Genomic DNA, 72,089 nt, shown 5'->3' on the forward strand with positions numbered 1-72,089 from the left:
CAGCCTCCTTATTGTCTCCTTGCTCACACAGCAAATACTGTTTCAGTTTCCAAACAGCCCTCAACTCTCACACACTGACAGGACACTAGCCAGACGAATACCAATGGATGCTGGTAAGCAGAGGCAGAATTTTCCCCCCTTATTTTCCTCCCAAAAAACTAAGCCCAACCACATAGCTTCGTAGCGAAGCATGGGTATCGAGCTAGCTGTAAATACTTCAGAGAGTGATGTGCTTGGTGAGGACAGTAAAATGCTTTCTTAAAACAGCTCTCCTCTTTGCCCTCTGTTTGCAAGTAAAGCTAGTTTTGTTCCGTAGCATTCACTCCTGAATTAAGCCAATTAATTGGCAATTAAATTAAGACTATTTACTTGGAAGGAAGTCCTGCTGAACTCAGTTTGACAAGAGTCCACTTGTGTGGGTTTAGGCTTGTAGTCTTTAAATGTCATGGGTGTGTGTGCGTGGGTATGTGTGGTGGGGGAGAGAGTGTAGTTGATTGACAAGCTAGGCATCTTTCTAGAGTGCATCTTGCTCTTGCTGGAATTGCAGTTCCAATTGCCACGTGGCTCTGGTTGATAATCTTGGCAGTGCTACCAAGAGCCATAATCCCTTTTTATGTAATAGTTCTGAGCACTCCACTTTTCTTACCATGACGCCATCCATCTAGGGAACAGTCCTCTTGAGATGTCAGTCAGGCTGGGTGTGTTAACTGCTCCTGCAGTCATCCTAGGTAAGCTTTCTCTTTTGGTGTGATTACTATATGCTTTTCTTTTCTTTAATGGCTAAAACATGGAATATGTCATCCTTGTGGCTAAGAAATCAAGCTTGAAGCTATGTGGGCCCCCTCTAGTGAATTAGAACTGATCAGTAAACTTTTAGTGTCTTTTCAGATGGCTATTTCCTGACAAATGCTTTTTGACAATATTAGTTAATTTCTTAATGAGCATTATAGCTGTTTTGAATGCATTGACTAAAGTAATAAATATTCAAAATTCTGTCACTCTGCTTTATTCATCTTGCTAGAAATTATTAAGTGAGAAGTATGCACTCAGAATATGGACTCCAGAATGTTAAGAAATTATGAGTTGTAGATGGATCCTTAAACTAAGTTTGCAGGTTTCTCCCTGGCCGTTTTCCCCTCCTGCCGTTCAAGCGTGTCCAATTCTCAGAGACAGCCTGGACAAGTCAGTGAAGTTTTCTTAGCAAGGTTTTTCAGAAATGATGTACTGCCTGTTTCCTAGGGCTGAGAGAAAGAGACTGGCCCAAGTCATGCAGCTGGCTCTAGTCATAGTTTGTTTTAATTGCTTGTTGATTGTCATAGGTCTGACTCATACACAGCACTAAGCCATAAACTGTTATTTGCAGATTTGGGTTTTACAGCATTTGGGTTTGTTTACATTATAACTTAGCACAAAGAATAAATGTAGATTACAGCTGCTGCTTTTACCCTGGCCATTTGAGACTAAATGTTTGGAAATGTCCACCATAAAATATCTTTTTTAAAAAGATATATGATAGCTATTTCATTGAAGACAAGGATGGAAAGGTAGGGATGTGTGCTTTTCCTGAAGGTCTTTTCAAGCCATGAATATTTATTTTCAACAGCAGAAATGCACCCGTATGCACCCATCCTACTTTTGCTCTACTTAACAAAACCATCTCATTAAGAGGAACCTGTTTGTTAAATGGTATGTAGAGAGCTGGATGTCATAGCCGATAGGGTCTCCTCGGTACCAATTTCCATAAACTGATTTCTGACTCTTATACGATTGTATTTACACTCCAGGCTTTAAAAACAGACTAACATAACCCTAAGCCACATGTAAGTCACTTCGTTTGATGGAACACTCCCTCCGGCAAAAGGAACCTCTTTTTATTAGGGAATTAAAATAGTAAAAACATGGCCAGCATTTCTTTTGGTGCATTGAAATGTATTTTTACCTTGTGTGTATTTTAGAATTGGCCCTACTGGGGCTCAGGGATTCTCTTCTCAGTGTTGACTGGAAAGATGTGGTTTTAGAGGCTGACGAGCGAAGTTCCTTCATTTCAGATTGATTCCCTACCTGGCCCTATACACAGCCCCTGGCATCTGCTTTCAAGCGCTGCTGACACGGAGTGCTTGCTTGTCCAGCTGCTGACGTTCAGTAGTGGGTGGGACATCCCTAGCACTCTGTCTGACGCCTCTGTGGGCTTGGCTTGCTCTGAAACACAAACATGCGTGCGCGTAGCATGTTGGCTGCCAAACCTCCACTAGCAGTTCCCAGCCCAGCCTCTGTAGATTGGAACCAGCTGCAGGCATTAGTCCTGCGCTGTGGCTGGCAGGCAGCCAAATGGCTGGTGCCCAAGGTGTTCACTGCACCTGCAGCTGATAAAAAGGGGGACAGAGCAGGGGGCGAAAACAAAGGGGTTTACCTTGCTCAAGGGAAGCTCTTCTTCCAAGAGGAACATGTTTCATCCACGAACCCTTCTGTTTCGGGGAAAGAGGACATACTGGACATTCTTTCCAGAAGGGAAAACCCTTGGAAATAACTGCAGCTAAAACATTCTGGCCAAGCTCAAATATTTTTCTTAGCCATTGGGCTTAAGTTTTTATTTGAAATGGCATGTCACCATTTTAAAAGAACAACATGATTTTATTCGGCTTTCAGTGGGGGGTTTGGCTTGATTCTAAGTCACTTGTGTTTCCAGATGGAGAGCTTTTGTCACTACCAATCAAAGGGCACGGTGCAGCTGTTCCTTCTTCTTTTCCTGGATATGAAAAAAAAAACCCTCCCAAGGCAGGATTTTGAGAAAATATAGGAGAAGGGCGGGGCGGTGGGGGGGGGCACACTAAAAAGTGAACAACTTCCTGTGGGATGCCACAATAAAGCCCTCATTTGAATAAAAAGAAATGACCCTGGCTGTATAAAAAAGAGTTGAAACCTCTACAACCAATGGAAGACATAGTCTACACCAGGGGTCTCCAATCTTGGCAACTTTAAGACTTGTGGATTTCAACTCCCAGAATTCCTCAGCCAGTGCCTTTCAATTGTGGGGATTGAAACGCACAAGTCTTAAAGTTGCCAAGGTTGGAGACCCCTGGTCTAGAAAACAGTAGGAGACAAGTTTACATTTAAATAAGCTGCACAGTATTATTGAGGCAGATGAATTCGTTGAAGGGTGCACTCATTCTGAGTAGAAGAACCAGTTTTAACCCAGAGTTGAAACAAGGAATATTCCACAAATCAATGCACAATTTTGATGCTCTCCAGGGGTCTTGGACTCCTAATGAAAATGATGGGAATTGCAGTCCAACGCTTGTGAAAGGCACCATGTAAAAAGGAACAATGGAAATTGTTCAAACAGAAGGGCTTGACATTTAAATGAACTGATTCGGCAACAAAAGATAGTTTTGTTAAATGACCTCTCAAAACAGAAATGCCTTTCTTGCAGAGCTGGTTTCTTTCTCTTACCCCTGTTGCTTTTCTTGGAAAGATTCTCCCAACTCAGTTCTCCGGCTGATTTGCTAGTACACCTTGTCCTATGACTGCTGATATCTTGGGCCTAGAAAGATGCTCTACTATTGCATTGGTTTTCTGCCAATAAAAATGGTTGTGGTAGGAGTTCAGGATGCATGTGCTTCAGCTGAACATTGTCCAGAGTGACAGAACTATTGAAGCAATCAGGAGTGATCTGGGGTCAGGTGTCAAGATAGGGAAAGATCCCTCCCTGTTTGTTTCTTGGTAGAATTAGAAAGAAACCTCTTCCCCCTTTTTCGGGGTAAGACCCAAAAGTTTTAAGGGGCTTCCCCTCTTTAAAATGAAGGCTAGCATTACATGCTGGGATTTGGTCAGAACCGATATAATATTTCCCCACAAGCCTAATATGAGAAGGTGCCTGCCTTCTGGAGAAATAGGGTCAGAATTTGAGTCAGTGGAACTGGAAAGTTTAAGACTCACTTGGCTTTAGGACATTAGGCACTGGCCAGAAGCTGATCCTATGGAGAGGTTGGAGTTAAAGAACAAGTCTAAGCTTCATCCTAACATTATTGTTGGGACATTATTGTTGTGGAATTGACATAGAAAAAAAAACCACCCTAAAATATGAGATCCAACTATTTTATGCAGATCCCCAAGCACTTATTAATTTTATTAAATAAGTATTTGTCCTTCTTCCAAAGAACTTGGGAAATGGTAGCATGACCATCCTGTATGAAAGTCTATAGCAAAAGCTTTAGATTTAACTGAACAACTTTTATCAGTCCAAGGTTCATCAAGCTTTGCATGATATTTGAGAGTGGCTTTCCAAAGGAACTATATGCCATATGTGTTTGAAGAATGACATCAGTCCTTCAGGCATAAGGCCCAAACTTGTCCAACTTGTTGAAAATGTAAGCAAATGAGGGGTACCTTCCTTCACGCTTGCTGGCTTTGCCCCCAAAGTAAAAAGTACTGGAAAAAAATAGAATCTGAATAAAAGAAATTACAAATATACAGTTAGAATTTAAGGCCAAAACATTTTTGTTGGGAATGTTAAAAGGGGACTATGCAAAAGAAATGAAATACTTAATTCTCCATAATCTCTTTAATTCTCACGGCAGCAAGAATTGCGTTGGCACAATGCTGGAAGGGTGACCAAATGCCAACAAATAATTTGATAATTCAGAAAGTTCTTGACTGCGCTGAAATGGACCTACTTACACAAAAACTAAAGATAAGGTAGACTCAAAATATAGTACAGCTTGGGAAAAATGGTATAATTGGATTAAGGAGAAAAACCAGGAAATAAAAAGATAAGGATTTGAAAAATGAAGTGGTTAGCTTAAGAGCATATACCAAAAATAGAAAATGAATATTAGTAAAATTGTTTTCAATAAATGATCATACCGTCTTAGCTGATTAGAAATATGTATGTTTTATGTTTATATTTGCATTTGTATATTGGTTTCGTTTGCAACGAAACATCTTATACATTGTATATATTTTTATTTTGAATCTTTAATAAAGTTTATTTTATAAAAAGAAAAAAAAAGAAAAATCCAGGCTCAAATTCCTGCTGAAGTATGAAATTGCCCAGTTAAAATTGCCAGGCTAATTGTTTGCTATCTTCCATCTTAACCTATGTCACAAACTTGTTGCAAATCCTATACCCTCCTTTTTTTCTGCTGGAAGAAATGAATCCTAAATCCCCATAGAACCTTTTGGCCTCCAAAGATGAAAACCCTGCCTTGCAAAAAGATTTTTTTTTTGCTTTGTTAGTTTTTAAACAGCTATTCACTTCACAGCACATCAACCAAGTGAGCCATTGCGTTTCCTGAAAAGGACTTTCTTCCCTGGAAATATTTGTTACTGCCTAGAATATCACACTTCATACTCCCAGCTAGGAACTCCAAGCACCCTGGCACATTCCACTTCAGAACGAAAGTGAGAAGGACTTGTCTTCTAGCTAATCTGGTCAGCACCTGGACTGCTGGCAGGAGGCGGTGTGTGTGTTGACTGTCTGACACTCCAAACTCTACATACATCAGAGTGTGTCTAAGTTGAGCTAGACACAATCAGCAATAGAGCTAGTAGGCAGAACAGCTGTCTTTGAAGAAGACTGTCAGGATCACCCTTCTTTCTAGGGAAGAAATTGCTTCTGGGTGGTTAATGTTTAGGAATTAAAGCCTACCACTACCTTTTCTCGGTTGCTCAGAAGTACACAAAGCCTGGGTGAACCGAATGCATCTATCTACTCACTGATGAATGCCAGAACATGATAAAAAAAAAGAGCAGGGCATGCTTGACCTTCCTTCTTCCACAGGTCCTCCAGTTGTAGTCAGGGCCAGATTGAAAGTTGCATTCCCGCGTTGGATGTGTCTACTGATAAAAACGGCTCTTTATAGCAATCCTTGGGTTCATTTGTAATAGTGCTTCCCTGGTCTCTTGGAAGGAGAGGGGTGGAATGAAATGATGCAGGCAGATGGGACTAATCTTTAACCTACTACTACCCTACTAAAATTGCAGGTTTAGAAGGAAAGAAAATAGTCCTTAATCAACAATGCATCCAAGAACTGAGTTGCCCAACATTTAAATTTACTCTCTTAATTAAGCACCGAGTTGATAATATTTGAAAAATATTTGGAACCTTTCAGGTGGTTGATATAAGCCAATGTTTAGTTCTGCTGCTAAAGGGCTGCGTTCAGAAGCCCTTTTCAAGAAAAATCCTTTTCAACAAAACCCAGCAAGAGGCATGGTAAGGCAGGGACTTTGAGATGGTTGCTGGTGTCTGTCCCAAAAGCACTTGGCAATTCAGTGGTGTTTATTACCTTTGCCAGCCAGTTCCAAGATAGGGCTGAGAACACTCTGAAACTGAGAGTTGTCTTGCAAATGTACTGTAAGTACTCGCACACCCTCTTTCCTTTGGATCCAAGTTGTGCCAGAATGCTATGCAGATCTGGGCCCTTGTTGGAGGGGTGCGTGATTTTGATATGATTGGCAGCCCAGGACACTGCCAGGGATGTTAAAGCACGGTCTCTTGGGACTCGCCACCTGCTCCATCAGTGTTGCTGGCTAGGGAAGCAATAGTTTTGATGCTTGAGTAGAACCGTAGTTGGCTTTAGTTTTAAAACACATTGTCACATAGCTTTCAGAGCCTTCTGTTTTTCCACAGCACAGTTGCCATTGCTACAAAAATTTCTCCCTTTCTTTCCAGTATTCTTTCAAATGGTTGCAAAAGGCACTGTGTATATAGTTTGTCCACCAACCAACCAGAACAGCAGAAAACGTAAAGTATAACCAGAACAGCACAAAACGTATCAGAAAACAAGAAAACCACCCCAAAGTCTATACAAGCAGGATTGGGGAGGGGGAGATGCCAAAATAGGGAGGAAAATAAATGTCAAATAAACAGCCATTGAAATTGGAGCAAATTTAGTGGCTACACAATACTTTGTATTTGTGTGATTGGGAGGGAAATCTCAGGTGGGAAATTAGAATTTAATTAGAATTCTGGGCTGCAATTACCTGCTGCAGGTACTGTTGGTTTGCCTTTGCTAAGCATATTTCCTTAATTCATCTGTTTTTGTATGGAGAAGACCACATTTCCACCAGAGATCTGTTTGGAAGATACAGGGCAGGCAAATTGAATGGGCCAGGGTACAGCCAAAAGCAGATTGCAAGACCTAGGTTTTCATTCTAATAGTCTTCTTTCCTGTTCTTTCTTCCTTTCTCTTATTAGATGGGCTCACACAATATGCTTAACCAGTTTTGCTGAATTAACCTTGGTTGTCATTCAATATATCGTGCAAACCTAGAAACTAGCCCAATGAGCAAAATCCACTCAGCCTGCTACATTTTATATTATCTTCTGGCATCCCTTTTTTTTTCTGACTGCCTTTCAGGATCAGGGAAGAAACTTATCTTTCATCAGAGGTTTGAACTAAGGTCTTGTCAAGGGTTTTTGAAGTCAGCTATAGGACTCCATGAAATTGGGCCAAGGGCTGCAAGTCTTAAATAATTTTAACTGGCAGCTAGGTTGGTTTGCTGGCTACAGATCTGCATTCAGGTTGCACCTTTCATTTTGCTCTTACTTGTCTGGTGATGCTTTAAAACAAGATTTTCCGTTTCATTCCAGCCACGTGGGTTAGGTACATATTGACAGTTCTGTCAATTACTTTGAACTGAAGGGAAGAAAAGAGATATCTGAGCCAGGAGATCTAAGTGGGTTTCCCCTGCCTCCTCTGAGTGGCAAACCACATTTCCATGCGCCTAAAGAAGTTCTCACCTCCCCTGCAGACATTGCTGAGGCTGGAAGCCAAAAACTGTTCACCTTGAAGTGTGCTTATTTACTTCAGTGGAATTTCCTACTAAAGCCACCTGAAGGTATGCCATGACATTTAAGGGTTGGGGGGTTCTCCCGAGTTTGATTTTGCCTTTTATGAGGCTGTTTTTCTTTCTCTTCTGGAATCTGAACCACCATGGCCGTTTGGGGACTAGGTAAATAGGTGTTTTGTGGCTTCTTGTTTTCCACCAGGTTTGGCTTTCTTCCAAGGGGCTCTTTTTCCAGAACAAATGGGAGGGCATATGGACTCCATTTTGACCCGTATAACTCAAATCAAAAAGCTAGATAGTGAATCCACAACTAATTCACCAGTCAACACAAATTGTCATCATTAACAATTTCAGGATTATATGGGGAGTGAGGGAGGATGTTCTGAGATGGAATATTGAGACTTTCTGCATTGTGGGAAGAGTTGGATTCATGGCCTAAATTGGTCTTTCTGGTTGATATTCTATGAATTCATCATTAGAAAGGCTTTGGCTCCATGAACATTAGGTAGTACACTGTCCCTAAATTTGCATATCACCATGAGACAAAATACGATTTCTTAGTTTTTTTCTTAGCAAAATAAACAAATCCAGCCATTGTGATTACAGGCCATGATTTGTGGCTTAAACCAACCAACTGTGGTTTGTTTTTCAAATGATAATTAAATAGATTCAAAGCATTTAACATTACCCTGAACAAACAAGCCTGTCTCAGAATGCAATTATGTTTGACTAAAAAGTTGGCTGGTATTTTGGTGTAAGAAACAGGCAGATGGATATCTGGGCTCTTCCGAACAATCCTATGCAATAAGCATGAATCCTCTGTTAACCTATTTACCAACCCGACTCTTTAAAAAGAAACAAAACTTAAAATTCTCCACAGGACATCCTCAGTTCCACATTTGTTAAATGTTTGGGTTTGCCCTTAACACAACCCAGCCTTTGAGAAGTGTTGGAATGATGGTTACATTCCTCTTAAGAGCAGCTGCTCCGGGATTCTCGCCAGGTCTTTGACTCAAACATCGCCTTAAAAACGCATCTCATTACGCAGTCGGTTTTACAAATGTGAGGCCTTTAAGCAAACTCAGAGGTTGTCTAGGCCAAAAATATTTTTAACAATAGGAAAAGCCATCAATCTTTCCAGCTGCTGAGTTATCGGTGTCTTGGCCCACATAATTCCGTTCCGAGACAACAGTTATCACCAAACAGGAGAATTGGGGTGGGGGGGGAATGAAAGAGGCTAGACTCCTGTCTACAGAAGTGAGCAAACTTTTTTTAGGGATTGAACTAAACTTTGCAAAGAGGCTTTGGCATCTAACTAATGAGCCAGGAAGCTCAATTTTCCTTTCAACTCGACCTCTTTCCAACCTGTTTCCCAGCATGCCTACTAACACAACACCTCCCAATGCTATTCAGCAAGAACATTTTTGTTGTTCCTTCAGGTCAGCCTTGACACCTGGTGGCGTCCTGGACAACTCACTGCCATTTTCTTGGCAACATTTTTGGAAGTGGTTGTCCTTGCCTGCTGTACCTGGGAACAAGAGTGGCGCAAAGTTCCCCAGGTGACTTCATGCCTAAGGCAGAACTCATGGCGTCCTGGTTTCTATCCTGATGCTTTTAACTTCTACTCCAAATTTTCTCTCAGAAAAAGAAATTATCCTCCTCAAGTCAGTTTTGACTCCAGACAATTGCCCACAGCTTTCTCAACAACATTTTCAGAAGTGAAAATGAAGGGAGAGGCAGTTTGGTCTACTGGTTAAAGCACCAGGCTAGAAGTGGGAGACCGTGAATTCTAGTCCCGCCTTTGGGCCGGTCACTCATTCCTCACACAGTTCCTGTTGCTGTGGGGAAAATAAGAGCAGTGAATGTGTGCTGGATGTTTGCCGCCTTGAATAATTTATAAAAATAATAGAGTGGGCATATAAATAAATAATAAATAAAAATAAATAATAAGTAGTTTGGCTGTTGTTATCTTTTAGAGCTGAGAGACTGCCTCTCCCAAGATCACCGAGTTGGTTTTGTGCCTCAAGCAGAACTGGAACTCACAATTTCTTAGTTTCTAACCTGTTGTCTTACACCACGGTGGTTTGTAAGAACTTTTTAATAACAAGCTTATTTGTTCTTCTTATGCTTGACAGCAACTACTTTTTTTTCAAGTAGTCATTTCCCATCAGTTAGCATCTCTAGAGAGAAAAAGGTCATTATTGCTTCATGCATTATTTGGGCATGGGATTTCCTCAGAATTGTTTTTTAGAAAAAGAAAGCTATCTAGTAACAGAAAAAATAATAAACTTTTGTTAATTGTATAATAGAAATTAAGAGTAATAGAAGAGAAAGCAGTGAAGTAAAGTATGTTGTAAACAAAACTAATTTTTTCCAAAATTGACCAGATTCCTTAAAAGACTCCTTCACTTACTGCTGAAAAAGAAAACTAATCGAAACACAGTTAAATAAGACATACCTATTGCTGCAAGGACAGTATAGATTTATTCTTTCAGAGTTGCATAATAATTATTTTTGTCATAACTTGTGGGCAGAAAGGAAGACCGCAATTTTGAAAGATTCCAAATATTGGGGATGTAACAGGTTTCTTTGATATGCAACATTGGGCCTACCATATTAATAATCTTGCAGTATTGGTGCTATTTATTTATTTATTTAAATTTATTTGGCGCCCATCCTGCCACAAGGCTACTCTTGTCATCTTACCATAGTAGAACATAAGATATAAAAAATGTAATAACATAGTAAAATAGTCAAGTAATAAAAGTAAAATAAAAACTACAGTAATATGAATTAAAAGATGGGTGGAGAGGGAGCAGGATGCTAGGGGTGGGTGAGATGGGGAGTGAGGTGAGGTCTCAGTGGGGGAACGGGTCTGTCATAATAAAGAACGATAACACTCTTGCAGTGTTCTACACTCCTATCCGGTTCCCATATGGCAGGCTGAAAGTTGCAATGATCTCCATTTATAAACCAGTTTCTCCTTTTAGGATCTTTGCCTTTTTAAGATATGCTGTATCTGTGGCATTCACTTTATGATACCTTAGATTTTCAGTTAGCTTTTGATTTTTCATATATTTAATGGGAGATGTCTTTTCTGCTTGCTGTCCTGAGAACTGAAGACTCAATGGTGTATGGAAGTTTTAAAAAATGTTTAAAAGCCTGAATCTGGGAGAAATCTTAAACTACTTGGAAAATTAGCTCGGGGGGGAAAAAAAGAAATGAGAGAGTGAGGAAAACACTCAAGATACATAAAGAGGAAAATCTCTTGAGAAGATTTGAGAGGGGCAGTGAAATGCATCTTAAAATATATTTATGATTGAGACCTAGGGAGAATCCTATTAAGCCTGCAACAGGTGCAGAAAAGCACATGCAGAAACTGGCTTCAATTTTTTATTCCCTAGTCAATCCTGTCTCTAATTTCTTCCCCTTGATTGAGGATTCCAGGGGGTTTTACCCTGAGAAGGGGAGAGCAAGTAGTAAAAGAAATATGTGTCATATAGCTTGGCTGGTCCTGCCATCATTTTAACATCTACCATGTTTTCCAATAATCCATCTTGGAACTGATTTTTAACTCTACAGTGACATTTAATATGATGCAACTAGCTGTATCCATCTGTGGAGCTTTAAAAGAAAAACAGATTAAAAATTTGCAGTAGCAAATATCATTTTTGAAAAAAAAACTTCCTGCAAGAGAGAAGCACCCAAAATGTATCTGCATTATAAAAACAAGTTTTATGTGAATTATTCCATTAAGCTAAATCGCCTAAATGTATTGAATTAGATTACAACTCTATCTAAAGTATGCTGGCTGGGGAATTGTGGGAGTTGAAATCCATACATCTTAAAGTTGTTGAGGTAGAGAAACATTGATCTAAAGGTATACATGCACTTCTCCAAAATTATTCTATACTGTAAAACGTAAGTTTTTAAATATTCAATCTGCATCTTGGCCAAAACAGTAGATTTAAATCTGTATGAAACTATCTTGTGACAGGTGAGTTCTCTACAATTTCCCCACTGCACAAACTGTCCAGGTGCAGATCAGCTTTGTTTCAGCCAGCTTCCTCTATCAAACACCTTAATTTATTAACTCAGGTCTAGAGACTGCTTAATGTCAGTTTGTGAAGGCAACTATGATTACAATGCATTTAAAACGCACAATGCATGGTTGGCTAAAACCAATTCCAAGATTGCAGAGTTTTTTAATGAATCTCATCTCTTTATTTTGGTTTTTTAGGCATTTTTACTTGTGTCTTTAAGAGAAGATGCTGTTAGCACTATTTTATTTCCAGGGCAGAGAGCTTTTTTTTCTTTTTTTAAAAAAGATCTATATTAGGTGCTTATTGCTGTGGAATAAAAAGGAATAACCTAAGTAAAACATTACAATTGCAAACCAATTTTCCAAGTTTATAGATCCTCTTCTTTCAAGTTACCGGCTTTCAGTGACAGCAAAATCAAAAGAATCGTCATAGACTTTTCTGAAGCTCTATTCCTGCTTCAGACATTATTGCACAATGTCAAGATGTCAGGATACTTCCATTAACAACCTCCTGCCTGTATTCTCTCATTTCCACCTTAGTCTGTTTTTCTTATTACAAAAGGTGCTTCGAGACACAGAGCTCCTTGTTCTATCACCTAAAGACATTTTGCAATTGTTTTATTTTGTTTCTTCTTTGACAGATTTCTGGCAGCAGGGCAGTAGCTAGGGGGGTGGGGAGAAACAGAAGAAAAACAGAGGAGTCTTCTCGTACTGGAAGGTGGTTTTAGAAAGGGCTGGTTGACGCTGTCTATTTGTAGTATGTTCCTCCATCCCTAACGATATTTACTCTCTTTTCCCATGACTTTTTTCTTAAAGTTCAGGAGAGAACACATGCGTTTCCTTCCCACAACTACCTTTTGCTCAGCAATTTACAGTGAAATACTGTATTTTCTAGCCACAGAACTAAACATAGCTCTCTCTTAGCAGCACACATTTTACTGTACATTCTTTGGAGGACGACAAACTAGAAAGTATCCCTTCCTCCATCCATCATTCTGAAAATGAGGCAGAGACAATGGCCAGGAAAGGCCCCATTAAAGCTACCCCAATTCAGTCAAGGGAGAGAATCTGGTTGGCATAGCGGGACTGTATTTCTGAAATAGATCTCCTCAGAGCTTTCTCTCTAGAGCTCTTCTCAAGGGTTTGCGACGTTACTTGAAGCTCATCACATTCCCCTTTTCGACTTAGCTTTCTTTTAGAAAGGGAACTCATCAAATTTGCAGGTGACACTACCCTGGCAGGAATCACCAACATCCCAGAAGACAAGCTCAGGATCCAAAAAGATCTTGACAGACTTGAACAATGGGCCCTACGCAACAAAATGAATTTCAATGTGGAGAAAAGCGAAGTTTTACATTTAGGCAGGAAAAATCAAAGGTATAAATACAGATTAGGCGAGTAACTGTGAGAGGGACCTTGGAGTCCCAGAAGATGATCACTTGAATATGAGCCAGCAGTGTGCAGCAGTAGTCCAAAAAGCTATTAAAATCTTGGGTTGCATAAACATAGAATCAAGATTATGTGAAGTGTTAATACTGCTTTATAAAATCCTAGTAAGACCACACCTGGAATACTGAACCCAATTTTGGTCACCATACTGCAAAAAAGATGTTGAAACTTTGGGAAAAAGTTCAGAGAAGAGCAACTAAGATGATCAAAGGCCTGGAGACTAAAACATATGAAGAACGGCTGCAGGATTTGGGTTTGGCTAGTCTAAAGAAAAGATGAATTCGGGGTGACATGATAGCAGTATTCCAGTATTTGAGAGGCTGCCACAAAGAAGGGGTGGGGGAATTATTCTCCAAAGCACTGGAGGGCAAGACAAGAAACAATGGTTGGAAACAAATCAAAGAGAGAAGCAACCTGGAATTAAGGAGAAACTTCTTAATAGTGAGGACAATTAACCCATGGAACAGCTTGCCTCCAGTGGGTGCTCCATCACTGGAAGTTTTTAAAGAAGAGAATAGACAATCACTTATCTAAAATGATATAGGACAAGTTCTCCTGCTTGAGGGGGGGTGGACTACTAGGAGACCCCCAAGGTCCTTTCCAGCTTGTTTTGTTCTATTCTATTCTATTCTATTCTATTCTATTCTATTCTATTCTATTCTATTCTATTCCCTATCCTATCCTCTATATTCTGTTCTGTTCTATATTCTCTTCCTCTTCTATCCTATCCTAACCTATCCTACCAACTGAAGCACCAGTTGCTCAAACTCCCCACAACTTTACAAGCGGGTACCTGAGAGTAACCCGGCTGCCGTCGCCTTCCTCACCAGCCGAAGAGCGACGAGACTTCCTTTCAAGGGAGCGGACGGGGAAAACGGGAAGGGCAGCCTCCAGAGGTTACAGAAGCGAGCCACGCCGTGAACTCCTCTCCCTTGAGCTTCGCAGGGGCCGTGGATTGGAACCGAAGGGGCGCCGCCCCCGATGGAAAGGAGCGAGTGGAGGAAGGCGTGGCCCGGGCGCAGGGACGCTCGGGTGGAGGCCATAAAGCCATTGCGCGACTGTTGAGGAAAAGGGGGCTCTGGAGCCGCGCGTGTCTCTTCCGCACCCCGAGCCCACCTTCGCCTCACATTTCCGTCCCTTCCTGCTCCGGCGCTCTCTCCCCCCCCCCCTTTTTTTTTGGCTCTTCCTATGACACTCTTCCCTTTTTCCCTTGTCCTCCACTCTTAACCCCCCGCCCCGTTTCTTTTCAATCCTTGCTTAGGAAAAGGCTCTATTTTTAGCTGGGGGGGGGGGAGTAGCTCGTTCTATTTTTAGATCAAACAATTCCAAGGCGTGCGTCAATGGAACCCCGTGTGCGTCACCCGCGCAGACATTCCGATCCCGCCCCTTCGCTTCGAGGGCGCCGGAACATTCCGCCCCTTTTTGCCTTGTATGGCGAAGGCTGCAGCCGGGCCCGTGCGTCAGAGGATCCCCCCCCTCCTCTTCTGCCCACCCCTTCGCCCCTGCGTCACAGAGAGCTTAAGAGAATCTCCCGGCCGCGGGCTGGTGAGCCCCAGTGGCTTCGTCGCCGTCTAGACTGGAGGCAGATCACTCGCTCGCTCGCTCTCCCGCTCGGGCTCTATCTTGGGCTTTGATCTGCGCGGCGGCGGCGGAGGAGGAGGAGGAGGACGGCGGCGAGGATCGGCGCTTCTCCCGGCGCGCTTTGGGTTTGCTTAAAACGTTCTCCGACTTGCCCAACACCTTCGTATGTAAACGTGGGAAGAGACCGCAGCTAGATTTTTCTGCTCCCGCTGGGTATGTGTGGATTTCTCTTGTTGATCCCCCCCCCTTTCCATCCCCCGTCTGCTTTTTCGTAAAGTGCTTCGTGACTTTCAAGAATTATTATTAATAATAATAATAATAATAATAGACTATGTATTTATTAATTATTCTTGGCGTTGACTGGTTTGCAGGACGCGGGATGCTTGCTTTTTTAAAAATTTATTTATTTAAATCGAATCGGGAGAGGCGTGCGAGTTGGGGAAAAGGCGGGGAGGAGAGAAGTTTCGGGGATCGGAAGGGATCTGGCGGGTTGAAAAGTTACAAGGGAGGCGCGAGAATTGCGGGCGAGGAGGGGAAATTAAGGGAGATTGGATTTTCATCCTCTGATGTGCTGCACAATGAGAAAGGAAATAGTGTCAATAATTAAGGGGCGTGCATAAGTGCCCCGTCGTGCCTCCCGTCCCTGTCCTATTGTGCCCATTTAATCGTACCTATTTTCTGTATTCATGTTTATACTTATACCTATTATTTTGTAAGCGATGGACAAATCAAATAAATAAATAGTGAGGAGGGCCGTTCGAGCAGCAGCAAAGCCTTGCTAAGGGAAGAAGTGTGGGTGGGTGTGCAAGTCCGTTTGCAAGAGCAGAGCAGAGTTTATCCGTGAAGAAGAGATTTGAAAGAACGGCGGTCGCTTCTGTTGCTTTTTCGTACTTTTAACTGCATGAAGTGCAACGCGATTATTCAAATAGACGTGTTTTGATCTGCAGATTTTAGACAGTTACTAGAACTGCCATATGTCATCTGCCTGGCTCTTCCTCTGTAGTATGGGACAACTGGAAAGTTAAGGCATTAATCCGTACAAGGGCAGGCTTTTTCTCTTAAAAAGAGGTATTTGTACTTTGAAGCTTGAATTGCAAGAGGATCTGGCTGGGGGCTTGGCTGATGGCAACTATAATGGTGCACTTGTTTCCAAAAGCAGTTTTCAAAAGTCTACATTTGCATTTTAAAGGACAAAATTGCTGTAACCTGAGCTTGTGGGAGCCCTGGCAGATGTGCGCCAGTGATTGGATACTTTTTGCCATTTTTATGCCCTGTGACCTTGATTGTGATGTGTAGATGGACACCTCACTTGGGAAAAGGGAAGTTGACTCTTTTAGAGGAAAAAATGTGATATTAATAAGTGAAGCAATCTGACGCTTGATAAGGAAAGTAATATTGTACACCTAGTCCTTGCATCCAGGTGCAAGGCCTCATGATTGTACCATGTTTCGGAGACAAACAGGTAAGACTCTTCACTTCTTTGATATCTGAAGATATTTTACTACTTCGCCAGGCTGAATATATCAGTTCTGCCCAAACCAGATTGAGAAAAGAACTTTAAATGCCTTTTTCTCTGTTTGGAAGGTCACTATGGGAAAAGCTGTTTGTGCCAAGTTCGTATTCTTACTCTGCTTGCAGCCAGTCCTCTTATACTTGCATTTTTTTGTTAATCTGAGGGCAACGTGCATTGTGTATCTGTGTGCACAGAAGCACATTTACGTTTTTCCTTCCTACATGCAGAAATAATATCATATTTTCAAAATATTTCCATATTTTCAAAAAGTGGACATCTTTGGAAAAAAATGTTTTCTAATGTTCTCGTTCTCTTTCTGTCCTCTTTCCCTTTCCAAAGCGATGCTCTTTTTTTTTTTTTTGGTGAGTGTGCCTATGCATGTTTGTGAGTCGATCTGCTGAGCAGCTTGGTACCATCACAGGTGTTGAAGGACATAAATCTGCAAAGCTCATACCCTGGTGCTTTCATGTGGCTTTTGCAAGGGGGTAGAGGGCTTGCAGTTCCTGGCGTGTTCAGAGCGACAGGTGCTGCATCAAGTTTGAGCACCTGGCAGCCTTTGCTGTGGCGGGCTCCCCCTCTTTCTAAGTCTGTGTGCTGGACTTCAAAGGCTGAAGAGGTCCATTTGCCACAGTCTTGTCTTTGTCCATTGTGAGCAGCCCCTTTAGTGGTCTTGGTCACCCCAGAATCAAGTAAGGGGTTTGAAAACCTAGATTGAGACCAGGAAGCTTCGAAATATAAAATGGGTTGAATCCTAGATAGAATCTCAGCAATTACACAGAACAATGTGGGGTAATCACAGCATTCCCAAAAGCTTGATTTATTTTACATACCACAATCCTGTGCATATTTATCCAACAATGAGGGCAGCTCTGTTCTAAGGGCAAATCTGCCTAGGACAGAAACTTAGGTAAGAAGAGAACCCATTGCCTTCAGTATGTCATCGTTAAGACACCTTCTACTATGGAAAATTGCTAGTGTCAAGGCAGAAAACGGGGAAATGTAAATTATTTTATTTTCCATTGTTTGGTCACAGAAAGTGGGAAAATGCCAGCTGGGTTATTTCAGCTTTTAAAAAGCTTGTGTTTACACAAAAACAGCATTTGGGGGTTGGTCTCTTGGAATGAAGCCCGTGCTTACCTCTTCCATTGATAAGCTTTGAGTCTCATTGATTATCTTTTCTGCAGATCAGACATCTTGACAGGTGCAATTTTTCTCACTGCTGCCATTTATGCAGTACGGAGCGCTGCATCAGTTGAGTATCTTGATGTGCAACTGTTAAAAAGCGTAGGAAACCTGAAAATTAGGGAAAGGATCTGCATAGACTAGGGAAGAGTTGGACATCTAATACCAGAATCCGTTTGCCCTTGTTCAGATGCAGCTCAGCACAAGCAGTGGATTCAGTCCTGGAACATCTGAGCCTCGAAGAAATAGCTTTCAAGAAGAAAAGCTTCTTTTAGATCATTCCACCCATTGTCGAACTGACAATAACAGTCTGTTCCTGTTGCAAGTTTCCTTAAGCTGTTGAGTATTTCTTCTTGGAAACAGCGTGGTCATTTATGCTGAATGGTGCCAGTTTTTGCTTACAGAGTTCAAAATCTTTTCTGTGGTTTTACATTAGCATACATAACCCAGCAATAATCCAGTTGCTGGGAAGTTGATCTGTCCCTGCTGTTCTGCAGCTCTACAGCAGAGGGTGCTCTAGAGCAGCCTCTAAAGTCTAAATGCAGTCCAACAAATTGGGAGGAAATTGTAGGGCTGTGTGGAGCACTATAATGATGGGCTTCTTGTGCTGTTCCCCTCAAGCAGCCACTTGCTAACCTTCCCGTTCAGCTATCTCTCAGGATCCTTTGCTATTGGCCAGGCTGTCTTGGGCTGATGGGAATTGTAGTTCAGCCACCTCTTGAAGACACAGATTTCCCCTTCTCAAAGCAGTCATCTCTCCCCTGATTGGTTTATAGCTGCCATTGTTCTAGAGAACTTAGCCGTTGGCTCTTAAGTGTTGGGAGGAACTGATATACTAGGATGAGATGTCAGCCTTTCTATTCCAGGGCAACTCTCTGGGACTATCCAAAGGCAAGCAGTGCTTGGTCACTGGTCCCAAAGCCTTCCATCCTGCTGATTGCAGTGGGGATCCAGCCAGCCTTCAGTCTTACTACCTTTAGTGCCTTTGTTTTTGTCTCAGCCATTGAAGGTAAACGGAAGCTGTCAAATGATGGTGGTGGGGAGGGGGGGGAGATGTGCAGGGCGGCAAAGTTCTGCAAACAATGCTGCTCTGCCTATCAGGCAGGGGATAGTAGCACATCTGTTGCTGCATCTGTTTTACAGTGATTACAGGAGCCATTTGTGCGCTAAAACAACAAGGATCCCAAAGGGGCGGCTCGCAGGGTAAAGAGGTGAGTGTGTCGTTATAGCAACGCCTGTGCCGTTTCCACTAGAAGATAGTAGAGGACTGTGAGAGAAATACACAGAGGAAAAAGCGATGGCAACAGTGCCTGCAGGAAGAAGACACTTGTGCTTCCGACAATGTTCTTTGCTACAAAGGAGAGGTTATAATTCCAGCTCTCCTCTCATGATTCCCTGGTGAGACTCTTTGTGGAAAAGGGTTGGAGCACCAGCCATAGATGCCCGAGCAGAGGTATTTTTAGGCAGCTAGGAAGGCACTGAGAAAGAGAGAAACTGAAGCATCTTGAAATGCCTTTTCTGGTGAATCCCGTTTAAAAAATACTTTATGGCCACAGTGGGAAAAACCACCAGTCCCGGAAGAGAACAGGTCATTCACCTGTTTTCAAGAAGAGGGTAGAAATATCTAGTAGTCTAGCTATTATCTACCCAGGTAATTATTGGGTGGGTTCAGACTTCTATTATAGGACTGTTCACCAGAAGTGTGTTGCCTGCCCTTCTTTTGGCTTCGAATGTCAAATCAGTATAAAAATCAGGCAGTGCTCTTCAGGGTCTAAACAAGGGGTATCCTTCTTTCTTAAAACGTTTGCATATCCAGCAGGTCTGAGGTGGAAGATTAAAAGCTAACCCCCTCTACTGTCAAATTGTCCGTTGTCAAAGAATTTCATTTTTTTTAATAATGCCATGCTCTTAGAGCAAGAATTCTTCTTTCAATTGCTTCGTTTGATTGTTGTGAGCCGCAGAGTGCTGTGGAGAGTTGGATGGCATTTGGATTTAGTAGACGGTGGTGATGGGCATTTTTAGGACAATAGCAAAGTGTGAGACCTTCCATATAGAGACTCTTGGCAAAAAACGATGGAGCAGCCATGAACTTTCTCAGATTCCACCTCAATTAGCTCAATTTCATCCTGTACTTTCACAGCATCATGTATTTCTATTATTGATTTCTCAGTCCATGGGTGTTTCAGCCCTTTTGTCTCTACTCTTACTTTTATTTCGATATTTAAGTCAAGCCATTTTCCTTTAATTCTGATTTACAAGGGCTGTCCTTTTTTTTTCCCCCTCTCCACAGGAGCTGGTAGACTAATATCACTGTGTCATTGTTGTAGAGTTAGATTTAGCATGGAGGCTTTAAAAAGGCAACGGGGGAGGGAAGGGTTCAAATTAGAACAGTATCACAAAGAACTAAATGTCCAGGCTGGAATAAAAGACTTCATGATTGCTGCTTTTTTTTTAAAAAAAAGGACTTTTAAAAAGCTTGCACAGTAAGGACTAATAACATGAGACGTATCGCACCGAGCTTTGTGCTAAAAGGCCCACTGTTGATCCTTCCTATTTGCTAAATATCTGCTGTCCAATCAGCCCTTGTGGTGCTAGCAGCAATACCTAAGATTAGGATTCCAGCCCCTGTAACGGAGCTCCCTAGTCCTGCATTGCCTAGGGAGCCTGATCCTTCTCTCTCTCTCTCTCTCTCTCTCTCTCTCTCACATTGGCAGACATCAGAACTTCCTCTGGGGAGAGTACGCTAATAAATCCTGTGTTACGAGGAGCCCTGGGTATCACCTGTTGCTACATTGGAACAAATCATAACAAGCCTTAACAATTGGATGGCCGAGTTCTATTTTAGGAATGCAGAATAACAAGATCAGATAGCATTAGTGGGTGTGCAGAGCCGTTATGAGGTTCCAAAGACGCGTGGACAAGATCTTTCTTTTAAGGAGAGAAGTTGAGCAGATTTGACCAGTGTAGGCTGTAAATGCAAACCTCGTCTCAAATGAAAACTCAGAAAGGGACTCGAATTCCCTAGCTGTTGGAAATCGTAGTAGTCCCTCTGCCACATTCTCTTTAGGAGCTTAGGGTAGGATATTGATTCGCATAACATGTTGAATTCTTGCTAAAATTTGGGGACAAATTAACAGGGAAAACCTTCATAGGAATGGCATGCATTAAAAAAGTCAACAATTTTTCAAAATCTCTTTTTGGCGCAGGCTTTTGCCTCTTAACAAAGTGAAAAAGATGTGATCACAATTTGGGTGCTTGGAAATTGGCATGCATTTATGATGGCTGTAGCATCTTGTGATCAAGTAATTATCAGTTACAATCTTCCAAGCAGACTTCCATCAAGCAAAGCCAATTGGGAAAGCCAAATTTGCTTAACGACTACAGTAAACATGGTTGCAAAATCAATCCAGTCACAGGATGATTTGCTTAATGACTGCATTGCTTAGTGGCCAAAATTCCAGACCCAATTGTGGTCATAAGTCAAAAACTACAAATAGCTACTTCTTGAGTGATGCATTTCTTACCCATCCAAATTCCAGGTTGTCTGCCATTTTTTATCAATTTTAATTAGCAGAGTGAGGATTATTTCCAACTAAAGATTTGCATGCCGAGCTACTAAAAAGGAGCTCCGAGAAACGGATGATAGCCTTATTTCAAAGGTGTAGTGTTAAAAATCTCTTGGAATTCTCTATGTATCTCCCATCATTCTTTCCTCTGTTAAAGCAGCAGCTTTTGGTAACAGAACCTAACCAATTTTCATTTTGCCACAAGAGTGGCTGATACAGACTTGACTTCCATCTTGGCTAATGCTACCAGTTATAATTCCTCTTTTGGAAAGGGCCAAAGACACTATAAAGCTCTGAGATTCTGTCTTCCCAGAACTTCAGTTTTCATGTTCCTTGTCAGAGGCTGCTGACATTTAAATGGATCTCCTTGAAAGAAACAACTACAATAAGATAGAAGTGGGATGATCAAGTAGGATAACAACATGACCAAAACTTCTTTTTTGTATGCTCTAGTTTTCCTCTGCAGCGCTGGCAAGGCAGCAACATATAGCATTTCCCATTTTTTGTTGATAACTGCACTGATTGTGATGCAAAGAATTGTTGTTTCTAGGATTGGGCATTTTTTTCAGGATATTGAGAGTGAAATTGGGAAGAAAAGAGAAAAACATAATTTAGGGGCAGGACACATTTTCTTCGCTCCTTGGTTCACCAGCCTGAAGTTCAAGTATTCAAAACCCCGTTGCCTCATAATATTAGAGAAAGACCGGATCTATAACTGAGTCCAAACTAAATTCTACCTTGTTTTTTTTATATATCAAGTTATTTCGAGAACTTTGAAATATTGATGTTACAAGTTTGTAAAATGAAGATGGAATGAATAGCAGCAGTAGAAATTTCAAAATCAATCTTTAACAAGCTGTGGGAATCCCAGGCACTGCAGGAAAACAAGAACAATTAAGGACTTTGATCAGGTGTTAATACCTTGGCAGGCTTGTCATTTAAAGTTTGAAGTTGTTTTTAAGTAAACAGATGGCTACCTCAGTCCTTTAACTTTCGTAAAGAAATTCTTGAAATATGCTGAGGGGTTTTTTTCCCACCTGGAACACCTTGATAGAACGTTTGCCTGTTTCTTTCAGGATACTACAGTAGTCCTCGACTTACAACCACAATTGAGCCCAAAATTTATGTTGTTGAGACATTCGTTAAGTGAATTTTGCCCCATTTTATGACCTTTCTTGCCACAGTTGTTAAGTGAATCACTGCAGTTGATAATTTATGAACAGGGTTGATAAGGGAATCTGGCTTCCCCATTGATTTTGCTTGTCAAAAAGGTTGGAGAAGGTGATCACATGACCCTGGCACCCTGCAACCGTCATGGAATTGGATCCCAGGCACCTGAATTTTGATCATATGTCCATGGGGATGCTGCAACAGTTGTAAGTGTGAAAAATAGTCATAAGTCCATTTTTTCAGTGCCGTTGTAACTTTGAATGGTCACTAAATGAACTGTTGTAAGTCAAGGACTACCTGTATTGGCTTAATGCTTTAGTTCTTATCTCCCACATTGAGAGAGAACCCACTATAAAATTCAGGAGCTGCTGGCCCTTCTGTGTTCGTTGCATTTCTTATTTCTTTGCCTTGTTCATTTTTCTTTTTTTCCCTCATCAAAACACTGGATCGTGTGCAATATTTGGCCCTCGTTATTCTCTGAAATGACATTAATCAAGGAGATGGGATACGTATATTGAGTGAATCTGCGAAGCTACAGCTGGGTTTGCATTATAATGCCTCATTGTTTTGGAAGAATGGTTTTTTTCTGGGTGAACAAAGGTTTACCTTTGCACTTGCCTCTTGTGTTGGCAGAAATGTTTTTAATTTCAGACAAAAACTTAGGAATGTTTTCTTCAGGGTATGTAGTGAGGCTCTTCATGGCACACCTTGTGGCATACCAGTGTATGACTGTTGCTTCACATATCCAGAAAATTTAAAAAATTGAACAGTACCCCAATTTCATCAAGGAAGAACAATAAAGCAAAAGATGTAGAAATAAATGTTAGCAGCAAACCCGTTAACTGTGTGAGGAGAAGAAAACTACTACCGTTCACTCGCAAGGGTCAAGAAATAAAATTTACTCCAACTTTCAATATCGTGACTATTTAATAGCTGTTCTCTTTTCAGCAGAGAGGAATATCAAGAGATAGAAAGGAAGGAGAACATCTTGTATCGCCCTCTTAATAGCCCCATGAAGAAATAGTGCATCCAAAATATTAGTCTTTTAACAAGGGCCCCAAACTCTTTCCATCACCATTTGTGCTTCCTTGCTTTGGTAAATAAAAGTTTAGAAATAAGATCGAGGGAGGTTCAAGGCCAGGGACTTGGTTTGTATTAAACCTAAAATAACAATTTGTACTGATGTTAATAAAAGCCCACCATATTTGTAAAGGTGCCTAATGGAGACCAGTCTTCTCTGGCCAACCACATTTCTGGGACAAGAGCTCCTAGAATATCATTTTAGCTCATCCGGTAGTCAGTAGATCAGGGAAAACTTACAAGATTCTCCCTTTTTATGGCATCTTTATGATCATTTTTCTGCCAAATCAGTTCATGAGAGTTTCTAAATTAGAGCACAGATGGACTTTTTATATCTCTCCAATATCTAATGGTAGATTTTTCTCCTTCTCCCTATCCTTGTCTTCCCTTAGAGATGCCCTGTATCCAAACACAATATGGGACCTCGCTTCAGAATGGAGGGTCCTACGAGCGCTACCCAGCAGACCTCTTGACCCCTGAGTTTGGCAAACCCACCATGGACCTGGTCAATACTGAGATCTCTGCTGCCACAACTACTCTGCCCAGCTTCAGTACCTTCATGGACAATTATACAGGCGAATTTGACGCTTTCCTCTATCAGATTCCAGCTGCGAACCCCAATACCGCATCCTTCAAGCTGGAAGATTTCCAAGTATACGGTTGTTACCCTGGTCCCTTCAGCAGCCAGTTGGATGAGACCATGTCCTCAAGCGGCTCAGACTATTATGGCAGTCCGTGCTCAGTCCCTTCTCCTTCCACGCCAAGTTTCCAGACTTCCCAAGGTCCAACTTGGGAGAACTCCTTTGGAAGCTATTCCCCCACTCATACCTATGAGGGCATGAGGCCTTGGGTGGCGGTGGCATCAGCAGAACCTCCCAAAAGTAGTTCAGCTCAACCATCTTATTTTTCCTTTGGCCTTTCGGCTCACAGCCCTGGAGTCCCACCCCAGAGTCCGCTGAAGATGCAACCGACGGCCCACCAGCACTTGGTGGATGGAGAAGTCTTTTCACTCCCGCAAACCTCCTCCTCAGTCCATTTTTCTCCTTTGCCACTCAGCCAGGCCTCACCAGGCCTAGATGGCTCTGGCCTGATGGACAATTCCCTCTCTCCGACAAAGACACGCAGCCCTGGATCCAACGAAGGGCGCTGTGCTGTGTGTGGGGACAACGCTTCATGCCAACATTACGGTGTCCGGACCTGTGAGGGCTGCAAGGGCTTTTTCAAGGTAAGAGGAACGTGTGATTTCAAACTAGTGCTGGGACTTGATTCCAAAACTTCTCGTTCTATTAAAACAGCTTTCTCCAGCCAGTGGTCTTCCAGTCAGCCTGAAGCAGCAACTCACCGAATTTCCTAACCAGCTTGGCTTCTTCCTAGGATAGCTGTGGAGCTGTATTCTCAACCAATTGGATGGGCATGAGGTTGGGATTGACTGGCTGAAGACAATCCCAGCATTCTGCATGTCCCTAAGCTCCAGCAAAGAATGCAGGGATTTGAAGACCTCTTTTTCCAGGGAGGGAAAGGAAAAGCCTTTGCTCTGTGTTGACTGCCACAGGGATGACTCATGAGACCTTTCTCTGACTGCTTTCTAAATAAAGGAGGTCACTCTCTTCCCCTCATAAGGGTAGGTGGCAGGGGGGGAGGGGAAATTCTTTCAGTGGGAGGCTGTAGAAGAGCTCTGGCAAGCCCTAAGTCCATATCAATCCTTCTGTGTCTTTCAGAGGCTACCCTTATTTCATCTGGAAACTGTTGAGACCTAAAGCAGCCAAGAATCAGTAGCTCCTGGGAGCACAGAATTCCTTCCCAATAGGCATTGTAGATTGCTGTAAAAATGGGTGTGCGGAGGCTAAGCCCAAAATTAAAAAGAGCTGTAGGCCACTGGATTTGGCAGACACCATGTTGGGGAAAGGCTACTCTGCAAAGATCACAAGGAAAAGCGGCAAGGTCTTCAGGGAAGGGATGGAAAATGGGGGACCATTGCAGATACACAAGGAAGAATTGAAATGTCTGTTCATAATTCTGGGGGGGGGAAAAAAAACAGAAAATGAGAAACTGGTTATGAATGATAGGGATTGTAATTGGACATACCTGTAGCATGCCAGGTGGGAGGAGGCTGATCTGTTGGATGGTTTGGGCATCCCAAAGATGGTCACTGCTCCTCTGAACGCAGAGATTTTGGAAGGTCACAAAAGCCGAAGGAGAGACAGGTCTGTAACCAGGGTGGAATAGAGAGGAGAACATAGTCAAATAGGCATATCTGAAATTAGCCTAGTTAGTGTATTCAGCTTCTCTAGTCTGACCACTGTTTATTGAGTGGGCACTTAGACCGGGAAAGTCTTCAGTGCAGAGTTGACTGGGAAATCCAGGGGCTGCATATCCAACACATCTAGAGGACAGCAAGCTGAGGAAGGCTGTCCTGAAAAGTCTTTTTCAGGTGTTTTCTCTCTCAGCAAGGATTCAGTCGGTCCTCACAGTGCTTTGTGGGACCCCCTTCCCCCAAGTATTCATTGTAAATCTTAGGCCTTCTGCAAACTTTGGGATTCCCTATCTCCACACCTGCAGATATCTGCATCCTGATAATCTCTTTTAGCTAATGCAAAAACTAACATTCAGGGGCACGAGCTTACTTTCAGGATGTTATCAGGTAGCCAGTAAACAAGCTAAGTTTACAGCTTTCCAGTTGTTGCTGAAGTACAAACTTCAGCAGCTGCAGCCAGCAGGACCCTCCAAACTGGAAGTTGGCAACAGCCAGAAGGCTTCAAGTTAACTACTGCCAAGTCTTTTTTTTTTCCTTTTTAACAACAACATGTAAGGAAAAGCTTGAAATACGGTTTTCGCTCCCACTCCCTTTTCATACTTGAAGCCCACAGCGTAGTTCTCCTGTCTAATCTCAGCCTGACGAAGAAAAGACCTTGCTCCCTTGGGATGGACCCTTCTGAATATACACCAGAGTAACAGGCTATACATTCCTCTCACGTTGGGCTACTTTGAGCAACCGCTAATGTGCTCTCCTGGGTAGGCGCTTCTGGCAAGGAGGCCCCTCGACAACACACATTTCCGTCTCTTGAATTCTCCCTTGCATTGTGGTTTGGCAGCAATAGGAAATGGAGGGCGTTCCCTGCCTTTGTGGAGAATAGCGGTACTTGTAAGAGAAAGAAGGCCTTTCTCTTTTCTTTGGGAAGGGCTCTTTGTGTGCCGGCTGAGAAGAGCGGAGCTTCAAGAGCTCCTATGGAGCTCAGCTAGGTGACTAAATCAGTACGTCTGGCCGGTGTGTGGCCATAAAAGCTAAGATTTTTGAAAAGCAGCCAGTGATTCTAAGGGTGCCTTGATACGGTACATTTAACGCCACCTGTGATTCACTGAACATTAATTATTATTGTGTTAGAACTCAGTAGAACTCAGTTAACAGGTGCTGCATTATCACCAAAACTGCTTTATCAAAATACAGGTAGCCCTCAACTTACAACAGTTTATTTAGTGACCATTCAAAGTTACAACAGCACTGGAAAAAGTGACTTATCATTTTTCACACTTACAACCATTGCAGCACCCTCATTCTCACGTCGTCGAAATTCAGATGCTTGGCAACTGACTCATATTTATGACAGCTGCCGTGTCCTAGGGTCATGTGATCACCTTTTGTGACCTTCTGACAAGCGAAGCCAATGGGGAAGCCAGATTCACTTAACATGCGTGTTGCTAACTTAACAACTGCAGTGGTTCACTTAACAACAGTGGCAAGAAAGGTCGTAAAATGGGACAAAATTCACTTAATATAAATTTTGGGCTCAGTTGTGGTTGTAAGTCAAGGAGTACCTATACTTTAGCTTGGTTTTATATGAGTTTTAGTATTAAATGTGATTTCTTGTGTTACATGGCCTTCTTTATCTTTGCTCATCTTTTAACCACCAGATGCATTTAGCCTGCTTGGCTGGGAATCATAGGAGTGGTGGTTCAACATATCCTACAGAGAGCCATTTTAGTGTAGATCATGCTAAACTGGCTGCAAATCTCCTTTCTTGCAACCATAAATAAAGGTGTTAATGTCACTGAGATATAAAGTTCCCTGCTGCAAATAACCGGTAGCTGTCCCACCCAAGATCTTGGCAGAAGGAATGGGCCTGAAATCAATTTTGAATGTAAACAGTAATATGAATAATTTCCAAATATATAGAATGGAATCTTCCTGAAATCATAGGGGAATGGGGATACTAACAGGTTTTTCCTTAACTGCACATGTTTTTCCCCACAAATTTCTAAGTGAGACAGGGATTCAATCCATGGTGAGACAAATGGAGGGGCATCCACTTGTTCCAGTCCGGATTATGTTCTAGATAGAAATGGAGGTAGATGCTTCCCAATAAACCTGAGATTAGGGTTGAAGTGAAAGAAAGCTACTAAGGTCACAAATTTAGCTAAAGAGCTAAATTGAAATAAGAGATATCTTATTTCCCAATGAAATAAGAGATGGAAAAACAGAAATTTGAACAAAACTTTGCAAACTCCAAGAAGAAAATCATACAAATAAAATTGACACGAGGGAGATTTTGATGGGTTATGGTGGTGTAACAATCAGGTGACTCCTTGCAATGTGGGTCTATTCTAGAACCGGGATGGCGAACCTATGGCACACATTTCAGAGGTGGCAGACAGAGCCCCCTTTGTAGGCATGCGAGCCATTGTCCCAGCTCAGCTCTGCCGTGCATGCGCGCCCATGCCTCCCACCAGCCAGCTGGTCTTTGGGTCTCTGCCGTGCATGCGCAGGTGATGGGGGGCATGCACAGGGATGCATGCACATGCGTGGGAGGAAGGGGCACATGCACAGGGATGCACAGCACAGCTGAGGCACTTGGTGCCAAAAAGGTTAGCCAGCGCTATTCTAGAAAGATGGTTAGAAAGGGGGCATTCATGGCTGTGTTTTGGAGATCTAGTAAATCAGTTGCACATCTGTTTTGCAGCATGCAAATCTTAACACAGGTGATTGACTTTGCGATCAGAATAAACCTTTTTTTGATGGAATGACTTCTCTAGAACAGATAAATACATAAGGGACAAAAAAAATTGCTTCATATTTGAATATGAACCTAATTTGTAATTCCAAAGTCAATACAATCCCAAATCAAGCCAAAACAAAGTTCATTCTGACTTTTCTAATTTTGCAGTTTGGACTAAAATATATACAACTCTATAATAAGAAAATTGCACAAGTATGTTGCATTAGAGAAAATTGCTTTGCTTAGAAGCAGATCAAGGGTTAGGGGGTCCCTAGGGAAAAGGAACAAATGAGAATCTCTGCCAAAAGTAAACTTCATTATTAAGTTTAATACTGGTATTACTAGTATGTAATATAACCAACATTGCATCTGTTTTACTTACAAATATTAACTTACGTTAAAAGTAAACTATCTCTTGTTTACTTTGCAATGTTTAATGTAAGATAGCTACCACTTTTTGTATACAAAACACAGATATATTTAAACATTTTATATATCCCAGTAATTAAGAATGAGGTCTTGTTTATTTTGTGGTATTTTCCAATATAATGTTGGATTAGCACTGTGGTGGTTCCAAATGTACAATATTGAGATTTTTCTCTTGAATATGATGACATTAACTTATCTCCATGCTTCTTTGGGAATAAGTCTGCCATACACAGGATGCAAACATTCAAGTGACCAAGAGATGATGGCAGAGAGACAGGTTCTATCTCTCTGTGTTGCCATCTAGTGACTGTTACGAAGTTGCTAAAACTGGGCCTATTGAAAAACAGGACTTTTATTTTTATTTTATTTGGTTTGTCAATTGCTTACAAGATAATAGGTATAAGTAAAAACATAGTTATGAATACATGGATACATATAAGAAAAATAAAAGAAACAATAGGACAGGGACGGTAGGCACGTCGGTGCGCTTATGCACGCCCCTTACAGACCTCTTAGGAAAGGGGTGAGGTCAATAGTAGAAAGTCTAAGGTTAAAGTTTTTGGGGTTTGGGGAAGAAAGCATAGAGTCAGATAGAGTATTCCAGACAGGCTCCCAATCCATTTGAAATACAATGAGAATTATTGCTAATGTTTTGGTGGTTTGGTCTGCATAGATAGAAGGATTTTTAAGAGCTTTCTCTCCTGTACCATGCACCATCTATACAATGTGTACAGTCTCCTGACTGTTGCTCTTCATCTGTATCTTGCAGATATAATTGCAGTCTTTGTGCCCATTTTAAATTTTCTTCCATATATAATTTAGGAAGATTCAGAGTGTTTTTGTCTTTTCTTGTCAGTGGAGGCTTCGGCACTGGAAAACTCTCTCTGATACCTTGAGCTTGCCATCTCTGCTTGCAGCCTGTTTCTAGGCTGGGTTTCCCAGCCAACGCTAGGCCCAGACAGGTCTCTTTATTCTTTGTTACTAGGCAACAGCGGGAGCAGGTCTAGCCTCTGAGGCGTCTTGGGCATAGTTGGGCTGGCACCAGGGAGACTCAGGTCCTAACCTACCCTCAGTCATGCAAGTTCCTTGGGTAATTTGAAGTCAGTCTCTCTTTCTCAGCCCAACCAACCTCACAAGATTGTGGTTGTTGGGGGCGGGGGGGAATAGGAGGAGAGAATGCTATGCACATAACGACATTGTCTTAGTTCTCCAAGGAAAGAGGACAGCCCCCACTCAGCCTGAAAAACAAAGAAGACATGGAAGAAAAAAATGCAAGCTCTCCAACTTCTAGGCATTTCTGCACTCCCAACACATACCTTGATTGCCCTGCCTTTGGTTAAATGTGCCTGACCAAAGAAGTGACATTTGACTTATGTTGATGTATGTTCACAGTCCCACTATGACTGTATTACCTTTCTCTGAATATCCTGCTGTCAAGACTTATAAATAAGCTCAGAGTAAAGAAACTTGCGTGCAAGAATTCTTAGAAAAGTGTGTATACATTTCCAAGCAGATTATTTTTTTAAAAAAAGCCAAAACAAGGTGAAATGAACACATTTGTTAAAATTAGAAACTGGGAAAACTATAGAGGTTTAATGCCTATGGATGAATAAAGAGCTGTCTTCTGAAGAATTTGACTTCCCTTGTATCTCTACCAATTGAATGGAAAGAGGACTTTACAGATGTAATCACTGCTTTTCCAAAATACTTGAAAGGTGTATTATTCAGGATTTCTGAATCATCTGTACAGTGACTTTAAGTGCACTAGGGCTGTCATACATGTAGCATCATGAAAAGAATGTCACCTCAGATAAAATGCTTTCCTGTCTTGACTCTGGGTGCATGTGTGGGTGGGTGTCTTACTATGTAGATACCACAATCCAATAATGCAAAAGAATGGGTAATGTTGGATCCTCCACATGTTGAATCACTGTTTCCAGCATCCTTCACAATTACCAGTGCAGGCTGGAGCTGCTGGGAGTTCTCTTAGAACAGTTTGCAGTCTTTCTTAGCAGAGGTGATGAATTGACATTCTTTCAGCTTCGACTACTGTGATGTTAGAATATTATTACCTGTAAATGAAGATATTTATTTAGCTGTGCATTGAAGACACACTAAGATGGAACATGAGATTTTGGTCATATTTACAGGATGACTCCCTGATGACATGAGAAACCACCACCCAGGTTGTAAAAATGTTGCAAGAAATATATCTCTGTTTAATACTTCTCAGATTCTCTGTCACCAAGGTTGAAATGCCCTTTATTTATAACAGTTTAATCTTATGCTCTCTCTGTAGCGTACAGTACAGAAGAATGCTAAATATATCTGCTTAGCCAACAAAGATTGCCCTGTGGACAAGCGGCGGAGAAACCGGTGCCAGTTTTGTCGGTTCCAAAAGTGCCTTGCTGTGGGAATGGTCAGAGAAGGTGAGGCATGTTCCTTCCTGTTCACTAGGCTTCTTCACCCTAAGATCCTCTGAAATCTAGGCTGGTGAGGCATTTTAATAGTTGAGCTTTCACATGCCTGTAAGGTCCCAGGTTAAAGAGGGCTGCAAGAGGCAGGAATTTGATATTTGGCTCCCAGAGCAAATTAAATATTTGCAGGAGGAATGGCAACTGGTTGAGAGGAAGAGGAGGAAGAAGAAGGAGAAGAGGAAGAGGAAGAGGAAGAGGAAGAGGAAGAAGAAGAAGAAGGAGGAGGAGGAGGAGGAGGAGGAGGAGGAGGAGGAGGAGGAGGAGGAGGAGGAGGAGGAGGAGGAGGAGGAGGAGGGATTTTATCTACATTTATTATGCAATTCACTTGCTTGTACCTGTAATTGCAAAGGAGGGTCTAAAACTCTTTGTAGCCATTGGGATGGGCTGAAATGGTAGAAAACATCCATTCTTCAAGAATGACTTATCAGTATGGACAATTGCCTGGCTCTTTGTGCTAAGCCAAACAACGTGAACTGTATTGTGTACAATATCAGGGTGGGATAGGGCTGGTACCCTGTTTTGTACATTAAGATATTCATATTTGGAATTGAGCTATTCAGAGCCTTGTGACAGGAAGCAACCCATGGAACATCACTTTGCTCTATGGATTTTTCTAAGATTGAAAATTTAGTGAAAGGAAGCTGGAGCTTCTGACCACTTCCTGTGGCTGCTCAGAGTAATTCCTCGGATGTTAGATTCTTTGACCCAGGGTCACGCACTGCTTAAATCCTTGGTGTGATTTATTGAATAAATCTTGCATCAAAGGAAACCATAAAATAAGACAAGCCAAAATATCAGTGTTCAGATATATGCTAACCCAAACCAATCCAATTTTGAGAGAATGCTGCATTCTGTCCTTATAAAAAGCCCTCATAAAATGCCACACAGCTCTAAACCCCATTGGATGGTGCTAAGCTGCACAGAAGCATAACATCATATGCCTCTGGCTGAGATTCAGTTTGTGGTCCTTGATATTTTAAAAAAAGAAGAAGCAGCAGCTGTTCCTAGATTGTGGGCTTCTCTTGGTGATAGCTCTTGCTTGCCTATAATCCTCTCCTCACCTTTCTGTCTCCCCTCTTCCCTTTTTCTCTTGTTTCAGTGGTGCGGACAGACAGCTTGAAAGGCCGACGTGGTCGGCTGCCCTCCAAGCCCAAACAAGCTCAAGATATTTCACCGGTCAGCCTCATCTCCTCTCTTGTGAGAGCACACATAGATTCTGTACCCAGCGCTACCAAACTCGACTATTCCAAGGTATTTCTCTACAACATCTTTGGAAATGTGAGATTCTGTGCCCTAGACCAGGGATCTCCAACCTTGGCAACTTTAAGACCTGTGGACTTCGACTCCCAGCTTGTGGCTGCGGAAGTCCACAGGTCTTAAAGTTGTCAAGGTTGGAGACCCCTGCCCTAGACACTAGCATTTGGGGGTGTTGAATTTCTGAAACTGAGAAGTGAGAAAATATGCTTTTTTATAAAATGCACACTTGGTTTATTGGTTTGGCCATCTGTGGCTCATATCGCATGAAATATTTATGCCTGAAATATCCCTGCCGAGTTAAATAGGTAAATGGCATCAGAAGAATGGTGGTGGATCTCTCATCCAGTATTGTTCATATGTCCTTTTAGGCAGTGATAGGCATTCCTGTATGGATTTGTGTATCTATGTACTTTTTAAAATTCTCAGTCACCAATTAAAGAGAAAGGTTTATATATAAATATGAATATATTACATTAAAACAAAGTTGTGTGGATGGAAGCAGCCAATTTCTTTTGGCTAAAATTACAGATAGAAATTTTGCCATTGTCCTCTTCATATGACAATTCAACTTTTCAATTTTGCAATGTCAAGTTTTAATTAATTGACATTTAATTACCATTGTTAAAAGTGAACATTTAATACAACATGGCATATAGATTCAATTACCATATATGAACATTTACAGGTTTGATTTTTCATATCTGACCCTGGTGATGGTGCATCAACTTGGGGCAAAGAGAAGAAACCTATGTATAGCATGCATGAAATGTTTGGATTATTGATCCCAGAATTCCCAGCTAGGAATGACTAATGATGAAGCAAATATTTTACTGCATTTGATTACTGATAGCCATCATGTAATAACCTGATAGATAATCTAGGAGCAAACTCTTCACTTTTCAACTTATTAAATAAGCTATTATTTTTAATTTTATGTGGCCTGTCCTACCCATCCTCTAGAGCAGGGCTGTCAAACTTCCGGCCCGCAGGCTGGATGCATCACATGCGGGCCATGTTCATACCAGGTTTAGCAAAGGCGGGGGGGAAGTCCCGATACATCACGTGATGCTGCCATGACAACGTGAATTTGACACCTGTGCTCTAGAGCACATAGTCTACAATGCTGAAGCTCTTCATGCTAGATAGCCTGCCAGAACCAAAGAGTGCCAGAAGGGATTTTATAGGATGCACTTCAGTGACTTAGAGAATAAAGGAACTCTTGAGTGTGCCTTCTAGATTGTGTCTTGCTGATCTCAAGAAAATCACTGCTTGCCACCTCACAAGAAACGCACTGCTTCTTTTCTAAAGACTTGTTTGCTTGTGTTGTCAGTTCCAGGAATCTGTCTCTTATCAGTTTGAGAAGGAAGACTGCATGGATGTGCAGCTGTTCTACGACCTATTGACGGGCTCAATGGACGTGATCCGGAAATGGGCAGAGAAGATTCAGGGCTTCTTGGAGCTTCCAAAAGAGGACCAGGACCTGCTTTTGGAATCTGCTTTTTTGGAGCTCTTCATTCTACGGCTAGCATACAGGTAACATGTCACAGCTATTCCTTTCAGTTAAACAGCAAACCATCATGTCTGTTAGCCCCCTCATCTGGCTCCTAGCCTTTGCAATCTAGAAACAGTTCACATGAAACCATTCAGTGGCTTTGAGTTATAGCTTTGCTTAGCATCATTTTAAAATGTTATGTGTGCTCCTTAACACCAAAGGAGCACAGCAAAAAAGAGGGTGGGATGCCTTTTGTGGATAAGCTCCACCTGGAGGACTTCCGGTGCATTTCAGTGACCATTTCCAAATGCCTCGTCCAGTAGGCAAGGAAAATGGACATTGATCTCTGCAGTGATGGAACCAAATAGCACCAGTGGCTTGAAGGTGCTCTGAACATCAGAACAGGGAAATACCATAGCCTTATGACTTTTGCATCCTCAGTATTGATCATCATCACCATCATAACTACTACTACTACTTACTCAAAGATGATTTTTCAAGAGGCAACTGGACTTTCTGGACTTCTTCAGCTTCTCGGATGAGAAGGGAAATGTCTTCAAAGAAAAACCAGAAAGTCCAGTCGCCTCTTGAAAAAGCACCTTTGGGACAACCATGACCTGGATGACTTGAAAATCTCCATAGACATTTACAATTACTAATGTTAAAATATATGATGGCTGCCTGCTCTAATTATTTCATTAATTTAATTTATACTCCACATAGCTATTGAGTATTTGCCATGGGCAATGATGCCAGTAAGAATGAACTCACTCTCCTAGTTCAGTAAAGTAGAGAACTTCTGGACGGGGATTTTTAAAGGAATTTTTAAAAGCGAGTGTATGTTGTTTTTATTCTTTGCTTGTAACTAACTAACATTTCAGGATTTTTAAAATAAAAGTATGTCTGTGTCTGTGTGCAGCTAAATCAATCAGTAGTACATTAGAGATGACATTTGAGAGACATAGGGGGCTGGCTGCAGGTATCAAAGTAAGAGCAATATTCAAAGTAGCAAGGTAATCCTGCAAGATGAGAAAGGAAATCTGTTGAGATAATAAATTGGATAGCATGTCAGACTTTGGCTTAAAATAGCTTGGGGTGAAGTTTATCTTGGCTTCATGACACCTGCTTGGGTTAGCCACCTTACAGTGTAGCCAAGAGAAGAAAATAGATTATCTGTTGATGCATGCAAGAGCTATATTTGCTGCCCTGAATTCATTCTGAGAGAAGCAGTAAATAAAAATGTAATTCACACAAGCAACTCTAAATGTGATAATTAGAACTAACAAAAGCCACCCACGCTTGCTTAGATTCAGTGGGCCACCCCTTCCCAGCCACAATTGGTAAGGAAGGAAATGCTTGCACTTAACTGTCACCTTAATCCATAGGGTCTGTGGTGATGAGTTGATTTTAGCCCTACCTGGAAAAGCCAGAGATTGAGTTTGGGATCTTCTGCTTAGTTCTGCCATCACTACCATATTTCATTACAGGGGTCTGTGTCTGAGCCTCTTCTCTGACTACACAGTGTTTTGTCTCTTGCAGATCCAAGCCAGAAGAAGGCAAACTTATCTTCTGTAACGGCGTTGTGTTGCATCGTATGCAGTGTGTCCGGGGTTTTGGAGAATGGATAGATTCCATCATAGAATTTTCCCAGAACCTCCACCGCATGAACATTGATGTGCCCTCCTTCTCCTGTCTTGCAGCACTTGTCATAATTACAGGTAGGTGGACAGGAGGGCTCTTGAGAACAATATATGGACAAGTAGACAAAGACACAAGCAGAGAGAAGGAAAAATATATGGACAAGCAGACAGAGAGACAAGCAGAGAGCAGGAGAAGGGAGGGTGAGGGGAATCCTAAGGAGATCAAACAACTCTGCTTGTTAAGGATATGGAAATTGAGAGATTCTAAGCTCTACAATGAGCCAGAATTGTAATGTCTTATTGAAGGGGGCTCCAGATTATGTGAAAATATTTTAACCGATGTCTAAGTCAAGTGTGTGAAACCTGTGTCCACCCAGTTGTTTCAGGTGCTAAATACCAGCTCTCAGCATCCCTCAGCATTAATCATAGCTGTCTGGTTACAATTTAGTAACATTAGGAGGACCAAACGTTCTGTCCCTGGAATAGGATCTAGTATTAGGGAGGTCGAAAATAATCAACTTAGTCATCATAAACCACGTGGCTCAGGCAGCATTTGCTGGAGATCCCTGAAAAAAAGATTCATAGCATCCCATTTTTTGTACACTTTAGGTACACTTTATGTCTTTATGTGATGAAACTGATATGTCCAAAAGAAGGCCTCACTCACATTGCTTGTTTCTGTGTTCATTTTTTGTGAAACATAAGGCAGGATTGTTCTGATGTAGCTGCTGAGGCATAGATTTATATAACTGAGAATTCCAAAGGTGCTTTTTCCAGGAGCAACTGAACTTTCTGTTTTTTCATGGAAGACGTTTCATTTCTCATCCAAGAAGCTTCTTCAGCTTAGAGTTCCAAGAAGCTTCTTGGATGAGAAGCAAAATGCCTTCAAAGAAAAACAAGGAAGTCCAGTTGCCTCCTGAAAAAGCACCTTTGGGGCAACCGTGACCTGGATGACTGAGAATCTCCATAGAGATAACTGAGAATGTTTCTGTAAAAACCACAGCTTCCTATTAGTTTCCACAGCACAACATCAGGGATAGAGAGCTTTGTTAATACATTCCAGGAAAGGTTGTATATCTAAGCACTTTGAAATGAGACTTTTGTTGATTTCTTTAATGATTAATTTTTTCCCTGTTCCTTACCCAACTCTGATGTCTCAATTAGATCGCCATGGGCTAAAGGAGCCAAAGAAAGTTGAAGACCTCCAGAACCGCATTGTCAGTTGCCTTAAGGACCACATGACTTCCATCACCAGTGAGCAGGTACAGCCCAACTGCCTCTCAAAATTACTGGGCAAACTTCCTGAGCTCCGCACCCTCTGCACTCAAGGCCTACAGCGCATCTTCTACTTGAAGCTAGAAGACCTGGTGCCCCCTCCTCCAATTGTGGATAAAATATTCATGGACACACTGCCATTCTGAGGACTAGGTGGAAGGAAGCCACCACTACCATGAACCAAACGGTGCTTTCTTTGGGGGAGAGTGGCTTTGTTTGGGTTTCTCCTCATCTTGCCTCCTACTACCACCACCATCACCATTTATCTTCCTCGGAGGGAGAGAAAAAAAAACTAGCAGAAAAAAGCTTCTGCCACCTTCCATCCAGAGGGAAGTTGGCAGGAATATTTCCAGAGATATTTCCAGAAGAGTGTTTTAAAACGTTAGTCCAGTGGTTGGAGACTGAAAACCATAAACACTGTACGAGCCCTTTCCCCCTCATTCCCTTGACGTATAGAGGTTACCGGGACATTTAAGAATTGCCATGTAATTCTCTCTGAACTTGGGACACCTTGGAGTTTGTATTTTATTTTATTTTTTACTTGTGGGGGAAGCCCTGTGTGCCTTCTCGGGTTACATGCACAATCCCTAAACAATGCTGCCTTGTTCCAGGACCTGCCAACAGCTCTGTGTGCAATCCAGCACCCTTCTTCCATAGTGTTGCATGGAGCCACTGTCTGTGTCACGAATGGAACTTTTACATTGATTTGACAGTTGAAGGCCAGTTAGAATTTTTTTTTTTTTAAAAAAATGGTTGCCTTCTCTTTTTTGACCTTGTCATCAGCCCTGGATTACACTCACAGGTTTGGCAAGTGAAGTTTTCCAACCCTCGGCCTAGAAGCTGCTTGCATCCTGTCCTTGGTGCAACTCTGGGGGTGGGGGTAGGGGTAGAGTTCAGGGAGAGTTTTGCCGTAAATAAGCATATGTCCCTCCCGCCTTCTGCTTAGACAGTGGCTGTTTTGCTCTGTTGAGTAATTTCTTTGTAAAAGATGTATATAAGAAGAACGATGAGTTGGTTTGTAAATACAGAGGAAAGGAAGGCTCTTTGTCTTGAGCCACCAACAGTTGTGTATCGCTCTACACCTGCAGGACACCTTCTGTCTTTATATGTAAATAACTTTGTATTGTAAAGTCCTCCATTTTTGACATTTATATTTGTCTGTCCCTGCTTTCCAATTTCCAGTATGTGACTTTTCCAATTATTAATATATATAAATATATATATTTAATATATTGAATAAAAAAGATTATCCCGGTAACTCTTAATGTAATGTAATGTAACTCTTAATCCCACTTGTTTCTGTGCCTGATCATTTATATGCCAGAGTAGCCCAGGTTCTGTGAAACTAGAGAATTCTGTGCAGGGGAAAACATGGCTCTCATCCCATGCTTCACATCCAGAACAGAAGTGAAGAGGCCAGAATAGAAAGGAAAGAAAAAAAACAACCGTAAGGCCAGAAACTAACACTGTTTCCTATGGTATTTTACACTTTTATAGAAAGCAGTGATAGGCTTTTTTTCTCAACCCTGTTGGGTGATTGGGCCTTTGATGATTGCAACAGGCCTTTTGCACAGAAGGTTGTCTGATCCAAATCCAAAACCTCTAGGGAATTCCTGGAAGCTTGGCATTCAGACAAATTTGCCATCAGCAAACACATAGAAATAAACCTTATTTACACGCCATTCAAAAGAGACAACCTTAAGCTAAGAAGGAAACAAAAAAAGAACAGAATACATTCTCTCCAGAAGCTTATACCCAGATAAGCAGGGATTAACACCAGACAAGCAAACAGAAAACAATACCCTAATCAAGGAACTATCAAGGAGGAAAGCATACTCCCATCAATACTGACAGGGCAAACTACTGCATATAAATAGGGAGCAAACCCCATACTTACTAGCATTGATAACATTACCAAGAAGCTTCAGCATTTGCAAGCAAATAACTAAGTTCAGAGAGTACCAAGGACTTCAGCGGGATGTCCGTGCAACCCCAATCCATTTGTGATGTGACTTTCACACTAATGTTCTGCTTTCTTCAGTGCTTTCAGTTGCTGTAGGTTTCACAGATTTGCTGTAAGCCACAGTTTGTAATCATGTTTTTGAATAAGCCAAACTGATATAGCTACATACAATAAATTTTAAGATTTTAATATGAAATGGCTGAGTTTGGCTTATTCTAGCTTTGCATATTCTCATTCTGACTTTGCATAGCATATAAATCCAGCTGTTACCCACATCCATTTAATGCACATTCACTCATTTGCATGTATTAGCAAGTATACAGCTTGTCTTAAGATACTGGGCCTTTTCATGATTTGCTTCTATAGGACAACTTCTAGAAATATTTCTAAAATATTGTACCATTTTGTTATTTTAACGTTTTAATGTCTTTTTTGAAGTAATGGACAGCCACTTTTAGCTGATTTCAAACAACTATTTCAAGTTAAAGAACCCTCGTGCTGCCTTAATGTCTTTGAAGATAGGAAAAGCTGGAGAATGGGCAAACATTACTTGGAATGAACCAAATAATAGATTTTCACCACTGGAAACTCTGGGTAGCATAAGCTGCCTCCACAGAGCATAGTTAAGCAGATCCAAGTTCAAATCTGGAAAGCCAAAAATTTAAGTTTGGGAGGGAAGTAAAACGCCATCAACCCATACCAAGTTGAGTTGATTGGCTTACCATTTTAGGACTTGATATGGATTTAGCTGAGTTTACATCTGTCTTCTGAACTTTGGCATGAAAAAGGGTGGCTAAAGCAGCCCCACAAAAATAGAGTGGCTCAATGCTCAAAATACATTTTTTTACAGACCAAGACTTCTACCTGTCCATTGGGCCTCCTACCCTAACCAAGCCATTGTGGATTGTTTTTAATTAAAAAGAAAGAAAACGAGACACACACCCCATCAGCCTATTCCAAATGTAACTAAAGTAACTGTTACCTTGGTGAACTGTTTATGAGTTTTGTCCTCTCCTTTTTGGGAGGCAGGGAACATTCTGCGTGAATATTACTTAATTGTATTTTCCCCGTGTTTCATACAAATTTAATAAATTATTGTAGTTGGTCATACCGTCAGCCAGATGTTTAGACTGGACGTGGCATTTTATTCACCTATCAAGATCTCCCCAAGGACCTGAGATAGGCAAATGTTGTTGTCTGATGGTGCTAAAGGTATTGTCGCAGGATGTAAGCTGTTCCAAGTAAAGCTGCCTTTTGCAATTGACAGATGGTGATTTTGTCAGTGCTGATGGTGTTCCAATGGTACTTCAGGTGATTTGTGATTGCACCCAAAAAGTTTATTACTACTGGTACTTTGCTTTCTTTTGCCACAGACATTCTGCTTCAATTTGCTGGTCTGTATTTTGTGGTGTCTCTTCAGTTCTTTCTCTTCTGTTCTGCTGCCTTCAGGTATTGCAGCGTTCACGATTCCAACTTTTTTGTCTTTCTTATTGACAGTTATTAATTCTGGGATGTTATGTGACTGATGCGTGTCTATGTGAATTCGAAAGTCCCAGAACATTAAGCTGCTTCATTTTCTATTACTTTATCAATTTTATGGTCCTGCCAGTTCTTGTTTGCAGCTAAGTAGTGTTTCTTGCAGGTATTGTTGCTATTTTGTCATGTCATTCTTTGTAGTCAGTGTCTGCAAACTTCTTACAGTAGCTAACTTTGCTTATAGTGGTCCATTATTTCTTCAGCTTCTTTGCAGAACTGGCATTTGCTGTCTGTTGCTGTCTTCTCAGTTCTGGTTTTGTATGCATTTGTTCTTAAGGTTCTGTCTTGTACAGTCAAAATTAGCCACTCTTTCTCAGCTTTCTTCAGCTTTCCTGCTCATAGCCATTGCCAGGTTATCTGCTCTGCCTGCTGTTTTTTATTTTTATTTTGTTTTAATCTACCGGCCATGTAATATTTTCCCTTGCCATGTCTCTTTTCTATTCTTCATTTAGTCTTGCTTAAAGACCAGTTATTATTTCATTTTTTAAAATACCTTCTCTGCAGGTAGTAAGTACGTTGTCACACATGGATGAGAGGAAAATGGAAACCTTTCTCCTTGTTTATGCATGATAATGCGTCCAAGAGTATTATTAAACGCTCTTCTGGAACCAGAAATGGTATAAACCAAAATTTTCCCAGCTTCTTCTATAATATACAGAATTGCCTGGGGGGCTGAAAGCCTTCCAGATGAAGACATTACATGTAGGCTCTGCGCTACATGTAATGCAAGTTCCTGTGTGGGTCAATCCAAGACTAATATTGGGTGCACATTCTTGCCCCCTCCATCTGCCACAGAAGGCGCAACTATAGTTCTTCCTACAAGAAAAAAAAATAGTACTTAGAAGGACAGACCTGAATGGAAGAACAGCCTAGTATCTCACCCTTTCGCCAAGAGAGTATGGTCTGCTGGGTAACTTGCCATATCTCTATTGCAGTCTTTCTCCTCCTCCCTATCTGTGTGATGTATGGACTTCCAACTCCCAGAATTCTGTGAGCTGAAGTCTATACATCTCAGAGATGCAGAGAAACACTGCTCTAATGAGACATGTCTTTCAGTAAGGAAAGATGGGGCAATATTCAGCTTCGTCTAAAATCTCTTCGTTTATTGCTCAGTTTTCCTCCAATATTGTCAAACCGATTCCTCTTTTCTACCTCTTCCGTCCAGCCTCTGCTCCTTGTTTTCTTACGTTGTAAGCCTGATGGCAAGAGCTTGTTCCTATCACCATCATTTGACACAACTGTTGTCCTTATAGTTCAAACTGCTTTGAGAGATTATAGTGAGAAAAAAGAGATCAGTCTTCCTACCTATTTATGTCTTTCAAAAGATCTGTACAAACCTAATTGCCATAGTCTAATAATATCAAGGGTACTTCAAATGGTGGGTTGTGTATAAAATCCTTACATATCATCAGTTTCATGCCTGGACATGATTTCCTTGAATGTATCCATTGTAGTTTATCTTGTGCTTAGTATTTGGTATACACATATGGGGAATTCTGCCCTGTTTTGGCTTGTTCAGTAACTGAACTCCACCACTTCAATATATAATTTATCCTTACAATGAGATTCATCCACCCTGTCTTTCAAATGGATTTTCTGAAAATTGTACTAAATAGCTGCAAGCAAGCCACAAGACTTGGCTAAGGAGAATAACACATACTTAAATTTCTGTCCTAATTCATTTGGTTATTCTGATCTCACCCGTCTTAAAAGTGTAGCCCCTGGAACTCTACTCAAAGGCCAAATAGGCCTCACTCCCCAGAGAGTTGAGCATAGAAATGGTCTTCTCAGGGACACTTATGTGCCATGACCATAACTCTCTCCAAGTAGATGGTGTGGCTCCTTTTAGAGAAGTTCATGCTGAGATCCTCTGCAAGGAATTGAGCACTCCAACAAGCAAATCATAGCAACAAGGGGGTGTTATTCTAACGAATTATATAAGGCTCCTTTCTACAGTCTGGTGTCCTACAGGTTACTGAACTTCATCACTTCTGACCAACATGACTGGAGGATAACAGATTGGGCAGGGGGGGTGGGGTTTCCTAGCAAAGATGACAAGAAATACTTCCTTTTAGCTTTAATATAGGCTTAATTAAAATTAAATTACACTAATTACAGTTAATATGATTATTCCATACACATTATTAATGTCCTCTCGTGGGAGCTTGAAAACCTAAGGAGGGTCAGATGTGATTTGTGCTTGGAGGGGACTACTTTCAGGAAAGCCTGCTAATCCTATAGGCTAGACTGGGAAATAAAATTAAGAAATCCCAAATGAAGTTCAGCAAACTACACTGCTCAAAAAAATAAAGGGAACACAAAAATAAGACATCCTAGATCTGAATGAATGAAATATTCTTATTAAATACATTGTTCATTACATAGCTGAATGTGCTGACAACAAAATCACACAAAAATTATCAATGGAAATCAAATTTAGCAAACCGTGGAGGTCTGGATTTGGAGTTACACTCAAAATTAAAGTGAAAAAAAAAACCACTACAGGCTGATCCAACTTTGATGTAATGTCCTTAAAACAAGTCAAAATGAGGCTCAGTAGTGTGTGTGGCCTTCACGTAACTGTATGACCTCCCTACAACTCCTGGGCATGCTCTTGATGAGGTGGTGGATGGTCTCCTGAGGGAATTCCTCCCACACCTGGACTAAGTATCCCCCAACTCCTGGACAGTCTGTGGTGCAACGTGGTGTTGGTGGATGGAGCGAGACAGGATGTCCCAGATGTGCTCAATTGGATTCAGGTCTGGGGAACGGGCGGGTCAGTACATAGCATCAATGCCTTCATCTTGCAGGAACTGCTGACACACTCCAGCCACATGAGGTCTAGCATTGTCTTGCATTAGAAGGAACCCAGGGCCAACTGCACCAGCGTATGATCTCACAAGGGATCTGAGGATCTCATCTTGGTACCTAATGGCAGCCAGGCTACCTCTGGCGAGCATATGGAGGGCTGTGCGGCCCCCTAAAGAAATGCCACCCCACACCATTACTGACCCACTGCAAAACTGGTCATGCTGGAAGATGTTGCAGGCAGCAGAACGTTCTCCATGGCGTCTCCAGACCCTGTCACATTTGTCACATGTGCTCAGTGTGAACCTGCTTTCAAGAGCACAGGGCCTCAGTGGCGAATTTGCCAATCTCGGTGTTCTCTGGCAAATGCCAAACGTCCTGCACGGTGTTGGGCTGTAAGCACAACCCCCACCTGTGGACGTCGGGCCCTCATACCACCCATATGGAGTTTGTTTCTGACCATTTGAGCAGCCACATGCACATTTGGGGCCCACTGGAGGTCATTCTGCAGGACTCTGGCAGTGCCCCTCCTGTCCCTCCTTGCACAAAGGTGGAGGTAGCAGTCCTGATGCTGGGTTGTTGCCCTCCTATGGCCTCCTTCACGTCTCCTGATGTACTGGCCTGTCTCCTGGTATCGCTCCATGCTCTGGACATTACGCTGACAGACACAGCAAACCTTCTTGCTACAGCTCGAATTGATGTGCCATCCTGGTTGAGCTGCACTACCTGAGCCACTTGTGTGGGTTGTAGACTCCGTCTCATGCTACCACTAGAGTGAAAGCACCGCCAGCATTCAAAAGTGACCAAACCCTCAGCCAGAAAGCATAGGAACTGAGAAGTGGTCTGTGGTCACCACCTGCAGAACCACTCCTTTATTGGGGATGTCTTGCTAACTGCCTATGCTTCTCACCTGTTGTCTATTCCATTTGCACAACAGCATGTGAAATTGATTGTCAATCAGTGTTGCTACCTAAGTGGACAGTTTGATTTCACAGAAATGTGATTGACTTGGAGTTACATTGTGTTGTTTAAGTGTTCCCTTTATTTTTTTGAGCAGTGTATTTCCCTGTATTTGCTGACGTGTAAGATGTAACCCATTCTGACAACACCAACCAAGCCTGTTCAGCTTAATTTTACCACATTAAAAATAATAGAACTAAAAGAACATAACAGACCTCGCCACGTTTGGCCTACCTTATATTCAGGGGTGGGATTCAAAATGTTTAACAACTGGTTCTGTGGGTGTGGCTTAGGTGGTGGGCGTGGCTTGGTGGTCATGTTATTGGCTGGGTGTGGCCAACTCAATATCACTCACACCGAGGCATGCATCTCCTCGCTTGGCCTCTCGTGACTGTGGGGATCCTGCAACAGTCGTAAGTGTGAAAAATGGTCATAAGTCACTTTTTTCAGTGCCATTGTAACTTTGAATGGTCACTCCACACAAGCAAAGTACCAGCAAAGGAGGGGAAAAAAACTCCAGAGAAGTTCCTGAGACAGGAAGTCTAGTCCTGCCAAGAACGTAATAAGGGTTAACGGAGAGGCAGTTTCTGTAAGCAACACCAGAATGTTTCCTTCCTACCTTTCTTACAGGATTAGGCCAATAATTTCTTCTAACAACCGGTTCTCCGAACTGCTTAGAATGTTAACAACCAGTTCTAGCGAATAGGTGCGAACTGGTAGACTCCCACCCCTGCTTATATTAAGAAAATTAAAAGAATCAGGATCAGACACATAGGCTACCCAAATTCTACCCTGTGGAAAGGGCTTACCCACGTAGGTTTTTTTAAGACCAGGGAGCTATGTGGGGGAAAAGCCATGAGACCCTCCATCCTGAAAGTAGACTTTCCGCAAAGTCTAAGCAGGTCACTATGCCAAACAAAACCCGCATACACACAATAGGCTTGCAAAGCATCTGTTTGCTACAGAGATTCCAACCATGCCCCCACCAGATTTCAAGTAGGCAGCCAGACAGAAGAAAAGCACCCACTCTCTTGGGATCAGAATATCAGCCAGGAGCAGAACAAAAAAGGCAGTCTGGTGCCCATAACCATTATGTTCCTCTTTGCAATTAAATTTCTGGATATTCTCTCTAGTTTTGGGACCCTGTTGGCTGACTTTTGAACTGCTCCTACTCTGCTTTTTGCCTCAATCCTTTTCCTATTCCAAAGGATCTTCCCTGTACGATAGAACTACTGAAATGCTAAGCAGCGATTAACTTTCGTCATCCGGACAGGACTTTTAAAAGACTCCCTGGCATCCAGGGCAAAAGAGTCACTCCTTTCTACACTTTGCTTCTTATGTCAACACCATTTCTTTCTTTTGTTTTGTTTTTTATCCCTGCAATTAAGTTCCTTGGAGCCAATCTCGATTCCTGATGGCTTCATGAACCTGTCTGAACGTTTTTGTTGGAGATGTCATTCCACTGGTTTGCCAATGCCACCTTCTGGGGTATCATTTTCACTTCCCAGTCCAGTCTACAAGCCTGGGATTGATCTTGTTCATCCACCCAAGACCCTGCTTACCTTCACATTTTACTAATTAGTGTCAATCTATTTGATTGAGCTGGTACAGATGCAGCCGTGCGAGTAGTCCTCAGCACCCCAAGGACTGTCCGTGTTAACAGCTATGTCAGCTGTTACGGGGCCAGTCTGCTCCCAGGCCCTGTTCAAGGTGTTGGTTATCACCTTTAAAGTCCTTCATGGCATGGGACCAGGTTACCTGATGGAACTATTCTTGTCCCAAGTATATCAACCCCTCTCATCCAATCAGGCAGAGAAGGTAAGTTATGGATCCCATCCAGGGAGTCTAAGCAGACTCTGTGTAAGAAAGCTTTCACTGCCATTGCCCCCTACCCTATCAACATTTTACCTCCAGAGGTGAGGCTGGCTCCCATGATCCCAGCCTTCTGGGGGAGTGTGAAGACTTGTCTCTACCAATTCATGTGGGGATCAAAGCCAGCGTGCAACCTTGAGGGTGGTTGGAAACCTGAGAGCTCTCTCTTGTCCTTGAACTTACCTTTTTACCCATGCTTTTATCTGTTCGTAATTTGGTTTTAATTCTGTTTTAACTGTGTCGTTTATGAGGAGGATTTTATGACCTTTTTAAAAAAATCTGTAAACCCCTCAGTCACTTAGATTGTAAGTTGGGTGGTGCCTACAGTTGAAAAAAAAAGTTGTAAAAATAAAAACCAAACTATAAAGTGACCATTGCTCATTGTATGGATCCTGGAGCAGATGTTCCCACCGTTCCTCCTAAAACAGGGCCTTGGAGAAATTTGCAGAAATTTGGAGCTGCTGCTCCTTTATTGAACAGTGTTTTGGGTTGTTGCTTTGGCACAAAGTGGGACTGAGCCCATCTTCTCCCCCCCACCCCACAAAAATAAAGCTTTTTATGCTGGGGCAGCAGTTCACTGCCAGGAGGATGGGAGGATCACAGGATGGTGAGCCCCTGTGGAAACTTTGATGCCCTTGAGGGGTAAGTAATATCTCCCAGGCAGCAGCTGTAAGTCTCACCACCTGTCGTTCTGTTGATTTGTTCTCCCCAAAATAGGCCAGCCATCATGATCTCTTCACTTCCCTCCCCCCAACACCAATGGGAATGATTCCCTATCTGGCATGGAATCAAACGTTCTCCAGTATCCCTGCCTTGGTGTGGCCCCCTCACCGGGAAAGGGTTTCATCAGGTCGCTGAAGAACGATGTTTGAGTGCAGGGAGGAAACAGCGAGAGGTCCGAGGACTATGTGACTCACCAGCTTACTCCCCGCTGACCAACGAGGGGGTGTGCGCGCGTGTGCAGAGAAATGAGTTCTGCCTTAGTAGGAAAGGGTGGCTTTGCATGCAGATAACCCTGAAGCCAAAACCAGCCATTTGAGGATCCGTCCACCCAAGGCTAAGCCCCCAAGGGTTTCAACACAACTGACTGCTTGATGGCTATTGTCCAGCCTTCTGATCAGTGGGTGGGATTCAAAAATTTTTTACTACCAGTCCTGTGGGCGTCGCCTGGTGGCCATGGTAGTGGAAGGATTTTGCAAAATCTCCATTCCCATCCCACCTCGCTAACCTGCTTTCCAGCTCCGTTCTCCTGTGCAGGGCAACAAAAGAAGACTCAGCCGATCAGCTGGGACTCGGGAAGCAGAGAATAGATGGGGGCAAGGCCAGTCAGAAGTGGTATTTGCCGGTTCTCCAAACTACTCAAAATTTCCACTACCGGTTCTTCAAAATTGGTCAGAATCTGCTGAATACCACCTCTGCTTCTGATGGAGACCACAATTTTCCCTCCAGTTTTTTCAAGCAGCTCCCAAAAGCTACTATAAGAAATTGATTAAGAGTTCAGTGGCTAAGCAGCTGAGTTAAGAACAGTGAAGCTTCTTTGTTTGCTCCTTGGGCTCAGCCTTCATCCTCCACCCTCCCCCAGTTTCCAGCATGAGAGAAGTATGGCTGAGGTATAGTATGCATATTCACTATTAACTATAAATTCCTCAGTTAATCGATTTGCTTGGGTTTGGTGCAACACTAATCATAATCTACATGTATACAATTTTGCATTAATATAATAAACCTGGTTGCATTGCTGGTTGTACATCATATGAACCCGGAAAGTAAGAACAGCCTTTAGAGATTAAGACACGGGTGTCAAAACTTGTGACATGAAACTGCCATCACATGACGCATCACAATGTTTTTCCCCTTTGCCAAGCTGGGGTGGGCGTGGCCTGCATGTGACGCATCTGGCCCGCGGGCCACCAGTTTGACATCCGTGGATGAAGATATGGATCACATTTGCAAGTCACCATACCCATGCCTAACATTATTTTAGAAGTGAACTCTTTTCTCAGGACATTTTGGGAAATGTAGTTCTTAAGGGGCTTACCTGACTTAGACTCTGTCAGTGGTGATTGGACTACAACATCCAGTATTCTACGAGGTTTAGAATTTTGGGAAGTGTAGTCCAGCAACTAGAAGACTTCTGGTCCAGAAGTGGTACTCAGCAGGTTCCGACCAGTTCTGGAGAACAGGTAGCGGAAATTTTGAGTAGTTCAGAGAACCAGCAAACACCACCTCTGACTGGCCCCGCCCCCATCTATTCTCTGCCTCTGGAGTCCCAGCTTATTGGCTGGGTCTTCTTTGGTTGCCCTGCACAGGAGAACAGAGCTGGAAAGTAGGTTAGTGGGGTGGGGAGGGAATGGGGATTTTGCAGTAACCTTCCCCTGCCATGACCACAGAACCAGTAGTAAAAAAATAATAATAATCCCACCACTGTTCTGGTCTCTGGAAGTTGAGGGGAGGTAAAGAAAGCTCAGCACATTGCCAATCTGTACCAACACTTGTTTTTCTAGTCTTAAGTCAAGGTAGGTTTACAATATAGATAGGAAGCCTGGTTCTTTTAACATTCTCCCCCTAATAAACCCAAAAAGAAAAAAAAATGAAGTATGTTTCTGCAATCCCAAGACAACTTCAATGTGCAACTACATTAAATTCAACTTTAAACATTTAAACCTAAGGACTCTTATCTAGCCCATGTTGATATTTAGTCCAGCATCATATGCTGAGAGCCTTGGCTTAATCATAAATCGCATCCTTCATCTGCAGAGCCAGGTATACTTTGTGGAATCTCTCATGAAACAGACGAGGTCACTCTCTGGTAATGAGAAAGATCTCTGCATGAGCATTGGAGAGCTGCTGGCAGTCAGGGATCAGTCAACTGCAATATTTGGGTGTCCCACTTCATTATTTCTCAGACAGTGGCTGACTCAAAAGTCCAACTCTCTTGATTTCTGAGTGAGATGTCAACATTTGTACAAGAGACTCGGCCTATATAGTGTCACTAAAGCTCATGACAAGCTAGGAAGGAAAGCAGAGGTGGGTATTCAGCAGGATCTGACCAGCTCTGGAGAACCAGTAGCAGAAATTTTGAGTAGTTCAGAGAACCAGCAAATACCACCTCTGACTGGAGATCTTACAGTATCCTTTCCCTGCCACGCCCACCAAGCCACGCCCACAGAACCAGTAGTAAAAAAAAAATTGAATCCCACCACTGAAGGAAAGGAGTTAAATCTTACAAGTTTAATTAGAAAAGTTACATTAAATATTTTACACATGCTTTCTGTTCTCCTCCCAGTAACTTAAAACGATGGTAGTCAGCCCACCTTTTTTTTTTTTTTTTAACAATAACCCTGTAACCAAAACAAATGGAATGAGGGCCACCCAATGACCTTCACAGCTGGGAAAAAATCAAACCCAGTTCCTGACCGCCATTTTAGCCCAGGAAGTTGGCCCTCCGAAGCCTCGGCTTCAGCCTCCAAGGTCCTTCCAAAACATGGCACTCATTTTTATGTTCAGGGTGAGACTAAAGACAATAACAATTGATGTAAAAATTTCATTTATAATGTAAATGAAAGGAAAAAAAATAAGCTTTTGTCCATTTCCTGCCTCCAGCATATCTGTCATGCCATTGTTGGAGTCTGATTCTGAGGGGGAGATCGAGTAGCTGACAGGGGGTGGGAGTGTGGCTCCGGTGGCTGGAGAAGAAACTGGGGAAGGGCACAGTCCGGCTGGGCATTCAGAGGAAGACCCAGGGCCATCCCCTCTTCATCCTAGGGCATGCAGGGAGGAATGAAGAAGGGAGCAAGGTGGCTTACAAGAGTGCCCCATACAAGAATGACCTGATCCCTTTCATTAGTTGCAGCTGGGAGAACAGGATATAAGCGGGGCGTTTGCACACAGCTCCTTGCTGGAAGCAAAGCATGGTCGAGCCTTATCTGGGTTTTGGCATCCTCCCAACTGTGAGTGCTGTGTTATCCTTTGAATGTCTTCAATTTATCATCCTGGCCTGCCGTGTTAATTACTTCAGTGTGGTTTGTGTTAGTTTTTTATTTCTAATTATCTTTACTTTGGGTTCGGACTGCATTTCTGCCCTTCGCAGACTGTTTTTTGAAGAGTTTGTTATCCAGTCGAGAATAATTGGACAATGGGGCCAAGTTGGAGGAATTAACAGGAATTTATTCTACTTTGGTGACTTTGTTGTTTTTGTGTCACGCCCAGGGTCATCACAATATCACTAGGGGCATTTCATTTCTCCACTGGCCAATTTCTGGAATTTTCCACATGCCAACCTAAGACAAGCTTTGTATCTCTGCTCCACAACATCTGGGTGATGCTGTACGATGCTATAAGTGCCTAGTAGAAAAAGGCCAAAGGCCCAAAGCTGGCCACAGTCTCCCCAAAAGGTTGCTCAGCTTTAAAACCTAAGACACTTTGGATCAACGCTTCTGTTGACAAGGGCATTCTCTGGGAGTAAAAAAAAAAAAGTCAAGATGATGACCCCTACTGTGTGATTGAAGTCCTATCCCTTTTTAGGTTCATTACCCATGAAACATGTGCATAAAAGGAGGTGAGTTTTCCATTATAAAAATCTTGACCCTCATTTAAGTTTTTTTTACCTCCACTCCTCATGGATGCCCTTAAGTGGCGGGGGTGTCAAACTCCTGGCAGCGTCACGTGACGTGTCAGGACTTTTTTCTCCTTCGCTAAACCGGGCATGGGTGTGGCCAATGCATGACAGTCCTGCACTATGGCATGACGAACAGCCCCTTGAAGAAGAAACAGCTCTCCAGGACCTCAAGATGCCCCAGTGCCTTCCCAGGTGAGATGATCCAGCAGGAATGAACATTCCAACAATCCAAGAGACCCTGTGAAATGTTCCTGGGGGGAATCAGGTCACTTTTCCCATCCAGCAGGACTGGCTGTCAGCAGCTCCCCAGGTCTGACCTTTTAAAGTCAGCCTGACTCTCCCAGGCACATGGGTCCTTCCCAGGGCAGGGGTGTGCCCTTCGGAACCGTTCAGACAGGGGCTGATGATCTGTGTCAATTTTTTTGCTGGGCCTCCATCACCAGAGCACACATGACCCACTCATGGCAGGACATGATTTACTTCTGGACGTGATATCCAAATGGAGACAATATGAGTGTGCAGAATGAAAAAGGCACACACACTGGGGGGGAAAACAAAACAATGCAAAGGTTATTTTTAGTAACACAGATGTTATTCTTCAGGGAGGGTGGCTAGAGAGAACATTCACAAAACGAAGCCTTTTCTTTCCCAGTTCTTCCCTTCCAAAGCACCATAGCACAGATGAAATAATACTGCCTATTCTTGCATGGATTTTTTAAAAAACAGGATGTCAGATGGGCTTGTCCTCACATCTCCCTAACTACAGGACATATATGTGCCACAGTAATGGTTCTTTAATGCCATGTCTCCGGGTGTTGCCTTCATCTCACCCCCAACGCACAGCTGAGGCAGCTGAAAGGCCTTGTTAGCTTCTAAAGTAATGTTCTCCGTCTTGACATAATGTTGGCCAGGAATAGGGCCTGGCAGGCTTCCCCAGCAGTGTGGTTGCTGATGAATTCAAGGGGCTGGGATCTGCTCATCTTCCACTGGCTAGTAGAGGCCGCTGTAGATACGCCTCCGCCTCTGGTCACTGGCCATTACCCTCTATGGCCAGATTGGCTCAGACTGCAGGAGAAACTGGACCCTTGGCTTCCACTGTCACTATAAAACCAAATGGGTATTTTCAAAAGGTCTATCAGATTTTAATTGGCTTCTTACAGATACGGGTTTCACAGTTTTTTTAAAAAATAACGTTGGACCTACATCATTCTTTGCAGTGCTGTTCCTTAATTTGTCCCGTACTAAAACAGTAAGGACAACTTGGCTTCTGAACAAGGAAATCAGAGTCTTAGAACCAAGCTTGCTTGCTTGCTTGCTGGCTGGCTCGCTCCCTCCCCCTTCCCTCTTTTTCTCTCTCCTTTCCTTCTATCCAAAATAATTTCTGGCACTAACAATGGAGTCTGTTTCACTGTCATGTTCCTTGTCATCAAGACACATCCGCTCGGATCTCAGAAGGGAAAGAACAGCCCTATCCTCTGGCAATGGGTGTACAAGGATTAGAACTAATGGGAGCAAGGAGCATCAGAATAAACAGGAGCAACTCTAAATCTGTGAGCAGGCTGGTCAGCTGGTAAGCAAGACATCCTTACTCAAGAGGGCCGTGCAAGGTAATTAGAAGACACGTGTGCAAAGACATTGTGTTGAGAACCAGCTGACCTTCGGCAATGACATCTAGGTCTTCAAAAACCTCCAGAGGGCTAAGATTAGAGGAAAACAAGCAGATTAAGGATAAAACAGCCAACAGACACAGCAAATAACTCCACTGTCCTTCCTTACTCAAAAATCAGTAACATTTGATCACTGTTGGAATACTAGCCAGTCGAATATGTTTGTTAAGCAATTCATTGACTGACAATAGGCTGCCCCAATCCATATGGACTCAGGGTGGCAAACAACAATTACAATATACAATTAATTAAAATAGTGAACAATGATAATCAGTTAATATGATGGCTGCCCAAACGTGACCAGCAGCCAAAAGCCTGCCAGAACAATCCCAATTTAAATTGCAAGGATGGTTGACACTGTTGGAAAAAATATCCATCTGGTTCAGTTCCAAGCCAGGAGAAAGTCACCGGAAACATGGAGGCTGATTGGAAAGATGGTTTAATGATAAAGCAGAAGTACATGGGTGATTCTGGGCAGCTGACCACATGGAGTTGAGAGTGGGGGTATTTATACCTTCTCTTGGGCTTTGGACTTCCTGTTTCTGTGCAAGAACATGTATTCTATTGGCTGTTGTCAGGCTCCCATGGGGCCATGTACAAATCCTAGGAGTTTGTCTGAGCTAAGTTTGGTTGAAGTTTGAACTGAAATGATGCAATGAAGGGGCTTTGGGCCTTCTTATTGTGGTTTAGTGGCTTTTTCCTGTATTGGATCCTGGGCAACGGTATTTACTTATGAATAGAGCTAGCTATCTCTTTAGCTGTTAAGTGCTGACATCTGCTGAAGCTATTAAGAAAGGTGGGGGCTGCTTTCCAAGAGCATGTTTCTCCATTTCTCATCCAAGGAAATATAATAGTCTGCCTTTTTAATATTTCTAAAAATATTTCATTCTTCTAGGAGAGGGGTGGGTGCTCACTTTCTACAACACTTTCCTATAATTCTGGAATTAAATACCCCATCAAGTGGGGAAGCTTTCTTGGTATTGTTTATTAACTCTTCCATTTCATTTTTTTATAATCCGGACGGTGCTCTGCCTTAACTGCGCACACCCTACAAAACAATTGATATTCAAGAATAGATGCTCATGATCGTCACATGCCCAGAAATGCTTTAAGAGAGTGATGAGGAGCCATTTGGGCTCGGTGTCTCAAATGCCTAACTTGACTCTGCTGGCACGACACAGACCCACACCCGAACAAAAGACAAACAATTCTTTACATATTTTATGTATTTATTTTAAAATACAGCCCAATCATGTGCGTGATCCCCAGAATCTGCAGTGCACCACCATTTACCTTCAGGCGGTGTTCTCTTTCTTTGAGAGGCTCCTGCGGCCTACCCATGTGGCCTTCCTTCTTGAAGTGGCTTCAGAGAATGCTCTTCAATGGTCTCTGGAGCCTCAGAAAACCACAGGAAAACATGACCCATTCTTATGCAATTTTGGGGGGTGGGGGAGAGATCCAGAGATCACATGTGAGCACGGCCCCCTAAAGAGGCCATGAAGAACACAATCCATTCTTGCTCAGCATTGGAACCGGCAAAAATCCCACAAGAATTTAACCCACAAAGAAAGATTGGGCCTGCCTATATTTCTCCGATTAAAAGTCCCATAAAGCAGGGAAGCTTGGTTGATAATAAATTCTTCTATATTACTTTACAAATGTTATCTTTATCTGCTGTAAAGTGGATGTTACGGAAGCCGTGGAAGGGCACACCCCATTGTTTCGTGGCCTTTGCAAAAGTCCCACAAAGAACGTATTTTGAGGGCAGTTGTTGTCGGGCGAATTCTATGTGTTGATGAACGCAGGTAGATCACCCAAAACTTCATGGCATCTCTCTCTCTTTTTTTTCATCTAACATTTTTAGTGAGTTATAAAATAAAATAAGATACAAAATACCAAAGTAAATAGGAGAATGGTGGGGAGGAAAAGGGGAAGGAGAAGTAGGAAAGAAAGAAAGGGTAGGAAAGAAAGAAAAAGAAACACTGACTTCCAACTCACTTTGTTGCAGTAAAATAAGGCATTAACATCAAATCACAACTTTTTGTTTTTTCATAATAATATAAACAAGCCATTTCTATAAAGATTTATCAATCTAATCAGTAAATCTCTTTAGTCATGGCATATCTCTTGACAATGTGTATCACAGGTTCACCATCATGGATCTAAAACTTGCTTCCCCACTCTTGAATCACAATGCATTTGGCAGCTGTTTTTTCCCAGAATGCTAGTTGGGAATCCGGGATCTGGAGGGGACCAACTTAGGGGATAATTTTGTAATATTCACAGATGTTTGCAGGGAAGTTAAAGGAGGCAAATAAGGTACTGACAGCCCTCAACATGATTTACAATGTGAATTATGTATGTACTAATATGAGACATCATGGCATAATTGCTGCATTTGCAGAGTGACACCAAGACATACGTGTTGTCATTTTGACAGCAGAGCATTGTACATATAATTTTTTTCAGTAAAGAAATTTAAAAATGGGGGAAGGATGTGTGCCGTCAAATACAAATAGAAAAAAGTCAAGAATGGTTTAATAAAGAATCCAAGACAAATGACAACAGGAATGTTCTTATAAGTTAGTGTAAACATGTTGTTATCTTCAGTGATGTCAAATGTAATATCCAGTAATAGCTTTATTATAACTTACAAAGCAACATTTGATTGAAGTTTGCATAATAAATCGCTGAAATACTCTGTAATTTTAAAAATGATGCCATACAAAAAGGCACTTTTCAACTGCTTATGTAAAATTATCAGTGCATCTTCAATCAGAGGATACATCCTGGGAAAAATGAGCCGACATCTTGTGCATTCTTGCAAATCTCATCTACAGTAACCCTTTGTCAACAAAGACTTCTAATAAATGAAGCACTGAATTTAAATATTTGGGAGTTAGGGTGTTTGTTAGTTGTGTTTCAATATTTCACAATTTTTCTTCATTCCACTCTGGAGCAAATATATATAATCTACTAATACTCTAATAATTACCTTTTTCCCATTATCACTGTCTTCCTGTTTATAAAATCGGTGACCAATAATACTATTAAAAAGCTTCCAGAATTCTAATTCATTTTCAGTATCAAAATTAACGCAACCATCCTGTTATTATATCTTAGGGCAAGTTAACCTCAATAGGATTGTTTCTTTAGACCAACAACATCTGAATTAATTGTTTTTTTATAAAGGACAAGGAATTTTTTAAGTAATACAGGTATTCCTTAACTTACAATCATTCGTTTAGAACCATTCAAAGTTACAACAGCCCTGAAAAAAGTGACCTACAACCAGTTTTCGCACTTACAATTCTTGCAGCATCCCCATGGTCACAGGATTAAAATTTGGGCCCTTGGCAACCTGCACTTATTTACAATGGTTGCAGCATCCCATTCCCAAGGTCATATGACTGCCATTTGCAACTTTCCCAGCCAGTTTTTGATGAGCAGAGTCAATGAGAGAAGCCCAATTTGCTTAACAACCGCATAATTCACTTAACAAATATGGCAAAAATGGTCGTAAAATTGGGCGCAACTCACTTAACAAGCTTTTTGCTTAGCAATGGAAATTCTGACCCCAATCGTGGTCCTTAGGTCGAGGGCGGCCTATACGGTCTAACTTTTGGAATTGTTCTGCTTCCAATATAACTCTTAGACCTCCCCTTTCTCTTTTTTTAATTGCTATCCTTTTTAAGGTTAAAATGTTGTTGTTCCATGCATGCTCACTTTGTGGGTTAATTCAATGAAATGAAATGTGAATCGCAATTATAAATAACATGATAAAACAATGATTTAAGTTCATGAAGAAATTCTGAAGGCCACTTATGATTAGAAATTTGGACACAATATGCAAAGACCGAGCCCTATGGAGAAGGCTGGGAAAAGTAGAAGTGGATGGATGGACTCAGTTACAGTGGACAGGAGTGCATTGTTGGAAGACCCACAACACCAAGTTAGGGATGTAATACATGATCACGGAGAAGAATCTGTGTAATCATTAGGAGTCAAAAACAATCTGACAGCACATAATCATTCAATTATATTTAGCAAATTAATTAGCTTCTTGAATCCTTCAAAGTATTGCCTGAACACAGCCTCGGCTCTCATTTCTGGCAAGTACTTCCCCACCCAATCAACATGTTTCAATGCAACCTCAAAATACATGTTTTTCTCCTCCACAGTGATGTTATTTTCAACATCATTTGCAAAAGAAAAAAAGGAAGAAACCCCACAGATTTGACTGAGCAATCCAATTGCTTCAGTTTTCAGATGATCACATTTTCTCAAGGGGAAGACACTCCAATTAACTCAAGAGGCAAAGAATGCTGTCTTTGTCTTCTTAACTCTGTCTGAATCCAAGTATTCAGTCAATCACTGAACCAGCAAACATTTGAAAGAAGAGCTTCTGTAAATCCAAGCAACATGTCCCTTTTTTCAATAAAAGCCATAACAACTGTACACATCTAAACATTCCTTTGTGCCTCAACCAACAAATACAGCTAGATTAAAGCAACAAAGAAACATGTTTTGATCAAGATTTCTGAGAGAGAAACTTGAATACCCCAGGATGTGCCTTTCAAAACTGATACCCCATCATATGGCTGAGTAATTAGCTTGTAAAAATGTAAGCGGAAGCTCATCAGAAACGTTCAGATGTCAGAACAGTTGGTGAATGCTCTAACCTACCCACAGATATTTCTGTTCATGTTTGCCAGGCATCAAAAAGCAACTGTTAACTTTCAGTGTCTTTGCCTGTGCTGATCCCAGCACGTGGCAACACTCAGCTGACTTTGTCAAGGCCACACTCCTGTAGAGTTAGTTCACCCTAGAAGAATGAAATATTTAAGGAAATATTAAAAAGGCAAAATATTTCCCCTAAAAGAGAAAGAGAAATCTTAAGGGACACAGAAACTCAGCCACAGCTCCTTGCCCCAGCAGATATTTTGGTGCCAGACTATCTACAAAACAAAAGACCTTTAGCTCCAGGATGATGGGCAAAGCCATTCAGCCACAATAGAAACTCAACAAGGTTCAAGGTTCATCAGCCCAAGGTTCAACTAAACTTGATTCAGACAAACATGACTCCATATGGGAGTCTGACTACAGCCAATAGAATACATGCCCTTGGCACAGGAACAGGAAGCTCAAGTTCAAAGCCCAAGAGAGGATATAAATAGCCCTCACTCTCCACTCCATGTGCTCAGCTGCACCAGGACCAAGTGCCCAATGGTTCTGCTGCACTAAACCATCTTTCCAATCAGCCTCCGTGTTTCCAGTGTCTTTCTCCCCGCTTGGAACTGAACTCAGACGGACATTTCTTCCAGCACTACATAGAATCAGATGTGGTTAGCAGTTAGATGGGAAACTACCTGGAAAGATTAGAGCTGTATGCTAAAGTTGGGTATTAAAAAAAATAAGACAGCAGCCAAAGACAGCAATAGCAAACCACTTCTATAACACTATCCTGGATATTTCGATGCAATCACCTAGCATCCAATGTAATTCCATGGAGACATCACATTCACCTTCTTCCTTCAGTCAGCAAATCAACCCCAAGTACTTTCATCAGTGAACTCTACAAGATAGTGGGTTTTTAAAAAAAGTATCCTTTGTGTGATTAACCAAATTAAGCATGGTTTCATTTTGGATTTTAGAACTAGCCCACTTTGCTATTGGCAGAGATACCTGCTGCAATCTCTTGTATTTTTCAGATTATTTTCTCACAGAATCAAAAAAATAAGCCCACATGCCCTTTTTTATTTACTGATTATTTATACAGTCTCAGACATCCATGAAAGACAGTTGAAACAATTAGAAATGTAATTATTTCAGCAATTGAGCAATATCTGTTGCAATTTTATAGAACTAAACTTTTTTTAAAAAAAAAACAGTTTCTCTGCTCGTTATGATTTTTGCTGCTTTGCAAAATTATGTGTGGCATTTTTGTGGGCTTTGAGATGCTGCCTGCTTTGAAAATCTTTCTTTTTATGCTACGTTCTTCTTAACAGTATGTCCTTTACATAATTGGTCACAAAGACTTTTCTTACAATTTAAACACACAGTCTGTATCAAATCAACACTCCAGGAATTTTTAAAAAAAATCTTCATGTATATTCAGACATTGAAGATGCTGGATACGATGAGAAATAAAGCTACCCGGATTTATTGTTGCCTAAATTGCATTGTGTGTTTACAGCCCCGATCCTTCCATGGCTGGGCTGCTTCCCAAAGGTATGCTAGTAACAAATGATGAGACCAACACAGTATTTTCTTCATCCGTTTAAGGTGCAGCTGCTTTCAAATAGCCATGGATAGGAGTTGCTGAGTTAGAGCCATTTCCGTCGGAGAAAATTGGGATGGATGTTTGCTTTGAAGTCATGGTAACGATAATGGTGTTGGTGAAGTTGAGATTGGTGCTTAGCAATTAGAGATGTTGAACAACAGAAAGCAAACGCTCTATCTTCCCAATCTACCAATCCAATCCAAGGTTGCAATGCTGAGCAGAAAGAACTGGGTTAAAAGTGCAACAGACCGGGCGGAGAGTAATTTCTAGGCCTAATCAAAATGGATTGGGTGAGATATCTTCATCTCCGCTCATGTCTCATTGATTCTTACTGCTCCCTCCCCTCTTTTCTTTCTATGCCCTTCCTCTTCCAAATACAGTTTCAGAGAAGATCAGCGAAAATATAGGCCACAGTGGAGGTTACTGAAACATCCCATTTTTAGACTTCATGGTCCTATTACAGGATAAGGAAGTAGACTACTACACCATATGCTCCATCCCACTCCAGTGGTGGGCTGCTGGGGGTTCGCAGGGGTTCGGGAGAGCCCTAATTAAGATTCTGTGCAGTTCAGAGAACCCCCAAATCCCACACCTGGCTGGCCCCGCCCATCCCACCCTGCCTGCCCCTCCCAGGAGTCCCCCTGAGGCCTGTTTTGGATGCAGGTAAGTGCGGGGCACGTGCAGAGGTTTGGGGAGGGTGAAAAATGGGCTGGAAGTTCAAGAAGGCTGGAAATGGGCCCATTTCCAGCTTCCAGAGAGCCTCCAGAGCCCAGGGAAGCCATTTTCGCCCTCCGGGAGGCTCAAGGAAAGCCTCCAGAGCCCAGGGAGGGCAAAAACTTCCCCTCCCCCCCCATGGTGCAGGAGGCCGACTAGGCCACGCCCACCATGGCCATGCTCACTCAGCAACTGAGCAGAGAACTCTTTGCTAAAAATTTTGAAGCCCACTCTCATGGCAGGATAAGCAGATCAACTCTTGGCCAGCTGTGATGGGGATTTATCTCAGGGTGAGTCTGATGGCTGGAGACCATCCTTTGATTTGTACCTTCGGAGCATCGGAAGAAAAACTTCACTTGGCAAAGATATCTTACCATTAGTCCCTTGGGTTTTTTTAGCTTGTCCCTGCAGCTGGATCCTGAATCATCCCGGGGTGTTCAGTTTTGTGGGTGTGGAATGTTCCCTTCCTTCTCGTTTTGCAACAGACAAGTCAGGAAGGGGGAAGGCATGGCCCGTTGGCCAGCCATGGGTCTCTGCGTTCTGGACAAGAGCGGCATTGAAGCCCGAATGGAACAATGCGTGGGTGGGAAGGGACATAATTTGAGAGGCAGATACAGAGCTCTTTGGTGCTTCTAGGCTAGGAAAGGTTTGGCAGAGCCTTGCCCAAATGCATCGGGGTGGCATTTTTCTTCTGTTTTGACAGAAGACTTCATGGAGATAAAGCAGAGGCACAACCCAGAGCCTGGGAAGGAAAGATCTGCAACCTTTGAGACGCAGTTCTTTCTGAAGCAGGAGCGGCGGGGAGGTGGAACAGTCTACAGACCAGGGCTGCCGCTCTTAGTTTCCATCCCAAGAAAGGGGGTTCCACTGAATGCAGCCCTTTAGCCAAGCTCTGAGCAACGCTGAGCCAAGTGGAACTGCTGATGCTGCGCCCCATGACTTACACATAATTATCCCGTTAACACATCTCAAAATAGCCTTTTATTTTTTGCTGCGCATCTCAACAGATTGTTGATTCATGTTGAGTGAACTTGCACATGAGATACTTATTGTCTTCCTCTCACTTAGCAGGAAGTGGGGGGTCCAGGTTTTCAACCATGCGCTCAGGCACAGATTCACACACACACGCAGGGAGCATGAAATGCCTGCGTATGTCCATTAATATGAGGTCTGGCACTGCATTTTTGTCCCAAGCCAGAGGGCGATAATAAAAAAAGGCATCTTGCTTGTGCTTAAATGCTCTTCTGTAAAGGGCGTGTCTGCCAGTATCTGTACATACTGTACTCCGAAGAAACCTGATCCTAGCAGGATCATGCATGATGGAATAATTCTACTCCCATTCAGAGCATCAGATCATTCATTTGTTCCCCACCCAAGAAGTGGTTGCCCTGAATTGGAACCGATTATCTCCATGTCTCTGAGGTTTTTTAAAAGCGGGGAATCTGTGCCTTGCCTTCCTCTGACAATGGAACAACAGAATTACAAAGTTGGAAGGACCCTTGGAGGTCTTCCAGTCCAACCCACTACTCAAGCCGGAAATCCTACACCATTTCAGACAAATTGTTGTCCAATCTCTTCTTAAAAACCTCCAGTGTTGGAGCATGCACAAGTTCTCAATGCAAGTTGTTCCACTAATTGCTCTAGCTGTCAGAAAATTGCGGGGGTCCTTGGGGCTCTCTGAGCTAGCTTGTTTTCTTGCAGATGTCTCATTACCCAAACTAGATAACATCATCAGTGCTGTTACCTAGTTTGGGTCAGGGGTGGGATGCTACCGGTTTGGTCCGGTTCAATAGAACCGGTAGCTTGGAGGAGCAGCAGACACCAAACCGGTTTAATGCGACAACCTTTTGGTCATTTGTTTGGCCCACCTGCTCACCCGGGTTCTTGGCTGTCCTTTATTTCCTGCTTTTTCAACCTCAGCTGCTTTGCGCGGCACGGCTGAGGTTGAAAAAGCAGGAAAGAAGAGGATATTCTAACGCTGCACACCCACGTGCAGCGCTTGTCAGCTGTCCAGGCAACAGCTGATGAGGTTTTGCAAATGCTTTACACACGTGCGCAGTGCACATTACGCGCATGCGTGCACAAAGCGCAAGCACACACACAAACCGTAACTCTCACCGAACCGGTAGTAACACCGGCTGAATCCCACCCCCGGTTTGGGTAATTAAACGTCTGCAAGAAAACAACCAAGCTCAGAGAGCACCAAGGACCCCTCATGTCAACCTTGAACTACAAATATTCTCGTTTATTAGTGTCAGGAAATTTCTCCTTAATTGGAAATTTCTCCTGGAATAACTAACTAAGGTTAAAACAAACCGTGATTCCAATTTCAGACCCCCAAGAAAGGAAAGTTCCTTCTTCATGCTTAGAGCACTTATTTGATTTGACAACTTCCACGCCACAGTTCCTCCAAAGCCTTTGGGAGCGCTTACATGGTTATGTGATCACCTTCAAATAAATACTTTTTCTGACCACAAACCTGGAGGACCAGGAATCAAAGCCACTGCCCAACCTGCCGCAGCTCCTGGAGTTAGAGAAATCTCCTTGTACAAAAGAAAAATAAATTTCTTGTTTTCCACCCTACCCTCATATTGATCTCTTTACCTCCCATTGTGTATTCCTGGTTGTAGGCAGAAGATCCCCACAGCCATTGAAGAGGAGCTGGACAGGCATCCAGACATCCTTTGCCTTCTGAAGGAGCCAGAAGCCATTTCCCTTTGAAATATGAGTTTCACTGTGGTTTCAAATACAGCAGAGCCAGACATCGTTTCTCACCCCCAGACAGGTGAGAAGCAAGAGACAGATGGTGGAAATCTTTCAGCTGGGAACCAAGCAGTAGGCAACCACTGACCCCAAAGGGCAGAACGAGAGCTACTCAAGAGTAAAACTTGGAGATCAGCATATAGAGACAGCAGCAGGCTCTTAGAGTATGTCTTTGTATGGCTCCCTCATTCTCTGTAATAAACCTACTTTTTTTAATCTATTTGTGTCTGCTTGGAAAAATGGAGCAGGGAGAGAGTTTAGCTGAAATTAGATGAAACCCTGAGAACAGTGTCCTTTTAGCTAGGATCAGATGAAGGCCAGCTGATGTCCTAAGCATAGCCCAACAATGGAGCTCCTCAGCCTTTTAATTGCTTTACGGCCAAGACATTAAGACTCAACAAGCATTAAAAACTAAAGACGAATGTGGCAGTTAAATAGTTAAGGGCTTGATAGGTAGGGGAGAAAATTCCTTCCCTTGATGCCCTAAGCATGTGGTTTTTTGTGTTTGTAATGCTCAATCCGGGGCTGCTTTTAGCTTGTTTTCAGAACCTAGCTGTTGTGGAGCGATGGAACAGATGAGGCTTAGACCAGAGCATACAAGTAACAGTCTTTATTCAGGGAATAAAGGGTTGTCGCATCTGCCAGCTAACAAGGCAGACTGCAAGCGAACAACGGCTGGCTCTGCTCGACAGCCGGCTTTTATAGCCGACTGTCAAACGGAGCCAACCAATGGGAGCTGCTGGTGCTCCCGCTCAAACGACGGACCTGGTTGGGGACTCCAACCAGTCCTAAAGACATAACACTCCTCCCCCCTAGCTGGGAACATGCATAGTCTTTGAGATACGTGGGTGGATTTCGCTGGCGACTGGAACGTCGTGGTTCAGGGAAACTGCTGGTGGGCATCGAGTCCATGGAACAAGGCTCTGAGGTCGCCGGGGTATCAACTTGGCGTGGCGAGGGATCTTGGGAATGGAATGACTCCCCTCGTTCGGGCTGGCTCGGAAAACCGTCTCGGTCCGGATGACTGGTGATCCTGCTGGGTGGACGAGGTGGAGATTCGGTTTGGTAGTCCGGATCCACTCTCGGCTCACTCTGTTCGATTGGGAATGTTTGATCCCTCAGGGAGCTTCCTTCTGGAACTTGGACGGGAACTTGAGGGCTGGCCGGTGGATTTGGTTCGGCGTTGGTCAGACTGTTCCGCCGCCTCCTTAGTTGGTCCAGGTGTCTCCGCCAGACGCGACCATCCTCCAGTTGGACCCGATAGGATCGTGGACCCGTGACGGCCACTATCTGCCCTGGCACCCACAACGGATCTCCTGCGTAGTTCCTTGCAAAAACTGAGTCCTGCAAGGCAAAGTCTCTGACCTGGCTGTCAGACCCTAACGGGGTGTCAGGACAGTAATGGGGGTGCAGTCTGTCTAGGGTAGTCCTTAAGCGTCTCCCCATTAAAAGTTCAGCCGGAGATTTATTAGTGCTTGTGCATGGTGTTGTATGCTGGCTGAGGAGAAAACGAGACAACTTGGAATGCCAGTTTTCCTGACCGAATCTGGCTAGTGCCTCCTTAGCTGACCTGACAGCTCTCTCCGCCATCCCATTGCTAGCAGGGTGAAAAGGGGCCGTGAGGACGTGTCTGATGCCCAGATTCACGACATACATACTAAATTCACAGGATGTGAACTGTGGGCCATTGTCGGAGACCAGCGTGTCCGGGAGCCCATGAGTTACGAAAAGCCGGGTCAGGGCTTTAACAACTGCCTGCGTGGTGGTTGTGGGAAGTAAGGCCACATCTATCCACTTAGAATAAGAGTCCACAACCACTAAGAACGTTTTGCCATGCACAGGCCCGGCCAGGTCGATGTGTAACCGCGACCATGGGGCATTGGCGCTCTCCCACTTGGTGGGTGCGGCGGCTGGTGGGGCTGCCCTGGACTCTTGACAGGGTTGGCACGAGCTTACCCACTGGGCGATCTGATCGTCCATCCCGGGCCACCATACGTAACTGCGAGCCAATGCCTTCATTCGCACGATGCCCGGATGGCCCTCGTGCAGCACCTTCAATATAGGCACGCGAAGAGTGGTTGGGATGACGACTCTGGTACCCCACAGCAGGCATCCCTGGAGTTTTGATAATTCCTGTTGACGTGTTTTAAATGGGGTAAAGTCAACTGAATACTTTGTTTCCGGCCACCCCTCCCCACCCAGTCCAGAACCTGGGCGAGTATTTTATCTTTTTGGAGTGTGCTGCGATGTCATCTGCAGTCACTGGCAGCTTGAGTTCGTTGACTTCAAGATTGAGTGCACCGGAGCGGGGTCCTCGACTGGGGTCGGCAAGGGGCAGCGGCTGAGAGCATCTGCGTGGCTTAAAGTCTTACCTGGGCGATAGACCAATTTGAACGAGTAGGCCGCCAGGAACAAGGTCCATCTTGTCATCCTGGGGGACAGTACCTGTGGAGTTTGCCTGTCCCCCAATAAAAGTCCCAAAAGCGGCTTGTGATCAGTAATGAGTTCGAAATGGTGGCCGAAGAGAAATTCGTGGAATTTTTTAACTGCCGCTACTGCAGCCAGGGCCTCTTTATCAATCTGGCTGTAGTTTCTTTCAGTCATGGAGAAGGTCCTGGAGAAAAAGGCAATTGGTGCCTCGGAGCCATTGGGGAGTCTGTGACTTAGGACAGCTCCTATCCCAAAAGGGGATGCGTCAGCGGCTAGGACCAAGGGAAGGTGTTGGTCGAACTGCATTAAAACGGCTTCTGAGGTGAGTAGAGATTTGACTGCTTTAAATGCATGGGATTCTGTGGGTCCCCAGTGCCACGGAGTGTCTTTATCTAATAACCTGTGCAAAGGTTCAGCGACTGATGCTTTGTGGGGTAGGAACGAAGCGTAGAAATTTAATAACCCCAGGAAGGCTTGTAGCTCCGTTTTATTGGTAGGTGTGGGTGCCTCGTGGATGGCCTTTACTTTTGACTCCACTGGGTGGATGCCTGAGGCATCTAACCTATATCCTAGAAAGTCCACCTGTCTAGTGGCGATGGTGCACTTCTCCCGTTTGAGCTTGAGACCATGCTGTCTAAACTTCTCTAACACTGCCCTGACCCTCTGGAGGAGTTGGGGCCTATCCATAGCTGAGACCAGAATATCGTCAAAATAGGGAACTACTCCTGGAAGACCTTGGAGAATTCTCTCCATTAGTGACTGAAAAATACCTGGGGCCACGCTAACGCCGAATTGGAGACGTTTACACCTGAATGCCCCTCTATGTGTTACTATGGTTTGTAAATCTGCTGTGTGGCTGTCGACAGGGAACTGCTGGTATGCCTGTGACATGTCCAGCTTGGCAAAAATGGTGCCGGGTTCGAATGTGTGCAACAGGTGCTGGATGACTTGTACAGGATATGCGCTAACCTGAAGATAACGGTTGAGGGTCGTCTTATAGTCAGCACAAATTCTCAGACTACCATCCTTTTTTAGTGGGGTGACTATGGGGGTCTCCCATTTGGCGAAATCTGTGGGTTCTATTACCCCTTGTTTGAGAAGTTTGTCTAGTTCCGCGTCCAATTTGGGGCGGATAGCGAAAGGTACTCTGCGAGATTTTAGGCGGACGGGAACTGCCTGGGGTCTACGGAGAAAGAGATGGGTGTGCCATTATAGCAACCCAGCTCGCTGCTAAAGACGTCGGAATAGTCTGAGAATAATGTGTCTACATCCGAAGTTGAGACAGCATGAATCCCTGTTACACTAAGGCCAAGAGAGGGGAACCAATCTAACCCCAAAAGACTAGGGAGGGCACCATTAACCACCACTAAAGGCAAATGGCCTTTGAAGGTTCGGAATTTAACAAGGAACTTGCCTTTCCCGAGGACAGGGATGTTCTTGCCTTGGTAGTCTCTCAGGGTGAGGTTGCACCTTTGTAGCTGCTTCCTGGTCAGTCTGGGTTGAATCTCCTTCAGCGTATCCCAGGAGATGATTGAGAGCGCTGAGCCCGTGTCTACCTCCATGCTGCAAGGTTTACCTTCTAGGGAAACAGAAAGTTTAATTTTATTTGGCGTTTGGGAAGTGTGGTTAGCGTGGTAGCAAGTATAACAGTCTTCTACTTGCCTTTGGAGGCCGGGAGATGAAGAAAGTTTCTGAGGAAAAGCGCGTGCTGCCTGGCAGACTCTTGTAAGGTGACCTTTCTTGTGGCAGCTTAGGCAGCTGGCGTTTCTGAACCTGCAAGATGCCCGGGAGTGGGCACCTCCGCAGGTTAGGCACAAGGGGATCTGTTGTGGGCCACTGCTGTTTCTCTGCCTCGCTCCTACCTGTGGTTGTTTCAACTGCTTGAGGCGATGGATGTCTGAAAATTCTGTGGGGTCAGCTTCGGTCATCACCTCTTCCGAGTGGACGGTGGAAGTACCAGGCTTGGGTGTGGTGCCCTGAATCTCAGCTGCTGACTGGGTGGAGAGTTCAGCAGCTAGGGCTTCATCTACTGCTTGGGAAAGATTTAAATCTTTCCTGGCCAGCAGAAGTCTTTGGAGCCTCAGATCTCTTACCCCACAGACGAGTTGGTTGAGGAGCATGTCGTCTAAATAATTCTTAAATTCGCATTGTAGAGCTGCTGTCCTCAGGGCGGCCATGTACTGGTTGATAGACTCCCCCTCGGCTTGCTTCCTCATCCTGAACGCGTAGCGTCTTGCAATCTGGGAAGGTTTAGGGGAGTAGTGGTTTGAAAGTGTTTCTTGTAGTTCGCTCCACGGAACGCTCTGATGTCACGTGGTGCGAAAGTGCCGTGGCAGTGTCGAAGACTGCAGCCCCGCAGTAGCTAAGGAAGTACGATTTCTTCCTATGCTCCGCGGCGTCAGCTAAACCAATGGCATCGATGTAATGGCTGAAGCGATTCTTGTAGGAGTCCCACGTCTCCTCGTTGGGTTTAAATGGTTGAAATGCCGGATTGGCGTTCATCTTGGACCCTCGGTGTCGTTGGCAGACTGAACTATCTCTCTGGGTGGTCGTGCCCCTAGGGCTTGCGCTTATCGTGAGAGCTGGCGGCTGCGGCTACAGCGCCCTAGACTCACTCAGTGACTTCGGCTCTTGTGAGGGCAGTCTGTATTTCGCGCTCTCTGCGCTCGTCGGCGGCTGCGGCTAACAGCGCCGTAACTGACTTCAGCTTAGTGACAGCAGTTTGGATTTCGCGCTCTCTGGGGAGCGTCGGCGACTGTGGCTACAGTGCCGTACTTCGCTTGAGTGACTAAATTCAAACGGTAGCGGTTTGAATTTCGCGCTCTTCTGTGAGCGTGGGCGGATGAGGCTTCAGCGCCGTGACTTTCAGCTCATTGCAGCGGTTTGAGCTTGAGCTCTCTGAAAGCGAGGCGGCTGCGGTTCAGCGCCGAGGCTTCGCTAGAGCGATTTCAGCTCTCTTGAATGCGAGTGCTTCTGGCTAGCCTGCGGTCACATCCCACCCTCGTCGCCAGTGTTGTGGAGCGATGGAACAGATGAGGCTTAGACCAGAGCATACAAGTAACAGTCTTTATTCAGGGAATAAAGGGTTGTCGCATCTGCCAGCTAACAAGGCAGACTGCAAGCGAACAACGGCTGGCTCTGCTCGACAGCCGGCTTTTATAGCCGACTGTCAAACGGAGCCAACCAATGGGAGCTGCTGGTGCTCCCGCTCAAACGACGGACCTGGTTGGGGACTCCAACCAGTCCTAAAGACATAACACTAGCCACCATAATCTGTAAAGCATGGTTTATGGTATAGGGCCATAGGCAGTCTACCTCTGTTACCTTGAGGATAGCATCCTTAAGGAAGAGAGAGAAGAGTCATCGTGGATCTTATCTGGAGGGATGAAATGCTGCCCTCGTTCCCCTCTTTCATGGATGACAATGTCTGCCTACTCCGGAGAGATTCCATGGGTTGACAAATGGTGCAGGTAAGTTACACTTTCTATATCTCTGGTTTATAACAGAGACTGCTGGGAGATTCTGCTGAATCGTGCTTTATTCAATAAACCATCATTTAGTGCAAAATACAAATCCAACTGTAGTAGATCAACCTGTGTGGAGTGTTCAAGAAAACACTACTTCACACCTGGGATATAACCGTTTTTTCCATTTGCTCCCCTTATGGGCAGCAATGCCCTTTAACTCCAGTTGCTTAGTGAAACTATAACATTTAGCTATAGTTAATGCAAATCATGTTTGAGGGTCCTAAGCCACAATTTCACATTCTAGTTTTACTATAATTTAAGAAAAACAAAACAGTAAAGCAGAATCAGGTTCGAGTACATTTTTTTGCTTTCCAACAGAAGGAAATATCTCAGGGTTGAACCGTGGAATGCTGATGATGTTACTTAGTTGGATAAAGAAACATCTGCAAGCAAACAACCAAGCTCAGAGAGCATCAAGTACTCCACAGTTTCTGTTTTGCCCAGGAGAAAGCACAGTGAACCTGTAGACCAGCATGGAATGGAAGGAACCAACTATGTTGACAAATCTATGGCAGTACTGCCATTTTAATATGAAATATGCCTTCGCCTGCATATAGATTTCATTGCTACCATATCCTGCCATTTATATGGTTTTATTGTCTGTTTCGGTGCATGATGACATATTCACTATTTATTGACGTATTTGCTATTTATTGACTCCAATGTCAACAAATAAAGTGCGATAGGAAGTATATTCATATTTAAGATTTTTAAAAAGGAGACTAGGGGATCTACTGTATTTATACATCCTTCCCTTCTTGGTTGATGGATCCAGTCGACTTCCAGTTGACTCTCTTTTCAGTTGGATAGCAGACAACCTTGCTAAGTCCTGAGGAGCTAACTCAGGAAATTGGCACACTGACTTCAAGATATGAGAAGGGGCTTCAACCAGCGGAGTAGCATGGAGATGACAAGCAGCATGCCAGGAGAGGGAGAAAAGGGGAGTGATAGAATCCAAGAGATCATAGATCAAAGGTCATATTAGAGCCTCCTTAGCAAGGGTTGGCAAAACCTTATTTCCTCTTCAGCAGTGCTTCAGGGAGTCACCTAGTGAAGCTCTCCTGACTCGTTTTAACAGTCTATCCAATCTGAGCATGCACATATTAACACATTAATGTAAATAAGTTTCTGCACTGATAAAATCACCTCTACATATGCTCATATGAAGTGTCCATCTCCTGCTACAATCCTGACACTGTTTTCACCCAGTTAAAATTTGCTCGTGTTTGGATAGGTTTCAAGGCTTTTTGGCCTAAACATGCTTTTAGTGGCTGAATATTGAAGGCACTTGTACTAAGTCCTTGGCTTATGATCACAACTGAGGCCAACATTTCTGTTCCTAAGCAAGACAATTCTTAAGTGAGTTTTGTCCCATTTTATGACCTTTTTTGCCACAAGCACTAAGTGAATCACTGCCATTGGTAGCACAGATAAGTGAATTTGGCTTCCCTTTGACTTTGCTTGTCAAGTCGCACAAGGTGATCATATGACCCTGGGGCACTGTCACTCTCATAAATACATGCCAGTTGCCAAGCACCCAAATTTTGTCATGTTACCACGGGGATGCTACAAAAGTCGTTAAGTGTGGGAAATGGTCATAAGTCACTTTTTTTCAGTGTTGACTTTGAACAGTCAGTGGTTGAAGTTCGAAGATATCTGTAGCAATCTGATATCGTTTTTTTAAAAAATGCAGATGGTTAAAGAACTGTCCATGTTGGTCTGAGCTGCTTGATTTCTGATTGTCTCAGAAGGATTTTTTTATTAAATAGGAGCTTCCTATTAAGTGAGAGCTTCCTTGAGACTGAGGTAATATGCTAGATTGGGTGACCTGATAGCAGTCTTCCAGTAGTTGAGGGGCTGTCATAGAGCGGAAGAGGACAACCTATTTTCCAAAGCACCCAAAGGCCAGACAAGGAACAATGGATGGAAACTCATCAAAGAGAAATTCAACCTAGAAATAAGGAGAGGCGGTCTGACAGGGAGAACAATCAACAACCAATGGAACAGCTTGTCTTCAAAAGTTGTGGGTGCTTCATCATTGGAGGCTTTCAAGAAGAGACTGGACAGCCCCTTGTCAATAGGGTCTCCTGTTTGAGCAGGAGTTTGGCCTAGAAGACCTACAAAGTCCCTTCCAACTCTGTTATTCTGGTATATTCTGTATAGATTCCATTTTGCCGGAAGTGAAGTTAGGTTTCATCAGAACTAAGGTCATTTCTGTGGTAACCTTGCTGGTAGGGAATCCCCAGAAGAGGTCTATATTATTTCACTCCACACGTGGGGAAAGAAAAATCCAACTTCCTTTAGTTGCCATTTGAACATTGAAGTTGGCTCCTGGGCCTTCTGTTACATGAGGATTTCACTGTTTTGTATGTCTTTAATGGCAACACACCATATATCTTAGCTCAGCTGCACTTGAAGAGAAAACAGAACGGCAAGCCATTTCCATATTGTTAAAAGAAAGCCATGGTTGTGCCTGCTAGGAATCTTTAAACTAAGAATTGTGCTAAATAATTTGGAATAAATGCATGCCTGGTGATATCTTGTTCAGAGAATTGATGCCTTTAAGAATAAAAATCTGAAAGGGTTTTGGATGTCTTCCAAATAGAAATAAATATGCCTATATGTTTGGGGATATTTTGGGGGAGACAGTGGAGAAAAACATTTTTGGCCTGCCTCTTTTATGTTGACCCAGATATTAAAAATATACCCTGATATCATAAGCAGAATTTTGGATTGTGTTTCCAGGATGAGAATGCTGGAGATGCCAAATGGCTATTCATCCCTGCATTTTTGGGATAGGTTAATTTGCTACATAGAGAAACCACACATCTTGTTTGAATGCAAAACTTCCAAAGCCTTCCCTACCCCATTCATAATACTGCCCAGGTAGCTGAATTCTCCAATGTTGTTAATCAAGAGGAACAAGGTACACAATGGAGTCAGGGTTAGGATGCCTGCTCTGAAGGAATGCCATTTCCATCAATCAACACATGCAGGTCAGGTTATCTCACAAGGGTGTTTTACAAGAACAACTACAAATCCCATGACTTCATCCCTGATGGGAGCTGGTCTTCCCCTTCTTTGCTTTCCTCTTCTTTGAGGCACCCCCCAAAATGGTGATGTTGCAAACATCTCTGGTTCTAATTTAGCAGAGGGTCCTCTTACCTATTTCTCTTTCCTGCCTCCTGGGGGCAGGGATAGGAATGCAACTCCCTCTCCAAATACTGTAACTGCTTCCTATGCAGATGCTCTCAAGTTCAACTTTTCCGGGTAGGCTGGAAAAGAAACACACACAGCTTCTCAGCAAAGGAACCCCATGTTTGGCCTAGCCGGCTGGAGACGGGTTGTGTAGGAAGGCAAAGCACAAAAGGAGGCTGATGGGCAAGACTTGTGAATTGCCAGTTCACAAAGACACAACTAGGGCAGATGGACACACTGTCTTGTGAGCCATAAGATGGTAGTACAGGACGTCTGCTAACATTGCAACTGAAAAACCAAACAAAGCAAGCACATTCGAGACTTTCCATTGTCTGAATGCAAAACTTTATCAAGTACGTCATTTCGGCACCGATGAAGGCAAAACCAGCGCTACCTTATTCCCACACAAACGCACATAGTTACAATATGGAATTCTCCCTCTCCCCTATTAATGCAGGTCACATTGTCCAATTGAGTATCATTGTATTGTTATGAGAAAAAATCTCTGGTCTTGGCAAACACCTGCCAATGTATCCTTGGTTCTCAGGGTTCTTCTTCTGGAAGTCTGAAGCCTGCATTCCATCTCACCTTTCCCTCTCCCCTGGTTCTTTGGCAAGTTGAGAAGCAATAATGGCTCCAACAACATAAGCGTGCTTTGAGTTTGACATAGTCCTTGACTTGCAACAACAATTGAGCCCAAAATTTCCATTTGTTAACTGAGACATTTGTTAAGTGAATTTTGCCCCATTTTACGACCTTTCTTGCCACAGTTAAGTGAATCACTGCAGCTGATAAGTTAATCTGCCTATCTTGACTTT

General features: G+C 43.0%; 1 protein-coding gene across 1 annotated transcript; it reads left to right on the top strand.

Annotated features, from left to right (window-relative positions):
* The first annotated feature begins 14,793 nt into the window (after positions 1-14,793).
* On the top strand, positions 14,794-39,091 carry NR4A1 (nuclear receptor subfamily 4 group A member 1). Its single transcript, XM_026717482.2, has 7 exons — positions 14,794-15,073; positions 23,764-24,596; positions 31,091-31,220; positions 32,368-32,519; positions 33,856-34,058; positions 35,557-35,735; positions 36,822-39,091. The coding sequence occupies exons 2-7, from the start codon at positions 23,766-23,768 to the stop codon at positions 37,076-37,078; spliced, it is 1,752 nt and encodes a 583-aa protein (XP_026573267.1). The 5' UTR covers positions 14,794-15,073; positions 23,764-23,765; the 3' UTR covers positions 37,079-39,091.
* The last annotated feature ends 32,998 nt before the right edge of the window (positions 39,092-72,089 follow it).

This window comes from Pseudonaja textilis, chromosome 2 (genome assembly GCF_049901715.1).
Source record: "Pseudonaja textilis isolate UNSWEBS1 chromosome 2, rPseTex1.2, whole genome shotgun sequence".
Lineage (NCBI taxonomy): Eukaryota > Metazoa > Chordata > Lepidosauria > Squamata > Elapidae > Pseudonaja > Pseudonaja textilis.

Excerpts from the sequence above, each read along its gene's own strand:
- NR4A1 (XM_026717482.2), top strand. The coding sequence starts at position 23,766 with ATGCCCTGTATCCAAACACAATATGGGACCTCGCTTCAGAATGGAGGG. Across the intron at positions 24,597-31,090 it reads GCTGCAAGGGCTTTTTCAAG|CGTACAGTACAGAAGAATGC; the intron begins GTAAGAGGAACG and ends CTCTCTCTGTAG. Across the intron at positions 34,059-35,556 it reads ATTCTACGGCTAGCATACAG|ATCCAAGCCAGAAGAAGGCA; the intron begins GTAACATGTCAC and ends TGTCTCTTGCAG.